This window comes from Phoenix dactylifera, unplaced genomic scaffold (assembly GCF_009389715.1).
Source record: "Phoenix dactylifera cultivar Barhee BC4 unplaced genomic scaffold, palm_55x_up_171113_PBpolish2nd_filt_p 000007F, whole genome shotgun sequence".
Taxonomy (NCBI): Eukaryota; Viridiplantae; Streptophyta; class Magnoliopsida; order Arecales; family Arecaceae; genus Phoenix; species Phoenix dactylifera.
The window spans coordinates 1,178,351-1,249,283 of record NW_024067666.1 but is presented as its reverse complement, the minus strand read 5'-3'; the positions used below and the strand labels follow the sequence as shown (position 1 = coordinate 1,249,283).

The following is a 70,933-nucleotide window of genomic DNA, read 5'->3' as shown; positions in this document are numbered from 1 at the left end:
TGATACATCGCCATCCGAACCTGCGCCATTTCCCTCGCTTCTTTCAAGAGGTCCAGGTTTCCTCGGAGTTGCTCCGAATTGGCCTCGGGTCGGTGCGTAGCCACCCGGGGCGAGGGGAGTCCGAGCTCCACGGGGACAACCGCTTCCGTGCCATAGGTTAGGCTGAAAGGCGTCTCCCCGGTAGGGGTCCGATGCGTGGTCCGATACGCCCAAAGGACGTTCTCGAGTTCTTCGACCCAAGCTTGCCCCGTCCGACCGATTCGCGCCTTAATTCCTTGGAGGATTGTCCGGTTTGTCACCTCGGCCTCACCGTTGGTTTGGGGATGCGACACAGATGTGAACCGATACTCGATCCCAAACTCCTCGCAGAAGTCACGGAAATGCTTGTTGTCGAACTGTCGACCATTATCCGAGATGAGGACCCGGGGTATCCCAAATCGGACAATGATGTTTTTCTTCACGAACTTCCGGACTTGCGCCTCCGTGATAGTGGCCAGCGGCTCTGCCTCCACCCACTTGGTGAAGTAGTCGATTGCAACAATCAAGAATTTCCGCTGGGCTGAAGCGACGGGGAATGGTCCGAGGATATCCATTCCCCACTGTGCGAAGGGCCAGGGTGCGGTGATTGGTGCCAAGGGGACAGAAGGGACTCTCTGGACGTTGGCGTGGCGCTGGCAGGCGTCGCATTTTCGTACATAATCCTTTGAGTCCTCCAACAAGGTAGGCCAATAATAGCCTTGCCTCATGATCTTGTGCGCCAAGGACCTAGCCCCCGAGTGGGATCCGCAGACGCCCTCGTGGACTTCGCCGAGGACGTAGGCCGCCTCCGAGGGGCGGAGGCACCTTAAGAGGGGGGCGGTAAACGAGGTCCGATACAGCCTCCCTTCATAGAGTACGTAGTGGGCGGACTTCTTGACAAGTCGCCGAGCTTGATCTTCGTCTTCAGGGAGGATCCCTTCGGCGAGGTAGGCGACGAGCGGGTCCATCCAAGACGGCTCCGGATCAATCGCCATCACCGCTCTAGCCTCTCCGATGCTCGGGGCATCCAGGGTCTCCAGGTAGATTGCCCTCGACAAGTTGTGCACCTCTGCGCCCACCAAGCGGGACAACCTGTCGGCCCTGGCATTTTCGCTTCTGGGGACCTGCTGGATGTCGACACTGCCGAGGTCGGGAATGAGTGCCTGCACCTTCCGGACGTAGTTCTGCATGGTCGGGCTCCGGGCCTCGAACTCCCCACGGACCTGCCCGACCACCAGCTGGGAGTCAGTGAAGACCTTCAAACGCCGGATGCCGAGCTCCCCGGTGAGTTTGAATCCCGCGACTAGGGCCTCGTATTCCGCCTCGTTGTTGGTAACTGGAAATCCAAACCTCAAGGCATACTCGGCTATCACTCCATCAGGACTGGTAAGGACCAGCCCGGCCCCTCCACCCTCGGGGTTCGACGACCCATCGATGTGAAGCGTCCAGGTCGGGAGGTCGAGGCTGGGCGTTTCCGGCGGTCTAGGTTCCGCCTCCTGCACCGTGCACTCAGCGAGGAAGTCCGCGAGCACCTGGGCCTTGATGGCGGGTCGAGGCTGGTAGCGGATGTCGAACTCACCGAGTTCTACTGCCCACTTCACCAGCCGTCCCGCATTCTCGGGGTTGCTGAGGATCTGTTGTAACGGTTGATCAGTTAGGAGGGTGACAGAATGGGCCTGGAAATAGGGGCGGAGCCTCCTGGTTGCGGTCAGCAGCGCGAAGGCGATCTTTTCAGCCTTCGTATACCGCGTCTCGGCGTCCCGTAGGACCCGGCTGATGTAGTACACAGGCTTCTGGAGCTTTGCCTCTTCCCGAACCAGCACCGCACTGACCGCGGTTGGGGAGACCGCCAGATAGAGGTAGAGCATCTCCCCTTCCTGCGGCTTGGATAGCAGGGGAGGAGACGCCAGGTATTCCTTGAGCTGGTCGAACGCTGCTTGACATTCGGCCGTCCAGAGGAAGTCTTTCGGGCGTTTTAACACCTTGAAGAATGGTTGGCAGCGTTCGGCTGATTTTGCCACAAATCGTCCGAGTGCGGCGACCCTTCCAGCGAGCTCCTGAACTTCCTTTACTTTGGTCGGAGGGGACATACCTTGGATGGCCTTGATTTTGTCCGGGTTGGCTTCGATACCCCGCTGGTTGACAATGAAACCAAGGAACCTCCCGGCCGAAGCGCCAAAGGCGCACTTCGCTGGGTTCAGCTTCATGCGAAACTTCCGTAAGATGGTGAAAGTCTCCTCCAGATCCGCGATGTGCTGGTCTGCCTGGCGGCTCTTCATCAGCATATCGTCCACGTACACCTCCATGTTCCGGCCGATTTGCTCTTTGAAGATTTTGTTGACGAGGCGCTGGTAAGTGGCGCCAGCATTCTTCAGACCGAAGGGCATTACCTTGTAGCAGTACAGCCCCCGGTCCGTTATAAAGGCAGTTTTCTCCTCGTCCTGTGGGGCCATCATTATCTGGTTGTAACCGGAGAAGGCGTCCATGAAAGACAGCAGCTGATATCCGGAAGTCGCGTCGACCAGTTGGTCTATCCGTGGAAGCGGGAAGCTATCCTTTGGGCACGCCTTGTTCAGGTCGGTATAGTCGACGCACATCCTCCACTTCCCGCTCGCCTTCCGGACAAGTACAACATTTGCCAGCCACTCGGGGTAACTCACCTCCCTTATAAATCCTGCCTCCAAGAGTTTGTCTACCTCCTGGTCGACCACCCGGATCCGATCCGGGGCACAGTGTCTCTTCTTCTGCTTCACTGGCCGGTGGGTCGGGTCGACGTTGAGGGCGTGAGAAATGACCTCCGGGCCGATCCCAGGTACATCGGCCGCCGACCAGGCAAATACATCGGCATTGGCTCGGAGGAATTCCACCAACCGGGCCCGAGCTCCCGGGTCGAGATTGGCGCCGACCCGGACCACCCGGTCCCGGCGGCCTTCCTCGAGGGGAACTTCGACCACACCCTCGGCCGGCTCCCCCTGCCGCAAGGCCACCTCGTCTCTGGCATCAAGGGACTCGACGCTTAGGGCTTCTGCGGGCTTCTTCCCTTTGAGGGTCGCTAGGAAACATTGCCGTGCGGTCGGTTGGTCGCCTCGGACCTCCCCGATCCCGACCGCCGTTGGGAACCGCATGAGCAAATGGTACGTAGAGACCACCGCGCGAAGGGCGTTCAGTCCGAGTCGTCCGAGGATAGCGTTGTAGGCTGAGGGAACACGGACGACCAAGAACCCGAGTCGCACCGTGGCTTCTGCGGGTGCGACGCCCGCAGTCACAGGCAGCTCAACGACACCTTCCACCGGGACAGCGTCACCGGTGAATCCTATGAGGGGGGTGGATATTTTGTGCAACAATTGTCTGGACAAGCCCATCTTTTGGAAGGCCTCGTAAAACAAGATATCAGCTGAGCTTCCACTATCCACAAGAACACGCCTTACATCATAGTTTGCCATAGTGAGGGAGATCACCATGGCGTCATCGTGGGGGGTCTGAACCCCCTTTACATCCTCATCACAAAAGGTGATTACATTGCCGACCCTCTGCCTCTTTGCGACGGCCGCCCCTGACGCTTCCGTCGAGCCCCCTGCGTTCCTCACGGGCCGGGGGCAGCCCCCAGTGATAGTGTGGATCACGCCCGCAACGGGTCGATTCTGCTCCCGAGGCTCCGGAGGAGCCGGGTCGGCCGGACGCGGGTCTGCGGGGGGACGTCGGTCGCTCACATATCGACCGAGACGCCTCCGACGGATGAGAGCCTCGATCTCGTCCCGAAGCTGGAAGCAGTCCTCTGTGTCGTGGCCGTGGTCTCGATGGTACTCACAATACGCCCGGGAGGGCCTCTTCCCAGGTATCCTCCGCATCTGTCTCGGGGCCGGGAGGTCCTCCCGCCCCTTGATCTCCATAAGGATCTGGGCCCGGGGAGTCAGGAGAGGGGTGTACCGGTTGAAACGTCGGGGCGGAGAACGAGGGCGCGGGGCGCCGTGGTTCTTCGCCGGTGTCACGACCCCCGCCCCATTCCCGGCGGGCTGCCGCGACGGTCCTAGGGTGCGGGTAGGCATAAGGCCACCAGCCACCGCGTAGAACCTTACTACCTATCAATCATCAATAGATCTTGAAAAATTTGGCATGATACATGCACAAAATGATCACTTTTCCTATAGTGACCTGTCAGGATTATCTCAATACATACAACACACTACCTGTCAGAGCAGCAATCACATAATCTGTCACATAATAAACCTGGACAATATATAGCAATACATTATCACAGGCACACAACTGATCTGCACACATATATATATACCTGCTTCCCAATCCATCCATGGTCAAACCCATATCCACAATAGGATCTATGACTGTAACTATGCACTATATACAATAGAAGGTTTATAATACACCAAAAGGTATAAACCTCTATCTACATTATACTATACTATACTATAGAGCGGCACAGCTAGCAGGCAATCTCTAACCCTGCTCTTCTCTATACAATACCTGCCCTGCAATCAAAAACACCAAAATGGGGAGTGAGTATATAAATACTCAGTGAGTGGAGTAGAGAGTACTATGCACATGAGACAGAATATAATCATGGCTCGAGATGAAAAATCTCAAGATCAATAACAAGATGAACATGAACTCAATATAGAGAATATGAAGTGAATCATCACAATCCCAATCAACACATCTGGAGCACATATGGAATAATCAAGTAATCATATATGCTACCCATGAATATGCTCAATAGGTCATAGTACTGAATCATATAAATCAGGTGTCAATAGGCTGAATCATCAACAAGACAGCTATCGGGAGGTGGGTTTTACGCCCCAGGCGAACCAGCAACAACTCCCTACTGCCATATAAACACATCGAATATGACACCACACCAATATGTAAATCATCACTAGACAGCTGTTGGGAGGTGGGTTTTACGCCCAGGCGAACCAGCAACAACTCCCTACTGTCACATGCATATGCAGGATAAGACACCATATTGATAATATAAATGCTAGACAGCTGTCGGAAGGTGGGTTTTACGCCCCAGGCGAACCAGCAACAACTCCTCACGGTCACATGCATATGCAGAATAAGACACCATACTGATAATGTAAATGCTGGCCAGTATCCAGGACAGAAATCCCTCTCACATCTATATACTAAACGGCACCTCGCGGGAATTCTACATCCGCGGAAAGCCATACTGCACCTCGCGGGGTCTTACTATGCCCGGCGGCAAGCAGAATATAAGTCGTAGGACCGGCCGATCCTACGCCTAGGGCCGTGTCCCCCCTAGGAAGGGACTGGGTTCCGCCCACCCAGAAGGCTACTATGTGCACAAAGGCCGATGTTCAACCCCATCGACTATAGGTGTCCTGCAGATACTGCCAAGCCATGCATAAATGCCATAATGCACCCTCCCAATACTCTACTAAAAAGGAGTATGATCAAGACTACCACTCACTCGATCATGACCCAATCATAAACTAACATCAGGGTTAGGAGTGAGGGTCAAGGAAGTGCAATACAACTCAATATACCACTAAGAAGGCTCTACAAATCTTTGAAATGGAGGAAATGAAATCAATTTACAAAAGAAGTTATTTCACAATTTGGAACCAATTTAATTACTCATAAAAGAGTATAATCAAGCTACGACTCACAAGTCTTTAAAATGGAGGAAATGAAATCAATTTACAAAAGAAATCATTTCACAATTCGGAATCAATTTGATTACTCATCAACCCCTCGTAATTCCTCTCAATGTTCCCTCAAATGCATGTACAGAATAATCAAGCATGGAGAATCAAGATTATAGAGGAATCTACTACAATATCAATCAATATGCTCAAGTGGAATCAATTCACACTTGGCGACATTCATGAAAATGAATTAAGGATGCTCATAGTGCAAAGTACATGACTCCCACTCACCTGTCAATCCGGCACAGCCCTGATACGCCTCCAAAAATCTACAGCAGGCAGTGGGAAACTTCTTCCTTTTGTTCCCTAGCTTCTTGCCCAACTGTGACATGCATTTACAATACATTTAGTCTTGTATCAAGGGCTATAATCTACGTGCCAATTATAACATAGGGAATTTTAATTGATTCAACTCCCCTGTTCCCTAAATCTTTTCTTTTCTTTCTTCTTTTTCTTTTTAATTAATTAACTCACCATTTATGTGTATTAGGGACTCCTTTGCATGAGTACAAGGTCCCTTTTAGCTTGATCTAAGCTTAATACTCTATTATAGCATGAAATCCCCTATTTTCCACCCAGATGAACAGTAACCCGAACTGACAGTGGGTTACTTCATCCCGATTTTGATCCACTTTCAGGACTCCAAATTTGATGAAATTTTTACCTAACATTCTACACTCATAGAGGATTCCAAAGAGATAACATGCATCATCATCGGAGGCCGTTTGACCCCCTAAATAATTCGCCGAAGTTGGGACTTCGACACAGTTTTTCCGTAGTGCCGGAAAAATTTGTCGAAATCCGATTCTTTCTCTTTTAACCACCTCTACAACCCTTATCTGACCCCTCTAGACTACATCCACCCTTTGTATAGCCTAATATCATCAAAAGACTAGGTAGGGACGGATATTTACCTTTTTCTTTTTTTGGAAATCGAGGTCCTTGCGTAGAGGAAAAGGAGATCTACATTTTTTTCCTTTAGCTGGAAGTGCACCCGGGATTTCTTTCCCTTTCTTTTTCTTCTTCTTCTTCCTCTTCCTTTCTTCCTTTCCTTTCCTCTTCTTCTTTTTCTTCCTCTCTGTCGCCTGAGAACCCCTCCCTTTCTTCTCTCTGCTTCATTCCCGTGAGCCACCAACCACCCCATTTAAATCACATCAAAGCACTATTCACCTTTGTTTAATATTATTAAATTCCCATTTTGCCCCTAACACTTCAACATATCTACAACTATGCCATTATCTTTTGATTCCTTCCAATTTTACCCCTTATATCAATTTTAAAGGACTATTCTATCCCTTTTTATATAGAAAAAAATTTTGGGGTTATTACATCCTCCCCTCCTTATATAAAATTCGTCCTCGAATTTAAAAGAGTAAATTACCTGATTACTCAAAGAGGTGAGGGTATTTGCTCTTCATACTTTGCTCCGACTCCCAAGTGCATTCTTCAACATTGTGCCGGTGCCATTGGACCTTTACCATACATATTTTCTTATTTCTCAGCTTCCTGATCTGAGTATCAAGAATAGCGACAGGAAGTTCTTCATAAGAAAGATCTTCTTCTACTATAACTTCCTGCACTGATAGCACATGAGATAGATCCGGCACATACTTCCGGAGCATAGATATGTGGAATACTGGATGCACATGGCTGAGGTTTGGAGGCAGTGCTAATCTGTAAGATACATTGCCAACTTTATCTAATATTTCAAAGGGGCCAATGTATCTGGGACTAAGCTTGCCCCTCTTTCCAAACCTCATTACCCCTTTCATAGGAGAGATCTTTAGGAACACGTGATCCCCCGTGCCAAACTGCACATCTCTCCTTCTGACATCTGAGTAGCTCTTCTGCCTACTGAACACTGTCCTCAACCTTTCCTGTATCATTGGCACTTTTTCTGATGTCTCTCTGATCAAATCTGGTCCTTCTAGGTGCTTCTCTCCAATCTCAGACCAGCACAAGGGAGATCTACATTTTCTCCCATAAAGTGCCTCATAAGGTGCCATACCAATAGTGGAGTGATAACTGTTATTATATGCAAACTCCACTAAAGGTAAGTATCTGTCCCAGCTACCTCTGAAATCCAGTACACACATTCTGAGCATATCCTCGAGGGTCTGAATGGTCCTCTCCGATTGCCCATCTGTTTGAGGGTGAAATGCTGTACTGAAATCAAACTGAGTTCCTAATGCCTCATGGAGTTTCTGCCAAAATCTAGAGGTAAACTGTGAACCTCTATCTGATATAATAGAAACTGGCACTCCATGCAGAGATACTATTTTATTCACATATATTTCGGCATACTGAGCTACTGAATATGTGATTTTCACCGGTAGAAAATGGGCTGATTTTGTCAATCTATCCACAATCACCCAGATGGAATCATATCCTTTTTGTGTTCTGGGCAGCCCGACCACAAAATCCATAGTTATCCTTTCCCATTTCCACTCGGGCAAAGGTAACTCTTGCAAAAGCCCTGTTGGCTTCTGATGTTCAAATTTCACTTGTTGACAAGTCAAACAAGAAGCCACATATTTGGCCACATCCCTTTTTAATCCGTTCCACCAATATATGCCTTTGATATCATGATACATTTTAGTGGAACCAGGATGAATGCTATAGGGAATATTGTGTGCTTCATGCATAATCCTCTGTCTCAGATCTTCCACATTTGGCACACATAGCCTACTGCCACACCTCAACATTCCATCTACAATCTGAAACCTTTTTGACTGTCCTGATTGCACTTCTCCTTTCAGTTTCACAAGGATTGGATCTAAATCCTGTGAAACTTTGATTTCATCTATCAACCTCGGTTTCACCTGAAACTGTGCAATCAAAGGACGAACCTCTAATAACTCAAAAGATAGTCCCTGAGCAAATAAATCTGCCACATCTCTGACTATCTCTCTCCTCTGGATGGAGATGTGAGATAAACTGCCCATTGACTTCCGGCTTAATGCATCTGCTACTACATTAGCCTTGCCCGGATGATACAGGATTTGGCAGTCATAATCCTTCAACAGCTCTATCCATCTCCTCTGTCTGAGATTCAAATCTCTTTGCTGCTGAATGTACTGGAGGCTTTTATGATCAGTATATATTTCACATTTCTCACCATATAAATAATGCCTCCATATCTTTAGTGCAAATATGACAGCAGCCATTTCCAAGTCATGAGTGGGATAGTTTACTTCATGCTTTCTTAGCTGTCTGGATGCATATGCAATCACCTTGCCATTCTGCATCAACACACATCCCAATCCCACTTTAGAAGCATCACAGTAGACTACAAATCCGCCTGTATCTGTGGGTAGAGTCAAAACTGGAGCTGATGTGAGGCAATCTTTCAGCTTCTGGAAGCTCTGTTCACAAGAATCTGTCCAAGTGAACTTAACCTGCTTCCGAGTCAGCTTTGTTAATGGGGTAGCTATTTTTGAAAAGTCCTTTACAAACTTCCTATAGTACCCAGCCAGACCCAGAAAGCTCCTGATTTCTGTTACATTTGTTGGTCTCGGCCAATCCATAACTGCCTCAATCTTCTTGGGATCCACCCTGATTCCTTCCTTACATATTATGTGTCCCAAGAATCCAACTTCTTGTAGCCAGAACTCACATTTGGTAAGTTTGGCATACAATTCATGTTCTCTCAAGGTTTGTAGTGCTATCCTCAAATGCTCTTCATGATCAGCCTGACTCTTAGAATATATGAGGATATCATCTATAAAGACTATCACAAATCTGTCAAGATAGGGTTTAAAGACCCTATTCATCAAATCCATGAATGCTGCTGGGGCATTTGTCAGCCCAAATGGAAGCACTAGAAACTCATAGTGCCCATATCTCGTTCTGAATGCAGTCTTCAATATATCTTCCTTTCTGATTTTTAACTGATGATACCCAGACTGCAGATCAATCTTCGAGAAGTACTCAGCCCCTTGTAATTGATCAAACAGGTCATCTATCCTGGGGAGTGGGTATCTATTTTTGATGGTCACTTTATTCAGCTGTCTATAATCTATACATAATCTCAGCGATCCATCCTTCTTCTTCACAAACAGAACTGGGGCACCCCATGGTGATGTACTGGGCCTAACAAACCCCTTGTCTAGCAGATCCTGCAACTGGACCTTCAACTCCCTCAGCTCTGTAGGTGCCATACGATAGGGAGCAATCGATATAGGGTTTGTACCAGGAAGAAGTTCAATACTGAACTCAATTTCTCTATCAAGTGGCAATCCTGGTAATTCTCCTGGAAATACATCAGGATACTCCCTAACAACTAGAATCTGCTGCAGATCCACAGACTCTACCTGGGTGTCCATCACATAAGCTAGATAGCTTTGACACCCCTTTCTCAGCAGCCTCTTTGCTTTTACTGCAGACACTAAATTCATTGGGATCTCACTCCTATCCCCTTGATATGTAAATTTTTCCTTATCTAAAGGTCTGAAGATAACACTCTTTTCTTGGCAGTTAATGGTGGCACGATTGTCTGATAACCAATCCATGCCCAGTATGACATCAAAGTCTAACACTGCCAACTCAATCAAATCGACTGGGAGTGTCTTACCTTCTACCTCTACCACACAGGTAGGATACACATATCTCACTTCTATACTATCCCCTATAGGTGTGCTAATAACTAAGGGAATATGCATCAATATCTTATCCTTAGCTAACTTTTTAGCAAAATAAGGGGACACAAATGAATGGGTAGCTCCAGAATCAAATAACACTCTAGCTTTAATCTTATCAATGAGGAGCATACCTGTCACAGCTGCATTTGATGCCTGTGCCTCCTGTGGATTTACCGTGAACACCCTTCCTTGCCCTCTGCCTGCTGGAGCTAACAGCTGAGATGGTCCAACACTCTGCTGTGACGTTGGTGTCTGACCTCTGCCTCTGCCTACAGGCCCCCTACTACTAGGCCTGTCCATCTGCACAGAAGGGTAGGATGTTAAAGGCACAAACTGCTGGGTGGCACCCTGCGGGCATTCTCTGACAAAATGACCCGGCTGTCCACATCTGTAGCACACTCCCTGACCCATTCTGCATCTGCCAGGGTGCTGCTTCCCACATATGCCACACATTGGCCATGATTGGAACTTAGATTCAGTTCTGGCCATAGTGACCGGAGGACGAGGTGCTAATGGTAAAGAAGCATCCTGTGACTGACCTCTTCTCCTCCACTTCCTCTTACGTGGGGCAGGTGGAGCTGAGCGTACAGACTGCTCTGTCGGGCCCTCCGGGAGACTTGCTCCCTCAGATCTACCTCGGCTGCTTTGCCCTTTCCCCTTACTCATTTTCCTCTGTTCTCTTTCAGCCCTTTCCTCTTTGTTTCTGATCTCCCACTGTTTTGCCTAATCAATCAGCCTAGACAAGGTGGGGACCTCTACTGCCAGTACTGCATTATAAAGCGGGGAAATCAGACCCCGCCTGAATCTTTCTATCCTGGCAGCTTCAGTGGGGATGATGTAAGAAGCATACTTCCCCAATCTAGTGAACTCACGAGCGTACTCAGATACGCTCATTCCGGGCATCTGCTTCAGCCTCTCAAACTGAAGAGCCCGATTCTGCCTCTCAGCCGGAGACAAAAACTCATCCATCACTGCTTGCCTGAACTCTTCCCAGGTTGGAGGATTCCTACTGTACAATCTGTCCTCCACGTGCCTCTGGTACCAGCCCCAGGCATCTTCTTTCATTGTGAGCCCTACAAGTTCTATTGCCCTTGCATCAGAACAGGGCAGTCTCCGTATCATCTTTTCAGTCTCCTCCAGGAATCTCTGAGGATCTTCACCTTCTTCCCCCTTAAACTCTGGGGTTCTGAGCCTCAGAAATTCCTGTACAGTAATCCCCTCATCATCTAGAGCCCGCCTGGCCAAACTTCTTGGCACAACTACAGGAGGTGGGATGGATACTACTGACGGGGCAGGAGATTTCCCCCGAGCAATCTGCTCTCTCAGAGCCTGATTCTCTGCCAGTAACTGTTCCATTAATGCATCTCTACTTCCTACCTCTCCTTGATCATCAACCCTCCGTCTATCAGCAGGAGGAGATTTTTCTCTTTGGGGCTCGACATGTGCGGAACCCGCATCCAATGCTATATCTGGCTCCATTCTCCTTGGAAGTATTCTTTATATGTCTCTAAAAGAGTCAAAAAGAGAGGACAGTCGTTACACAGAGCCATAATATATTTTACTGAATTGTAAATGACTCATAAATTAATATACAGAAAAATCCTATGCTCCATAGTATAATCCTATACTTAATCCTAACTCACCCTATTGCTCTGACAGGACTCTTGTTTAACCTTTGCTCTGATACCAAGCTTTGTCACGACCCCCGCCCCATTCCCGGCGGGCTGCCACGACGGTCCTAGGGTGCGGGTAGGCATAAGGCCACCAGCCACCGCGTAGAACCTTACTACCTATCAATCATCAATAGATCTTGAAAAATTTGGCATGATACATGCACAAAATGATCACTTTTCCTATAGTGACCTGTCAGGATTATCTCAATACATACAACACACTACCTGTCAGAGCAGCAATCACATAATCTGTCACATAATAAACTTGGACAATATATAGCAATACATTATCACAGGCACACAACTGATCTGCACACATATATATATACCTGCTTCCCAATCCATCCATGGTCAAACCCATATCCACAACAGGATCTATGACTGTAACTATGCACTATATACAATAGAAGGTTTATAATACACCAAAAGGTATAAACTTCTATCTACATTATACTATACTATACTATGGAGCGGCACAGCTAGCAGGCAATCTCTAACCCTGCTCTTCTCTATACAATACCTGCCCTGCAATCAAAAACACCAAAATGGGGAGTGAGTATATAAATACTCAGTGAGTGGAGTAGAGAGTACTATGCACATGAGACAGAATATAATCATAGCTCGAGATGAAAAATCTCAAGATCAATAACAAGATGAACATGAACTCAATATAGAGAATATAAAGTGAATCATCACAATCCCAATCAACACATCTGGAGCACATATGGAATAATCAAGTAATCATATATGCTACCCATGAATATGCTCAATAGGTCATAGTACTAAATCATATAAATCAGGTGTCAATAGGCTGAATCATCAACAAGACAGCTATCGGGAGGTGGGTTTTACGCCCCAGGCGAACCAGCAACAACTCCCTACTGCCATATAAATACATCGAATATGACACCACACCAATATGTAAATCATCACTAGACAGCTGTTGGGAGGTGGGTTTTACGCCCAGACGAACCAGCAACAACTCCCTACTGTCACATGCATATGCAGGATAAGACACCATATCGATAATATAAATGCTAGACAGCTGTCGGAAGGTGGGTTTTACGCCCCAGGCGAACCAGCAACAACTCCTCACGGTCACATGCATATGCAGAATAAGACACCATACTGATAATATAAATGCTGGCCAGTATCCAGGACAGAAATCCCTCTCACATCTATATACTAAACGGCACCTCGCGGAAATTCTACATCCGCGGAAAGCCATACTGCACCTCGCGGGGTCTTACTATGCCCGGCGGCAAGCAGAATATAAGTCGTAGGACCGGCCGATCCTACGCCTAGGGCCGTGTCCCCCCTAAGAAGGGACTGGGTTCCGCCCACCCAGAAGGCTACTATGTGCACAAAGGCCGATGTTCAACCCCATCGACTATAGGTGTCCTGCAGATACTGCCAAGCCATGCATAAATGCCATAATGCACCCTCCCAATACTCTACTAAAAAGGAGTATGATCAAGACTACCACTCACTCGATCATGACCCAATCATAAACTAACATCAGGGTTATGAGTGAGGGTCAAGGAAGTGCAATACAACTCAATATACCACTAAGAAGGCTCTACAAATCTTTGAAATGGAGGAAATGAAATCAATTTACAAAAGAAGTTATTTCACAATTTGGAACCAATTTAATTACTCATAAAAGAGTATAATCAAGCTACGACTCACAAGTCTTTAAAATGGAGGAAATGAAATCAATTTACAAAAGAAATCATTTCACAATTCGGAATCAATTTGATTACTCATCAACCCCTCGTAATTCCTCTCAATGTTCCCTCAAATGCATGTACAGAATAATCAAGCATGGAGAATCAAGATTATAGAGGAATCTACTACAATATCAATCAATATGCTCAAGTGGAATCAATTCACACTTGGCGACATTCATGAAAATGAATTAAGGATGCTCATAGTGCAAAGTACATGACTCCCACTCACCTGTCAATCCGGCACAGCCCTGATACGCCTCCAAAAATCTACAGCAGGCAGTGGGGAACTTCTTCCTTTTGTTTCCTAGCTTCTTGCCCAACTGTGACATGCATTTACAATACATTTAGTCTTGTATCAAGGGCTATAATCTACGTGCCAATTATAACATAGGGAACTTTAATTGATTCAACTCCCCTGTTCCCTAAATCTTTTCTTTTCTTTCTTCTTTTTCTTTTTAATTAATTAACTCACCATTTATGTGTATTAGGGACTCCTTTGCATGAGTACAAGGTCCCTTTTAGCTTGATCTAGGCTTCATACTCTATTATAGCATGAAATCCCCTATTTTCCACCCGGATGAACAGTAACCCGAACTGACAGTGGGTTACTTCATCCCGGTTTTGATCCACTTTCAGGACTCCAAATTTGATGAAATTTTTACCTAACATTCTACACTCATAGAGGATTCCAAAGAGATAACATGCATCATCATCGGAGGCCGTTTGAGCCCCTAAATAATTCGCCAAAGTTGGGACTTCGACACAGTTTTTCCGTAGTGCCGGAAAAATTTGTCGAAATCCGATTCTTTCTCTTTTAACCACCTCTACAACCCTTATCTGACCCCTTTAGACTACATCCACCCTTTGTATAGCCTAATATCATCAAAAGACTAGGTAGGGACGGATATTTACCTTTTTCTTTTTTTGGAAATCGAGGTCCTTGCGTAGAGGAAAAGGAGATCTACATTTTTTTCCTTTAGCTGGAAGTGCACCCGGGATTTCTTTCCCTTTCTTTTTCTTCTTCTTCTTCCTCTTCCTTTCTTCCTTTCCTTTCCCCTTCTTCTTTTTCTTCCTCTCTGTCGCCTGAGAACCCCTCCCTTTCTTCTCTCTGCTTCATTCCCGTGAGCCACCAACCACCCCATTTAAATCACATCAAAGCACTATTCACCTTTGTTTAATATTATTAAATTCCCATTTTGCCCCTAACACTTCAACATATCTACAACTATGCCATTATCTTTTGATTCCTTCCAATTTTACCCCTTATATCAATTTTAAAGGACTATTCTATCCCTTTTTATATAGAAAAAAATTTTGGGGTTATTACAGCCGGCGACGGGCTTCTGCGCCGACGCTGGGGCGTCGGGCTCCTCCTCTGGCGTGCCTCTTTCCGCCTTTTCTTCCCAAGCTTTGGAGGGATCTCGACGGCCTCCTTGCTCCGGTGGGCGGCCGCCTCCTCGGCGTCCGCATACTGGTTCGCCCGGGACAACAGCTCTGGGAAGCTCCGCGGCAGGCGTTTGTCCAGGGAGAAGGTGAGTCTGCCCTTCCAGAAGCCACGCTTCAGGGCTGAAAGAGCTACCTCCTGACTCAGGTTCCGGACCTCCAGCGTAGCCCTGTTGAAGCGGGTAAGATAATCCCGCAAGCTTTCTCCCTCGTTTTGCCGGACATCAAAGAGGGAGTCGGAGACCAGTCGCCGCCGGCTACTGACGGCGAAATGAGTGATGAAGAGGCGGGTGAACTGGTCGAAGGACCGGATTGAGTCAGCCTCCATCCCGGCGAACCACGCCCTCGCCGGGCCACGGAGGGTTGCCGGGAAAGCCTTGCAGAGAAGGGGATCTGATGCTCCGTAGAGGAGCATGAGGGTCCTGAAACTCTCGACGTGATCCCGCGGGTCCGCCGCCCCGTCATAGGGCTCGATCGCCGGCATTTTGAACCCCGGCGGATTCGGGGTCCGCAGGATCCTCGAGGCAAGCGCCGGCTGGGAGGAGATCTCTAAGTCGGCGAAGGGATCTTTGGAATGGCCCTTCAGGACCTGGAGTTGTCGGTGGAGATCGTCCACCCGCCGGTCCAGGGAGCGCGACCGGTGGGTGGGAGACAAGGAGCGGCGAGAGGGGGACCGACTGGAGCGCGGGTTCCTCGAGGACTGGGGGGTCTGGGAACGCGCCCGGGCCCGCCTCTCGTACCCCGCGCAGCTCCGGTGAGAAGGTCCCGGCAGAATGGAGCGTGCTCGAGAATCCTCCTCGCGCCGGCGCTCCTCCCCATGGGAGAGGAAGGAGCGCGGGTTGAGGAGGACAGGCGAACGCTCAGGCAGCGGCGGCTCCTGAGCCCGCTGCGGCGCCCGGGACATCGCACCCTGCAGATTCTGCACCGCCTCCGCGAGGGTGCGAACCTGCTGGGTTAGCTGGTCGAACTGGGCGGCTTCGACCGTCTGAATGGGCGGTGGGGCGGTGGAGTGTTGCTGAGAGTGTGTTGGAGATGCAGCGGCCTCCCGGCCAGAGGCGCGAGAGGCCCCGCGACCGGGAGCATTGGAAGCTCCACGACCACCTCGCCGTGCCATTACGATCGCTCTGAGATCCGGTGCCCTCCTTCTAGCGCCAACTGTTGCTGGGGGTCCAAACCGAGAACGATTGGCACAGCGGTGTGAACGGGGTTCCCTTTGAATTGCTTTGGTTGCGCTCCGTCCTCCGTCGGGAAACCTGCAAGCAAGCCTCGCACCACCTCCAGGGTAGTGGGGGCCCTCCGACGATCAAGTCAGGGGAGATCGAAGGAGAAGGAGAAGGAGAGGTAGCAGGTAAGATGATACTCTGGAAAATCTTTCTTACCCTCCCCTTCCCCCCCAGCCGCATATATATCAGGCTGGGGGGTTTTTCTGGGGATTGGTCATCGTGTGGCACGATGGGGTTGCCACTGATATGGGGTTGCCACTGATATGGTCGTTACTGATATCGTGGGGCAGCGCCGGGTACGGCCATGGCAGGGCGTAGTGGAGCTCCGCTTTGTACGGCTGTTACAGGGGATCGTGGGGCAGCGCCGGATACGGCCGTTACAGGGAGTAGTGGAGCAGGGGGCCGCGGCGTGCCTCAGGGAAACAGTCTGTTGTTGTCAAGAGATTGCCGACTTGGGGTCGGATTGCTGGATCAAGGGGCACCCGACTCGGGGTCGGGCTGCGGAGCCGAAGATATCCGACCCGAGGTCGGATTGCTGGATCAAGGGGCAGCCGACCCGGGGTCGGGCTGCGGAGCCGAAGATATCCGACCCGAGGTCGGATTGCTGGATCAAGGGGCACCCGACTCGGGGTCGGGCTGCGGAGCCGAAGATATCCGACCCGAGGTCGGATTGCTGGATCAAGGGGCAGCCGACCCGGGGTCGGGCTGCGGAGCCGAAGATATCCGGCCCGGGGTCGGATTGCTGGACCAAGGGGCAGCCGACTCGGGGTCGGGCTGCGGAGCCGAAGATATCCGACCCGAGGTCGGATTGCTGGATCAAGGTGCAGCCGTAGTCTTCCTGGGCGCGCGTGCCGGTCACGTGGGGCATGGTGGCTAAGTTCCCCCGTAACACACTCCATGCTTATTTTCCAACTCTTAATGTGAGTTTAATATCTAGGAACATAATAGCATGCAGCAGAAAAGAGGGTGATCCAAGCTTAATAATCTACATGGATAATCCACATATAAAGTTTACTAGACAAAATGATCTATAATTTGGGGAATTGTCCGGCATGCCATGCCAATCTTTGACAACATATATTCTTTCACCCTTGCAGGATTCAAGAGTGAGTGCCCTAAAATTTTCTTGCACGAGTACTGGTATCGATCATCCATTAAAGATCACCGCTCAGTTGGCAATTGGAGATTGGTACCATACCTCAGATTGGTGGTGATGAGGGGCGAAATGGATCGTCCAGCCCACAACTAAAAGGCCGTCTAGTTTTGGCCCAATAAACGCCAACACCGACCGATTGAACCCTCGGACCGGCTCAAAATCAGCTCGGCCTCGAACTCCGCCAAAAGCTCCATCGGCCTCAGATATTTGCTGATTCGTCCGACCAAGTTCGGGCGTCTCCAATACTCGCCGACCAGCTCCGACCGAGCTCAGGGCGCCCACTTCAGTAGTACGCTCCGACCCTCGAGCTCAGGGCGCTCTACCGAGCACACCTCGAAATTCAGGGAGCCGAGGTGCCCTCAGCATCCGTCTAGCCGACCTCGCCAAAAGCATGATGCGACCTTTCGACGGGTTCAGCCTCGCCAACAACTGCACCCATGTGTGTACGCACGCCTTCGTACGTGGCTGTACATTACAACGCCACCGTGCCATGTTTTGATAGCTGGCCCTCGACAGTCAAAGGTAGGCCTGTTAATGAGCCGAGCTGCTCGGGCTCGGCTCGGTAAAAGCCCGGCTCGGGCTCGACTCGTTAATGAAACGAGCCCGAGCCCGAGCCCAACATGAGGCTCGTTTACACTCGAGCTCGAGCCCGGGCTCGAACATGAGGCTCGTTTACACTCGAGCTCGAGCCCGGGCTCGAGCCCGAGCAACTCACGAGCCCAAACGAGCTCTAGTGAGTAGTGAGAGTGTGGCTGTGTGAGACTCCTAGGCCCAGCCGGCGGGCCCACGCCCAGGCCCAGTCCCACGCTCGGCTCAAAGCCTCAACCCTCAAATGCCCAAACGAAACCAAAGGAAAGAGGCAAACAGCCTGATGCCCTAGTCTCCCACTGGCCACTCCCACTCTCTGTCTCTCCCAGCCCTTCCCCGACGGTAGCGCTCTCCCCCGAATCCCGATCCCCTTCCCCGACGGCGGCGCTCTCCCCCAATCCCGCCCGGCTCCACCTAGCTCTGCTCTTCGGTGGTTCGAATCGAAGATTCGAAGGCTTGAAGGCTGAAACCCCTCTGCCTCCTCCTTTCACCACCGTCCACTGCCGTCTCAGTCCCTGACTCCACAGACAGCACCACCCTCCGAAACCCCCCCTCCAATTTCCAAACCCCCCACACCCTTCAAACCCCCCTTCACCCCTGCCTCCCTCCAAAGTCCAAACCCCTCTCGCGCTCCAAACCCCTCTAAAGTCCAAACCCCTCTCGCCCTCCAAACCCCCGTTGCTGCCCGCTGGTGACCTCCCAGACCTTCCCCGACCCGGTGACTTCCGACCCCGACTTGTTGCGGCGCTGCTCCCCGACCCCGACTTGCTGTTGCTGGTGACACTACAAGAAAATGGGGTTTTACCGACCCTTTTTTGCCGACGCTTTTTACAAGCGTCGGCGATTTTCGGTCCAGCCCCAATATATGTCGACGCTTTCTAAAAGCGTCGGGCATAGACGACGCTAATTAGCGTCGTGGTAGATTGTGGCATAAGACGACGCATATACGCGTCGTCAGAACTCAAATTCACAACAAAAAACAAGCGGCCCGTTCCCCTCCTCATTCTGCATCCCGATCTCAAGCCTCAGCTTCTCTCCTCCTTCCTCCTCTCCGGTGACGAACTGCCCACCCTTGTCCTCTCTGGCGCCGAGCGACGTCCGACGGAAAGGTCTTCTCCTCCTCCCTCCTCTCCGACGACGAGCGGCCGACCCCTGTGCTCTCCGGCGTCGAGCGACGTCCGACGGCAAGCTCCGCTCCTCCTTCCTCCTCTCCGGCATTTTATTGCAGGTGGGCGGCGGACGTGGTGGGAGGGAGCGGGCAGGCGGGGAGGAGGAGGAGGAGGAGCGGCTGCCTGTGGTGTTCACGCCGGAGCAGCAGCAGTACGCGCTGGAGCTGGACCAGAAGGCGGCCTCCCTGAGGCGCTCGATCCAGGATCTACGGCTCCGGATACCTCCCGCACACATCTCTCAGCGCCTCCCCCACCTCCACGCTCACACCCTCACCTCCAACGTCGCCCTCGCCCTCCAACTCAACTCCCACTCCGCCACCCGAGAACAAGTATGTCTGATCCCTCCTCCGTCCATTCCCCAAATCAATTTATATACCATACAAAATTCCATTTAATTCCATCCCCCCTTTTCAATTTCGTGTATACTCTGTTGCATTTGTAGGGATCTCGTGAAATCTATGTACGCCTTTCTTTCGTTAAATTTCTTTATTTGGGTTTTGGGGCATTGGATCGGACAACATCAGATCTCTCTCTCCCTCTCTGTGTGTGTGAGTGATTAGTTGATAAAATTATGTTATTCAAAGAATTCTCAAGAACGCTTCAAAAAGATTATTCTTTAAGTGAAAAGGAAAGACCAATCTGAATATTATGCGGGAAATAAAATCAGCAATTGTTCTGCCATATCAATCTTTTGCATTTATTCAGGTTTCATTCATTTTGATTACGGCTTCTTATTCTGCGTTGCGTGTTCGTTTTTGTTGCTATAGTTTGCATCCGGACCGATTGCCTAGAACTTGTCGTGAGCATAACTTTGGTTTCTTTTTTCCCCCATACCTTCTTGTTTTATGTACCTAATTTAACATTGAGATTTTCCGTAGGCACAATTAAGAGCTGCCACTCTGCAAGAAGAAAATGCTGCATATGAAAAGGCTATATCAAACTGCCAGAATCAAACTTTCTGAAGCAACCAACAGATTTTTATATTAGGTCTAGGATCCTACTTTATCTGTGGCATTAGCTGATTTTTTCCACTAGTTAAATATCTATATAATGCTTGTTTGAACTAGTACGTGAATGGACTATTCCTGTTGCATGCTCTAGATTTTTGGATAATATATGGGAGAGAATGTAAAACAGAAAGAGAATTATAAGTAATGCTGATTACTTCCACCTCAGTATTTCTGCTAGGTATTCATATCTTAGAAAAGGTTGTGTAAAGTTTAGCCTTAGAAACTTTTAAAATCCTCATTCGTGAATCCCACACTGTTACCAGGCAGAGTTTCTTTCAACCGCCGATGTTTGCATGACATTGGGCATACTCCAAACCCATATGAGCAGGCATTATCAATTATTGGAAGAACTCTATCTGCTTTTGATGAGGATAATCTTATTCCTTGCTTTGGATTCGGAGATGGTTAGTGTCGCTCTAGCTTGTAGAAAAAGGTCTACTTAATTTTGCTACAAATTTCAAGGTTACCTTTCTAAAACTGTCTGGGGATTCTTGTTATTGTTTCTATATTGCAGCATCCACACATGATCAGGAGGTATTCAGTTTTTATCCAGAGAACCGACCATGTAATGGCTTTGAGGAAGCACTACAAAGATATAAAGAATTAGTTCCACATCTTCGATTAGCTGGTCTGTACGATGCTCTTACTTACATGCTATTTTTTTGTCAACCTCATATAGATCATTGTGAAGTTCCTATTTGGTCATGACTCTGGACCTTCTTGACAGGACCAACATCCTTTGCACCAATAATTGAAACAGCCATCGGCATTGTAGATAATAGTGGTGGCCAATATCATGTTCTTCTTATAATAGCAAATGGACAGGTCAGCTATTTAAGATGCTTCTCTTTTTAATTTTTCGTTGTTATTTTCCCTATCCATAGATTTTTATTTTATGCAATAAAATAGCACTAATTTGAGATAGTAAAGCCTTTTTATTTGTTTTTTAATCATATATTTACTGTTAATTATTTACGGTTAATTATGCATATGAAGAGTGGTCATTTTATGATTTGGTTTTATGCAGTTGGTGAACTTTACAGAGATCATGTCTAGAAATATTGCCAACAGCAGAAAGGAGACAGAGTTCGCGCTTGCATCATTGATGGAAATCCCATCACAATATAAAGCAATAATAGACCTTCAACTTTTGGGGTATTAGGATGATGTTTCTGATTCATGATTCTGATTAAACAATGTTTCTGTTGTTCAAGTTATTTTCTTTTTGTTCCCCAGTAAACGAAGAGGAACACCAGAAATGACTGCTCTCCCTCCACCAATTAAAAGTAATGGTTCATCATATTCAAATCCAAAATACTCACACTCAAGCAGCTTGGAGCAAGGTGCTGGAGTTCATAAAAGGGCGTCAGCCATTCCATCAGAGAGTTCTCTAGAAGAGAAACAAGTAAATAAATTAATTTACATATATGGTTTTCTAGTGGTTTTTGACATCTTGTTTGCTTTTCAGGCTGATTGCCCTGATGCATTAGCTCTGCAACTCCTAAAGCTTAAAAGATATTTAAACATTGTGTATGGTTTAAATGATGCCTAGTGCCACGTCTGTTCTTTCTTAACTTAGTAGTCATTTCTTGCCTGTTCTTTGCTGCAGTGCATGTACATTTAATTATCTCAAGCCAGTTAATGAAATCTACATTTCTTTCCAAATTAGGCATTTTGCCTAAAGGAATCCAAAGCCTGGAGAGATGCTATCTAAGCAAAATATTCCTTTCAACATCCATGGTGCTCCTATCATTTTGCCTACTTCCTATGAAGATATGGTTCAAAAATACCAGGTTTGCCGCTGAAACTTTAGATTTCTTAATTTACACCGTATTTCTGCACTGCTAATATAATCTCACATTTTTCACCATGAAGTGTTTGGATCTTCACCATGTTTCCTGCTACAGGCCGCGTTGCAATTGCTTGGAGCTTTCCTGCTTCAGTTTGTGTTGCTGCAATCAGGGTGTTTCATGCTTCAAACCACAATGTTGTAGCTGGGGATTCCCCTGCTCCAAACTACAATGTTGTGGTTGGGGGTTTCCTTTCTCCAGACCATGCTGTGTCCTTCCAAGCCTCTCCTGCCCTAAGTACTCCTGTGGCTGTATCTTATCCTGTCCAAGATGTACAGAGGTACGCCTGTGCCCAAGATGCACCAAACCTGGCTGTACTACCGGATGTCTATGTTAGGTTAGATCATGGCATTGTATTCCTTTTGTATCAGTCTGGTTCTTTAGCATGCCATATTATTATTCTATTGGAATTCTGAATCATAATATGTTCAAGATTAAAATTTTTGTCCAGTTATCAGTCTCACAAGTTTACTAGAATTTGTTGTTTTCCTTTCAGTTCAGTTTCGTTTCAGAAGCATCATCTATGACTATTAACAATTTTCAGTTTAGGGAGGATTTGTTTTTCTATGTGGATAACCTTTACAAGCTCTAGATTTCCAAGAAGATTAGCAATGAAAAAAAAAGAAGCTAGGACAATATTATCTACGCTATGTGGCTTGTGACAGATCCATAGCCCACCTGATCAATGTAAATGATTGAGTTGTCAATATCCTGCTTTAGATTTTATGTCTAGGTCTTTTTTATGTGGATGGATAAAAATGCAGAGAGGTATGTCGTGTGATACCATGAACGTAGACAAATAATGAGTTTTGTAAACATTTCTTATCTTGTAATCAGTGTTCAAGTCTGCACCATGAAGTGTTTGTAATACAGGTTCGTATTTTTATTTACATTCGTATTTTTATTTTTTTTAAAAATAGCAATCCCGACGCTTTAAAGCGTTGGTAAATAAAAGTTGTGGCTCACCTATGCCGACGCTTTAAAGCGTCGGTAAACTGTACGCCTACGCCGACGCAAAAAAAAGCGTCGGGAAAGATACATTTGCCGACGCTTTAAAGCGTCGGCGAAAACCCAGAACTGGGTATGCTTTGGGCTTTCCTGACGCTTTAAAGCGTCGGAGAATGTTGTTTTTGCCGACGCTTTTACTAGCGTCGGGGAAGCCCTGTTTTTGCCGACGCTTTATCTTAGCGTCGGCAAAAACTTTTGCCACTCCGGTATCGCCGACGCTTTTGCGACGCTTCTGTTTAGGTCGAGGGAACTTTAGCCGACGCTTATAAGCGTCGGCAAAGATTATAAAAAGCGTCGGAAAAGATGAATTTTCTTGTAGTGTGAGTTTCCTCTACTTTCCTCACCGTCCATCATCATTCATCTCTTTGCTCCTCACTTCTCAGCTCGGTAGGCGGCAGCTCCTCTAACCGGATGCACTTAGAGAGAAGAAAGAGAAAAATCATTTGATTTAGTTCTCTTTCTTTTATTTATTGTTTCTGTTTATATGTTATTATTGTTATTATTATTTTTTTATGAAAATGTGTTTGGGACTTGAGAGGAGGGTTGAATGTTATGCTTTCAAGTATTTAAATGAATTGGCATCTAAATTTGATTGGTTTTGTTTTGGCCTTAAATAGGCTTTGTATGGCATGCTTATGTACTAAATATGTAATTTGACTGGTTGTTTATATTTTTCTAGAAATGTCAAATGGCCAACATGAAATCGATCAACATGCCTCTACAGCTTATAGTGCAAACGAACTTGCTGAATTGGAAAGTATTTTTGATAAAGATGATGCAATGGATGAAATGAAAGAAATGGGTATAGAACAATCTTGGGATGACCCAAACAGGAGGAAGAGATCTGAGGTGTGGACTGAATTTGAAATCGTAACAGTAGATGGTAACACAAAGGCAAAATGCAATTATTGTAGTGCTAAATTAGCATGGAAGAAGGGGGGTGCCACAACTCATCTCAAAAGACATTTAAATGCTTGCATGCCTCGAAAACTTTTAAGTCTAGCGGAGACAAAGAGTTAAAACAAAGCTTATTGTCGTTTGATGTTACTCAAGGTCATGCAATGCTAGCAACTTACAAGTATGATAAAGACAAGATAAGAGAGATTCTTGCAAAGATGTTTATAGTGCATGAGTATCCTTTTAGGATGGTGGAACATCAGTTCTTTGTTTTATTCTGTAAAGCTCTTAACCCAAAATTTGAGCTAATAAAGCGGGTTACTTTAAGGAGTGACTGCATGAAAATGTTTGCAATTGAGAAGTAAAAGTTGAGGTCAATGTTAAGAAATGTTGATAAAATTAGCTTAACGACTGATCTATGGACCTCAAATCAAACAATAGGGTACATTTGCCTCACTGGACATTTCTTAGATTCTGAATGGAAGTTGCAAAAGAGAATTTTAAACTTTTGTAGCTTGGCACCTCCCCACACGGGAATTGCTATTGCTGATTGTATTCTTCGGTGTCTAACTGAATGGGGGATTGAAGATAAGGTTTCTACTATTACGTTAGACAATACATCTTCGAATGACACAGCGGTCAAAGTCTTGAGGGATAATTTTGCAATCAAAGGAAAGCTTTACTTCAATGGAAAAATATTTCATATTCGCTGTTGTGCACATGTTTTGAACCTAATGGTACAAGATGGTTTAGCAGAAATACGGGATGTAATTGAGAATATCCGCGAAAGTTTGAAATATCTGAAGATGTCTCCTTCACGACTTCATAAGTTTACTGAAATTGTTAAACAGTTGAAGTTGTCAACCTCTAAAATTCTTCAACTTGATGTGCCTACTCGATGGAACTCAACATATGAAATGCTAGAGTCAGCATTGGAGTTCAAACCGGTGTTTCCAATGTACAAGGAAAGAGACTCCAACTATAAATGGTTACCATCCGAGGAGGACTGGATACGAGCTACAGAGGTTTCAAAATTTTTGGAAGTTTTTAATGAAGTCACAGAAGTATTCTCAGGACGTCAATATCCAACTTCAAATTTGTTCCTTAATGAAATTTGGAGAGTGAAGGAGAAATTAAATGATATGTCCTCGATACTAGAGATTTTGTGATGCGCATGACTCGAAGAATGAATGAAAAATTTGACAAGTATTGGGGAGACTGTAACTTACTAATGGCAATTGGAGCAATTTTGGATCCTCGCTATAAAATGCAGCTCATTATATTTTGTTTTCCAAAAATTTATGGTGAGGATGTTTTTCAACGCCATATTGATGATGTTCATGAAGCTTTAGATATGTTTTACAAGGAATATGTATCTTCAGATGGACAAATAGATGTTGATGCTAGCAATATCCCTAGTACCTCCTCCAAATTGAAAAGAAAAAGAAGGGCTAATCATGCCTTTCATATGTGGGCTGAACAACATAGGAATGTTATTCCTTCAAATAAAACTGAGTTGGACATATATCTAGAAGAAGATATTTGTAAGCCTGGTGATGAAGACTATGACAAGTTTGATGCTTTGAATTGGTGGAAAGCCAACACTCTAAAATTTCGTACTCTATCAAAGATGGCTCGGGACATACTATCCATTCCTATTACTACTGTTGCTTCAGAGGCTGCATTTAGTGCTGGAGGTAGAGTGCTTGATCAATATCGTAGCTCTTTGAAGCCTGAGACTGTAGAAGCTTTGATTTGTACTGGAGATTGGTTGCATCATGAGCTTGGATTGGAGCAGTCATCAAATGTAAGTATCATTTATAGTATTTAATATATCTTTTAGTAGTTAGTTTTTTAATTTATAATTTCTGGTTTTTTGTTTAATTTACAGGTTGATGAAGAGTTTATGCAATGGAATACAGAGACTGGTCTAAGCTAGATTACTTGAGAACTTGAGATTTATTATGTTTATTGTGCTTCTTGAACTCTTTTGTAGAACTTGATTTGTATTGGATGTTTTTTAGTTTGGCGGGGTTTCACTTCGACACTTGGACCATTTAAATTCTCTTTGATTGTCATTGCTTTTGTGCTTGGATGTGGTTAAATTCTCTTCTCTTTGATTGTCATTGCCTTTGTGCCATCGAATTCTCTAGAGCAAAGATTCTGTGAAGCTGTGAGTGGTTTCAATTTGAAGCAGATTCATGCCCTTGATCTCAAAAATACAAATATTTTTGCCAGCCAACTAAAGTGCAGGCTGAACCCCCATTATGTTTAGGTTGGTGGTGAATGAGAAGATTGTCATACTTAGACTAACCATCCTCCGCATGTAACAACCCTATATATGGATGTGGGACATCAAGGGATCTTGCATGGATGCAAGCTGTTTGTGGAGCATAATTGTTTGTATGAAGCTACTTTTAAGGATCTGATGTAGCTCATAGTCATGCATCACAGGCTTGTCTAATAATCCTCCATTGAAGGATTTTAGGATATACATAATGCAGATGAGAATATGAGAGACAGGAGATTGTCTTACAGAGTAAGACATGCTTTTATGGTTACCATTATTGATTATAAGCGAGTGAAAATTCAACATTCTTAACAATTATCAGTGTATTGTGTTCTTGTACTTCTGTCTCTTTTTTCAAGAGCCTTCAATTATTCAAATTATTTCTATGCTGTTTCAAGGAAACAAGAAATAGACCACCGAGCTCGTACCGAGCCCGAGCTCGGGCTCGTTCAGGAGGTCGTAATTGAAACGAGCTTTACGAGCTCGAGCCCGAGCCTTTACTTTGCCAAGCAAGCCCGAGCTCGAGCCTAATACAGAGCTCGGTACCGAGCCCGAGCCCGAGTTCTGTGAAACGAGCCGAGCCCGAGCCTCCCCAAGCTCGGGCTCGGCTCGGCTCGTTAACAGGCCTAGTCAAAGGACAACACCATGACTACTCTGGCCATACCTTGCTATGACTGTTGACACTTTATCGTTCTTGAGAATGGACAGCACCACATGCTACCGACCATCCTTAGTTGCGCATCATTCGGTTCAGAGCCACGCCCCCTCTCATAATGAAGGCGGACAGTGCCTTTGCCACCTGAGCCTCTCCACTGGGACTGTAAATATCCCGGTCAGAAAACTTCTAAGGGACTTTTTGGCTGGACCAAATTTACCCCACTCTAACTTGATTGTCGGAGAGCCCTCACCGGAAACACCGATGAGGCTTTGTGCAGGTCTTCCGCCACCGCCGCGCAGAAGGTGGCTCCCGTCTTCTTCTAACCACCGGCGGCTTCCTCGACTTCTCCGGCGTGGTCATCCTCGAGCCAAATTTGAACCACAATTGGCGGTATCAATCGAGTTCTACCTGCATTTCTAAATCCTTCGATGAACGGAGTGGTGATCGCCAGCAGATGAGCTTTAGCTTTTTTCCTTGATGCATATCTTGTTGCTAATTTCCTGTTACCTGCACCTTTGGCTGCTAACACTAAAACCTGAAGCTACAGCAGTAGTATGCTATGTGTTTTTTGCCACCACATTGCAGTACTCTAGATGATTCTGTATATGGTTACAAGGGAAAAAATTTTATTAGAGAACCATATATCTGTGATGAAAGGAGGCCATCCTTAGTGCAACAAAAGCTGCTCTAAATTGGACGGTTTAGAATTAAATGGCAGGGAACTCGTACCGTGACTTCTAATGTTGGACAAAATGCAAGATGCTCTTTTATCTTGCCCACTTCTTTCTTGCAAGGAAACGCTGCCACCTTTCTCGCTTCAGTTCCCGTTCCAAGCCGATGCAGGCACCCGTCACCATCACAAACACTCACAAAGATTCACACTCCTCGATGAGTATGCGTGGGACGCTTGGGAATCAGACAAGCTTCGGAGTTGAAAACGATTTTGGCAATGAGAAAATGAGATTGCATTGGGTTTGGGATAAACAAATTTTGTGAAAGCAAAAAGAGTGAATTCAAGTATCGGATTTGGTGGACAAACGGGTAAAGAATTGTAGCATCACGTCTGATCAACTTGTAAAGGTAAATCATGCAGGCATTTTAGCTAAATAATTTTGATGCTTTAAACGAATGAGTACATGTTGTTATATATACTAGTATTTAGCATGCGCTCCAGGTTGGAATTTTGGTGGAATAGAAAAAATTGGGTGGATTTGCTGGTTGAGAAGAAGATAAGAGAGGATCAACTTCTTTCAAAATTGAAGGATAATGATTCATAAGTCAGGAGGCCACAAATAAAATTGCAATAAATTCTTCATAAATCGAAGCTAGGGTTGAGCTCCATGGCGGAGTGAAACGCAAGGGTCTGAAAACTCTCTTAGAATTGGAGTTATAGTAACAGATTTTAGATTATGAATTCTTTTGCCAAACTTGGCTATATTCGAGTAGGCCTCCACTCATTCTGTCAAGTCTAGATTAGATTATAGAGATTCCACATCGATGATCCGAAACACTAGATGTGATCTATCATCTCTAAATTGTTTATATATAAAAAATTATATGATTTGGAGATTTCTTGCTTATGCATCAAATAGTCAAAAAAAATTGGACAATCTAAGTAATATTAAATTATATTTTTTTATCACTTGATGCATAGGTCAAGGGTCTCTAAATTTCATGATTTTTAGTGTATAAATAGTTTAAAAATATTAGATCATATTCAATGGCCTAGATCATCGATGTGGAACCTTCATTATTCAGTGCAGATCCGATCGGATCTTTCAAGTGTAGCTAAGTCTAGCTCGTTAGATTTGCCTCTAAAATGCAACTCTTGGAAAATTAAATGCTCAATAAACAAGTCGGTGAGGAGAGGAAGACATGTTTGTGATGATCAAAACAAGAAACATACGGAAATGAAATAGTTTATACATTGTACTTTGTTCATAAAATATATACTTACATTTGCTGTTAAGGACATTTTAAGCACAATGACCCAATATCTTTCTAATTTTTAACTGTTTATTAGTTGAATTAATTTCAAATCATCATCTGATCAATATGCAAGAGAGAGATAGAGAGAGAGAGCAGCAGCAGCAGCAGCATACTAGCATTGGAACATATTCTTGTTGTGTGATAAAATAAAATGGACCATTATCAACCAAAGTTCAAAAAAGGTTGTCCAAACTTAGCTAAGTATTAAGTTGATGAAAACTGTAATACAATAAATTATAGCAGCCTTAAAATCTAACTGGTATATGTGTTTAATATTCATGAGAGTACTACACACTAGCCACTTATGAAGGTGATGCTGCTTGCTTACAAGTGCAGTGCCAATGTATACATGACTCTATTTATTCCACTCCATCCCTCCCAGAGAAGTGAAGGGAAGGCGCCAGCACAAGCCTGCCATCCCACCACCCACAAAATACAACAAAACAAGAAGAGCTGAAATGGTGATAACATCTGAGATGGTAAAGTGGAAGCACACAGCTGCGATCCCATGTCTGTTTGTGAGAAGAATCCCCAACACCTGAACTCCCACCCCACGCCACCCCTTCGCTGTGGGTTTTACGCCCTTTGATATCTTTTGGGCATGTGTTCCTCCCCTCTCGCTTGCTCTCAGCCATCCCTTCTATGTCCTCTCTCACAAGCTTCTCTGGTGCTGCTGCTAACATTTTATGTACGCTTGTCTGCGCTCTTGCTTCTCCTTCTCTTTTATCTTTTGGTGCTTGGGGCTCATAAATCCGCGCAGCTGGTGTTGCCCTGTGTTTTTGAAATTTGGGGACCCTTTGTCTCTTTCTTGTAAGCTCTGCTCCAACTGTTGTCCTTTTGGTGCTACTCTGTCTTGAGCTCTCTTTCTATTGTTATCAATGCATTCAGTAGTACCTCGCTTTACTCTACATCACACCTCTCTACATAACTCTTTGCACTTCTGCAACACCAGGCACCAGCCATCATCTATTTAATCTCCCCTGTTTCTCTCTCATCCATTAGCCTCCAAAACCCAGAGCTAGATAGAACAAGTTATAGAACAGAACAGTCACTTTTTTTCCTTCTCTTTCTCTATACTCATTCAATCATTTAGACAGTTCAGATGGGTCGCCTTCTCCACCGCACCAAGACTGGTAGACCCGTTCACCTCCTCCTGTCGTTGCTTCTTCTCTTGAGCTCTAACCAAGAAAAATACTTGGCTGAAGGTAAGCTAATTAACCACAATCAAATTTCCTTCATAGTGTTCTCCGTACTTCTCTCTCGTGAAATCTAAAACATCAGTATGTGTTGTGTTTCAGGTAGATCGTTGTTTAAGCTTCTAGAGATTGCCAACGTGAGCAGTTTTTCCTTTGGTCTTTCCCTTGTCGATACAAGTTCTTTTCATCTCCAGTCTTACGTTACGGTCATGGATTGGATGCAGGGGAGAGGAGAAGAGGTGGGGATGGCGAGAGCTTTGATTGGGTCGAGGCCACCGAGATGTGAGGGGAAGTGCACTTCATGCGGCCATTGTGAGGCAGTTCAGGTGCCTGTAGTCCCACAAGTCAGGAATGGAGGTGGCCATTTCTTCAATACAATCACTTCCAAAGGTGATGAAAGCTCCAACTACAAGCCCATGAATTGGAAATGCAAGTGTGGAGACACGCTACATAATCCATAATCCATAAGCAGAAGAAACAGGAGACAAGCCATCCTCTTTTCAAATTGTGGATAGAAACTTGAGAGGAAGTGAGATTCTTTGATCACTTTTTAGTGCTCTCTCTCTCTCTCTCTCTCTCTCTCTCTGTTCTCTTGATTGTAGAAATCACTCCTCTCTCTCTCTCCCCCACCTTGCTATAATCATCATCCCCGCTTGTTTTCTTATCAGCAGTGGGAAGTATAACTCATAACTGTTGTCCTAATTTTGTCGAGCCGCTTTGGGATGTTATAACGAGTTTTAATTTACTTTGGCTGTCAAATTCTTGTTTCAAATGCTTGATCTGTCGTTGATGTTATCAAGTAGAGAGAGAGATGTGACTATTTGAGTTTGATTCTCTACCGCTAGAATTCTTGGCATTTTCTTTAGGATGTAGCGAGAAAGTGGGAGAGAGAAGGAGATGTGACTGAGCTAGATTCTCTGCAAGTTAAAATCCCTCAGGAGATGGTGATGACATTGGCGTACAAACACGCCATTCCAACTCTATGAAATGTCATATCGATTCAGGGTCCGCAGCACCCAAACTAAATCATACGATCTTACATCCTTTATTACAAGCAAATGATGGATGATGACAAGATTTGTGGTACTAAAAAACCTCATGCGATACGTTGGCCTCGGATAAGGAATCGCCCAAGGTGGATTGGTTACTCCGCCGTGCTCTCTTACTTCCTTTCCAGTCTGTTGTGTTGGGTGTTGTGTCTTGCGTGGAGTGATACGCCATATGTTGAAGTATGTGCACTGATGAGCTTTTTTTTTTTTTTTTCATTTATGTCATATCATGTGGAGAAAGATATTAATCATCATTTTGACTTCTCCTCTTTTTAATAAATTTTTTCATATATTTTCAAAAAAAATAAAAAAGTGTAAAAAAACAAATATTTATGGAATCTAAAAATAATTAAAATAATATAGTAACAATATATCAAGACGGTGGATGGACCACGGTATCCTGAGGACAAATCGATATGGACCTTGGTTTTGGAGGGAATTGAACCAAATGATGGAGCTAGCACTCAATAATTGAGAAATTACCCAAAAACACTTCAGATGTGGCTTTCATGGCAACCTTCTGCAGTGTGGGAGAAAAAGAAGTGCAGAATTTTTCAACTTTGAAAAAAAATAAAAGAGCGCACCCAATTGAGTAAGTTTTGAGGTTTCGCATCCATCCCACGTGCCATGAACTCGCTAGAATAGGATGGTTGAAATGTCCATCCTACCGATACTTCAATCCTTGCTTGGTTATATTATTAACCTTGGTTCAACTAGAAATGCTGTAGTGCTAAAGAGGTGATGAATGTGAGGATCTATGCGGACGTATATTTAGTTCCACGTCGATTATTTGTTGGATAGATTTTGAATACCTATATAAAACTAAGAAACTCAAAAATACCTTGCGACTAGTCTTTTGGGGTGAGGTCTTAGGTTGTTACAAATAGTATCGAGCGAACTCGTCCCATAACTTATGCGGACTAAGAGACAACACGAGTTTATAGAAGCTGACCCCGGACTTCCTTCTTGGGTTTATCAGTCACATCCTTAATGCATTTTTTTCTAAATCAAAATAAAATCAAGTCTGACTTATACCAATGCGATCATGTAAACAACAGAATGGTTTGGAGAATATTATATGATCATCATCCCAGGAAAAAAAAACTGAACCGAAAAAAGGCCTTCATCCCAACTGTCTGGGCTTATAGACAGAGTAAAATGCCACTCATGTCTCCACGTCTCAAGATAACTTGTGTCTCCTTCGAGTCCTTGTTAGGTTTTTCTGGTAATAAAACTGTTTGACTCTTGATATCTTCATTGGTTCCTCCTACAAATAAACAGTGTAATAAGTTTTATCATGTTTGAGCAATGAGTCCCAATATTTTGTTAAGAAGAACAGGTCCCTTCTTAAGCAATACAATTCTGCCTAAAGGTATTCCTTTTAGTATATACAGATTCACAAGCAATATGCAGTCTGTCTCCTTACAACTTGGTTAGCTTTCCCCTGAAACTATAGTGAAAGGTAATGTATCTTTCTATAAGAGTGATGGTCTCAACTATGTATCAGGAAATCAGACAGGTAGATAAATTATTGTTCTAATGATACAAGCACTTACCCCATAGCTTCATCCTCTTATAATCAATTTGTTATTGGACTCAGCAACGACAGAACCTATTTTTCGCACAAATAAACAACCTCAAAGCAATTTGTTACTCTAACTTGTTTCTAATATAGTAATTCAAATTTACTCTTCCACCTTAGAATGAGTCTATTTCAGCATCATACTTACCTGCCAATGCCCATACTTGATTCAATTTAATTTAAATACGGCAATGTCTTGATGCATGAAACCTCTCAACAGCAAGCCAGTGCCTAACTTCTAGCAAATGTATCCATTTGCATACAGAGTTCAGAAACAGTTAATTCATATAAATATATAGTCATGTAAGTGAAAATCATTTGGTTTTAAGTATATGTAGAACTAGTTCAGGAAAAACCTGCTCAAAAACAGAACTTTCAGGCAACCACTATGTAGCAATGCCTTAGTTTAACAAAGAATTGAACAACCTTTGCATCAATCACAAGTTTAAGGAAGAAAAACCTAAAAACATGCCATTATTGAACTGAGCATTTCATTGCCATCAAAAAGATAAGAAGAAACGGAACATACTGCCAATGCCTTCATCTGAGCACAGCATTTGAACATACATAACCATTCCAAAGTACAGATTAAACATACCATCCCCAGACTTTATTGCTACTAAACAAACATTATATATCTGCAGTACGCTCACTCGAGAATTAGGGCTTTTCATGCAACGGTAGGATAAAAAGAGAAGACTCACACGATTGCAAAGGGATTTATCTGAAGTAGTCATTTGAAAACATAAATATTCACACTAAACCAAGATAAAGAAGAGGACGTGTAGAAAGAGGCCACACTTCGTTAGCTCCAGAGCTCTGAAGCCCCTCACTCTTCTTGCTTCTTCTCCTTCTTCCTACCATCTGCAATCATATTTATACTAGAGCCAGTCCAATCCCCTGCTCTCAGTGTTGTGCCCACTGGATGTTCTTGATGTCGATCCCTTCCTTGACCATCTCGTATAGAGGGCTCATCTCCCTCAGCTTCTCTACTTGATTCACAGTAAGCTCTATGGCGCGGTCGATCTCGGCCTCCGTGGTGAACCTCCCAATTCCGAATCGGATCGAGGTGTGCGCCATGTCCTCGTCCACACCGAGCGCCCTTAGAACGTAGGATGGCTCGAGGCTGGCGCTGGTGCACGCGCTCCCGCTCGACACAGCCACCTCCTTCAGCCCCATCAGCAGGCTCTCCCCCTCGACGTACGCGAACGAGATGTTCAAATTCCCCGCGTATCGATGCTCGACGCTGCCGTTGATGACCACGCCATCAAGCCGCGACCGGATTCCGTTGAGGAGCCGCTCCTGGAGAGCGGCGACGCGGCGGCCGTCGTATTCCATCTCCTTCATGGAGATCTCGCAGGCGGCGCCCATCCCGACGACGAGCGGCGTGGGGACGGTGCCGCTGCGGATGCCGCGCTCCTGGCCGCCACCGCTCATCTGGGGCTCGACCCGGATCCGGGGCCGGCGGCGGAGGTAGAGTGCCCCGACGCCCTTCGGCCCGTAGATCTTGTGCCCGCTGAGGGACATGAGTCCGATTCCCATCTTCTCCACGTCAATAGGAATTTTGCCGAGCGCCTGGGCGGCGTCGGTGTGAAAGGGGACGCCTTTTTCCTTGCAGATGCGGCCGATTTCCTCGAGGGGCTGGACGACGCCGATCTCGTTGTTGACGGCCATGACGGAGACGAGGCCGGTATCGGGGCGAATGGCGGCGGCGAGGCGGTCGAGGTCGACGAGGCCGTCGGGGCGGACGGGAAGGTAGGTGACCTCGAAGCCCTCTTGCTGGAGGTAGCGACAGGAGTCGAGGACGCACTTGTGCTCGGTCTGGGTGGTGATGACGTGGCGCTTCTTGTCGCGGTAGAAGTGCATGACGCCCTTGACGGAGATGTTGTTGGACTCGGTGGCGCCGGACGTGAAGAAGATCTCCTTCGGGTTGGCGCCAACTAGGGCAGCGACTTGGGCGCGGGCGGTCTCGACGGCAGCGTCGGACTCCCAGCCGTAGAAGTGGGTGCGGGAGTGGGGGTTGCCGAAGCGGGAGAGGTAGAAGGGGATCATGGCATCGAGGACACGGGGATCGACGGGGCTGGTGGCCTGCATGTCGAGGTAGAGGGGGCGGCCGGAGATGCGGACGCCCTTCATCGAGATGACGTCCTCCTCCGCCGCCATGGGTGGAGGCGGATCAACGACGGCGGCCGTGGCGGTGGAGAGGAGGCGGCGGGCGGGGAAGGCGCGGCGGATGAGGGAGAGGTGCTTCGCGGCGGCCATGGCAACGGCGAAGACGGTCGCGTTATTGGAGCTAGCGTCCCGTTTAAGCGGAAGAGATAATGATCTTAAAACTATATATAGGGGCTTCTTTGGGGAAAAGGGCGAAAAGAATCGAGTTTTAGGGTGAGGCGGTGGGTGGTCGGGGACGGGAACGGGAGGGGAAGTGGGGCAGAAGAGGTGGGAGTGCGGCCACGTGTGCTTTATGGAGTGGGCATCAAGAAATTGATCGTTTGTGGACCGTTGGATTAATGGATCGGGTTAGTCGCGGGTTTGGTCATGGGTAGCCACCCCTACTTTGAAAGTATAAAGCTGGTCATGGGCCGAATTCGGTAAACAAATGCAAATAAAATTTAAGCCCAAAACCCGGGCCATAATTAAGAAGGGGGCAAAATCTACCGTACTGGCCTCATGTTACTATAGCTGCGCTGGCCTCATCTGCGCCGTTAAATTCAGCAACGTGCCATTCTGGCGCAAAGTGGTCGCACGGATCTCGCGCCCTCCGAGATACATGCCTCCCCCTTTCTCCGCCCGCTACTCGTTTGCGAAATTGCCTCTGAGAGAAAGCGAGACATGAGTTCGCTGGGGTTGTGGTTGATGCGGGTGGGCTCGCTTCGCCTCGCCTGTGTCTGGTTCGGATTCTCGGACATATGGGCTCTCCTCCTCGCTGTCTTTTCCCAAACCCAGAGTGTATTCTCTCTCTGCCCCAGAGTATAGATCGATGCAGTTCGGCAAATCTCCTGTCAATGTTCTCTTAATGTAAGACATGGTTGTGAAGAGGGGATCCCTTATGTAAAAGTTGGTCCTGATAAAGGATAGGCCTTTGGGAATCTTCTAGTTAGACTTGAAATATTATGGTTTCCATGATACTTTTTGACACTTTACATTGCCAAACTATCATTAGACAATCTTTTTATGCGAGTGCTTTGTGATCTCACATCTCTGGGAGTCTACAATTAATTTAGCTGGGGGTCTTGTTGATGTTATTGTACTGCAGGACAAGTGGCTAAACTGCTTATGCATGTATACCTTAAGCTACACATAGACATACAATTATTATGTAAGGTATGGATGTATTGCTTTATGAGGTCATTGGATGTTAGTGTCATAGTGAGTACAAGTCTTTTAAAAATGAGGTCAGACATTGAGCACATTTCTAAGTCAAGAAGGCTTTGTTGAGGGATTTGGTGTATTTTTATGACCAAGTGTCATGTTGAATAATTTCATAACTTCGTATATAGCATCTCGACGTTTAGGTCACAAATAATTCTAAAGAGTAGCATGCTGCATGATACAATCTTCTTGATAATAATTAATTAAGCATCTTTAAGTCCTTTCAGTGTTGTGTTCCTTATTCTTTGAACTTCTTATAATTGCTGTTTTGTTAATGTAATGGAGATAACTAACTGGTCAAAGTCTGGTATGCTGGACAGCTTATATTGCTAATTACACCTTGTCAGCAGTCTGTGTGAGGCACTGAGAAGTTTTCAGTCATTAAGCTTGCTGGATTTTTCATTTTCTGGGTGCATGAGTAAATTTACATCAATTGTTCACTTTGTCTAAGCAAATAGTGCTCATCTCCCATGCAATATTGGACCTGCGCTTTATTTCTTTTGTTTCATGAATGATGATTACAATTACTTCTAACTGGAATATAGTTTTATTTGCAATGACCGATCTTCATGGCCGAACGTTTGGAATTTGGACTCTTCTGACCTGCACTCTCTGTTTTCTTTGTGCATGTAACCTTGAGAATAAGCCTCTTTATTTAGCTACCTTTTTATCATTCATTTATGCCTTCAGTCGTTTTCTTACTGAATATTTGATAAACCATATGATGGCAGTTTCAAATCTTACGACCATTGGAATATTTTTCAGGTACCTCAACTATCATCTTTCTACCGCATCGTTCAGTTCTGTTTGTTAAGTTCTACACATTCCATTGCAAACATATTTTTTCATTTTATTTTCCATATATGATAAAGCTTTGAGTTATGATGCTCAAAGGCAAGCCAATTTACATACCAACTTGTATGTTTTAAGTATGGAACTTCATATTTTAAATTTTTAATTCATGATAATGGCAATACTCACCGAGTGCCTTTATCTTATGAAAATATGCTTAACAACACTTCATAGATTCTAAAAATTTTCACCTTAAGTTGCCCAATTATATATGTCGAGAATAGTGATAGATTCTCTTTTCTTTCCTTGTAAACTTTAATTATTGTCTCATAAGACTAAAAGAAAATCTTAAATCAAAGATATACTATTCTCTGTTGTTAACTAACCACTAGACCCTAAAAGCTTAAGCTATTGGGAAAGACAGTCAACCATGTATATCAGGCCACCTACTCCATGCACATGAAGGCAGGAACAAGTTAAGAAGGACTAGACTCGGAACAAGTCAAGAGAAGAAAAGATTCATGAAAATAAATGGGTGGTATGAAAAAAAATTAGCCTGAATAGGTTTTGAACCCTTGACTTTGAGCTCTGATGCCATGTTAACTAACCTCTGGACCCCAAAAGCTCAAAAAAATAAGCAGGTGGTGTGAAGAAAAATTTGGCCTGAATAGGATTTTATCCTATGACTTTTAGCTCTGGTACCATGTTAACTAACCACCAGACCCAAAAGTTTAAGTTTTTGTGATCTAGTGGTAACTTGACATGGTATAAAGGTCAGGGTCAGCGGAACCGTCTCGAACCGGATGGTTCCGGCCATTTCGAGCCGTTCTGGAGGCTGACCGGCACGGTTCCAGCAATGAAAACGAAATCCGTTGCTGGAGAGAGAGAAGAAGAAGGAATGAGAGAACAAGAGAGAGCAAGCAGAGGAGGAAGGGAGAGGAAGGAAGATAGAGGGAGGTGGAGGTCGGCGAGCCGCGCGGAGGATGCTCCTCCAGGCTCCGTGGCCGAAAAATAGGGTCGGACCCCTGTTTCGAATGAAATAGGGGACTCGCCTTGTTTTTCGGTCGTGGAGGTTTCCTCTGCCTCTTACCCGAATTGCCAGCCTCCATCCCTCCCCCTTCTCTCTTTCTCTTTTCCTCTCTCCCCCGCCTCCTCTACTATATCGGTACAGGCCCAGCACGGCACGGGCCCATACCAACTCGTCCCGTGGGATAACCGGTATAGTGTCCGATACTGGTTCTACCGATATTGATAGAGGTCATGGGTTAAAATTCCATTCAGGCTAATTTTACCCATTTATTTTCTTAATTCTTTTCTTCTCTTGACTTGTTCTTGGTTGAGTCATTCTTGGCTCGTTCTTATCTTGAGTCGTTCGTGACTCACTTGTGCCTTCACGTGCATGGTCCGAGTTGCACATGAGGTGGGGTATTGAGGCCTGTTACATTATTGACCCCCTTTCCTAACAGTTTAAGGTTTTGGGGTCTATTGGTAGGATAACACCTGCATATACTACAATGCTGTACACTAAAGACATTTCCTGGTTAACCTGCAATCTGCAATCATATCTGTTGAAAACATCTAACCTAGAATTATATGTTGAATAATTGTTTTTTTTTTCAAATCACTTTAGCTAATCTACTTCAGCAAGTTTTAAAGTCCATTTTTCTTATTAATTCTATAGACATTCCTAAAATGTTTTCACATGGGCTAACCTTCCACTACTGATATATGAAGTAGACAAAACCAACCCAGCAAGCTAGCATGAGCTACCACCAAATGGTGTCAACAAGCATCATCTGTGTCAGGATCAAGCGCTACCATTACACCAAAATCGACTGGTGTTAGTGAAGGCGCAACTCTATTTCCTTAAACCCCACCAAAGGCAGGGCCAGGAGTCGACTCCGACCAGGCCTCGCCCACCCCGGACTCCGACCTGGCCTCGCCATGGGTTCAGGGACCCTCGGGTATAACCCACCTACTAACCAAGCCATCGCCGTTGGCAGGCGGCAGGACATGCTGACAGTGACCCTCCCTGTACTACTCAGGGACCCCACAAGGTATGGCCCGCACAGTGGCAGAATATGTCCAACATTCCCTCCCCCCCAACGCGATGCCTGGATTTCGAACTCGAGACCTCTGACTTTGATACCAGTTGTCAGGATCAAGCGCTACCATTACACCAAAACCGACCGGTGTTAGTGAAGGCGCAACTCTATTTTCTTAAACCCTACCAAAGGCAGCGCCACGAGTCGACTCCGACCAGGCCTCGCCCACCCCAGACTCTGACCTGGCCTCGCCATGGGTTCAGGGACCCTCGGGTATAACCCACCTACTAACCAAGCCATCGCCGTTGGCAGGCGGCAGGACATGCTGACAGTGACCCTCCCTATGCTGCTCAGGGACCCCGCAAGGTATGGCCCGCACAGCGGCAGAATATGTCCAACAATCTGCTAGTATTGGCGTGGCATGAATTGAGAGCTTGTAATTGTTTAAATAAATTATATGATAGACATTAAACAATAAAAGGTAAAAGGAAATCATGAGTTTATGTTTTCCATTTAGGAATTCTTGAAACCGAATTCTGCTTTCTTAATACTTGTCCAACATCTTTGACATTCCACCAAATCTGGCAAAATTCAGTAGATAAAGTTTTAATAAAGGTCAAATTACATTCTTAAGCACATCCATGCCAAATGTCAACTTTGATTTGCAGAAAAAGCAAACTTCATGTTAGTCTTTTATAATTAAGTATCGTGTACGACATATCTGAACAGACGTATGCATGAGCATGAGTGCGCAAGTTACTAGCAAAATTAGCTAGTTCTTAGTATATGTTCTGCGTGCATGCATGCATTTACTATAAGCATGGATGTGCATGTGTTAGTAACAAGCATAGCTAGATACTTCATGGTTGAGTTGGTGGAGGACGGAGCCATTTCTTCATGTTTGCGACTAACTTATTAGCTGTCACTTGTTCCAGACCATTGTTAATGTAGCTATACACGTGTGTTCTTTTTCTAGAATACTTAACAGATGAATTGTGAAACATATCTCTTAACGTTTTAGTCATTGATTGGGTCCTTTCTGATGGCTAAAAAATTAGACAGAAAGACACTGAATAAGGTGTACATTTTTTAGGTTAGGTTTTATCCTGTGGATATGGATCTAGCAACTTTATGAGGGCACCTGAAAGCATATTTCTCAATGCACGGTAATATGAGATCGAACTTCAGGGTACTGTAATCTTTCATCTTGTGCTTTATCACTGTCAAATGATAGTCGTTTTATATCTCCTTTCACAGTTACGCAATTAAAATTAATTTGCTAGTTTGTCTCTCATTCTTAGAGTTTTTGTTAGCCATAAGGCCATGACACAACTACATCTTGATTTAGCTTTGCTTCCTTAACCTTCAATATTGACCTTCAGTTAATCCCTTGGAAGATGAGCCATCATTGAGTAGTCAAACTCCTCGACAATCCAGAGTCTTGCTTTCTCAATAAGTGCCCATATATAGAGCAAATCTCCAACTAAGTCTGATATCATCAATAGGCTTAGGAGTAAGGAAAGACTGTGACCAGAAAGCTGTTATGGAATATAGTGTTTTACATGCCCCTTTCCCTCTTAAAGTGGAGGCACAATAATGGCCTTTTTTTTTCCTTCCGCCCTTAAACATTACAGTGGTGACTCAGGTCTCCCTATTTCATCATAACATACCCCTCAGCTAACAAATTATTCAAAGTTATCCTGAAACTTCATTACCCAGCAAATTAGAGTCTTAAGGGTTTTGGGCATAAACTCTCTCCAACTCGGAAGAAATCTCTTTTGTCTCCACCATCTGCTTTTTCATAAGATCCTTTTGATCCAGAATAGAGCATGCATATCCTTTAGTCTTTAAGGTCTCCACCCATGAACCCCATCAATTTATTTAGTTTTCACCTACACATTTGCATATGCACAGGTAAAAGAACCAAAACCAATTTATCTATCTACACATTTTTAGAGGTGGGCATTGGGCTGGGCCGCCCATGGCCTGGCACGGCCCAGCACGAAGCGGGCCGTGCCAGGCACGGTCCGCTTGCTACAGTAACGGGCCGTGCCTAGCACGGCCCATAAAAGGGGGCCGGGCTGGGTTAAGAATTTCTGGCCCGCGGGCCGAGCCCAGCACGGCCCATAAGGGCCTGGGCTGGCACGATTCGTGGGCCAAGCACGGCACGGCCCGCGAGCCAGCCCGGCACGGCCCATAAGGGCCTGGGCTGGCACGATTCATGGGCTAAGCACGGCACGGCCCGCAAGCCAGCCCGGAACGGCCCATAAGGCCTGAACTGGGCCTGGGCCGGGCCAGGCACGGCTCGTCCCCCTTAACATAAATGGGAATAATTTTTTTAATAAATTAATAAATATTGGGAACTAAGGATTTATTAATATAAAGCCACCTTAATGGTGGGGGGTTTGGCATAGACCCCTACTAGTTTATTAATTTAAATCAAAATGGTACATGAAGGGAGGTTTGGATCTTGGTCTGACCTCCAAAATACAATAAGAAAGGAGAAAAAATAGAGATGACTCACTTTAACAATTAAAAAAATAAAAATATACAATTATAAAAAATTAAGAAATAAAAATAAATGATTAAAATCTTACTAATCATCAGTATTCACTATTCAGTAGTGTTTGTATCATCATCATCAGAGGATGTTGTATCATGTCCACCTTTATCTTGAAGTCTCGCCTCAGCATCCAACCAATCTTGGAAGCAGAGAAGCATCTCAACCGTTTCGCCAGTCATCCTACTTCTCTTTTCGTCAAGAACACGCCGACCTGCACTAAAAGCAGATTCCGATGTTACTGTGGACATCGGCACAGCTAAAATATCGCGTGCAATTGCAGACATAACAGGATATTGATTTTTAACACTCTTCCACCAAGATAATACATCTATTCTCTCTATTTGATTTTCATCATATGCAGACTGAAGATCATTTCGTAAATAAAATTCTAGTTTACTACTTAAAGATGAAGAAGATGAAGATGAACTTGAAGCATGTGTGTATTTTCTCTGTGCAATGAATGAAAAAATAGATGACGAACGAGAACTACTAGAAGAAGAAATAGAGCTTTGTACGGAGAATCTAGATCTACGAATTTTTTTCATCATATATAGCATAAATATCATAAAGAAGTTGTTTTACCTCAATTTTAGCAGGTTCAGGATCTTGAATTATATTTTCACAATATGCATCAAGTAAAATTAGTACGTCATTCAATTTAACTCTTGGATCAAATACAGCAGCTAAGTTATGCATAGGACATATCTTGTCCCAATACTCATTCCATTTAGATTCCATTTGTTCAATAATAGGCATTAAAACATCATCCTATCTATGTTCTGCAAATTTTTGACTAATCATATATGCTTGTTGTAAAAATGAACATGAAGTTGGATAATAAATACCAGAAAGAACATTAGTAGCATTATAAAAACTAAGCAAAAAATCTTCCAAATTTTTTTCTTTATTCCAATCAATTTCAATCAATGTAAAGTCTAATCCACGATCATTAATATATGCACTTAATAAGTTTTTATATGGGTATGCATCATGTATCATGCTATATGTTGAGTTCCAACGAGTAATTACATCAAGTTTAAATTTTTTAAAACGTTTACCATGATTTATACATAGTTCCTTAAATTCTTGAAGTCTTGATCTTGAAGCATGAATAAAAGAAACTGCATTTCTAATTTTTGAAATGACACCTTGAATCATGCCCATGCCAGCTTGTGCAGAAAGATTTAAGATATGACATGCACATCTAATATGCAATAAATTTTCATTTAACATGGGATGCAATGAGTCCTTTAATAATGTAACAGCAGAATTATTATTAGATGTATTATCAAAAGTAATAGACATAATTTTATCATTAATATTATATGAACATGCAGTTTGATAAATGGCATTTGAAATTTGTTGCCCAGAATGTGGAAAATCAAAAGCACGAAAAGCAAGAATACGTTTATTTAATTGCCAATCATTATCAATATAATGAGCAGTAATAGCAATAAAACAATTACTACCTACAGATGCTGACCAAATATCAGAAGTTAATGAAACTTTTACATTTAAAGTAGAGAGTGTTTCAATTAAACTTTGTCTCATTGCTAAAAAGTTAGTCATAGCTACTCTTCTAAATGTACGCCTACTAATTCTTTTGTAAGCAGGTTGTAGGTTTAATTGAACATATTCTTCAAAATTAAAAGATTCATATAAACTAAAAGGTAATTCATCCTTAACTATCCATTTTACAAGTGATTTTCTTTGATTTTCATGATTATATGCAAAATTACCTAAAAGTGATCCCCCTTGTATATTAGGGATACTTTGAAGACGAGAATCATGCATCCTATGACTCTCTTGATGTCTTTTTAAATGGCCTGTTCCCCCACTACTACTACAATATAAAGTTTGGCACATTTCTTACATTTTGCTTTTCAGACTCCATCAACCATAATTCTATCAAATTCATTCCATACAGCACTAGTCCTCTTACGAGAAGAGGTTTGATCTTCACTCGGTTCACTGGTTCTAGAGGAACTAGGAACATGGGGTTGGGGATTAGTTTCTTCTCCCTCAGAAACAGGAGGAATGCCAAACTAACTTTCATCAAAAGATGACATATCTAAATTGATGAATGCAAAAAATAAAAACTAACCACAAGGAGGAATTGAGTAGAAGACCAGAGGTAGAGCCGAGATTTGTGAGCTTCCTCTTGTGCTCTCAACAAGGAGTGACCTTCTCTTCTCAACAAGAACCTCCTCTTGTGTAGCACTTGAACACTTGCTAAATGCAAACTAAAAATTAAATTGCTAGAAGCCTAGAGCACTTGCTAAATATTGCTAGAAGAGAGAAATAGTAGTAGTAGAGAAAGAGAGAAGAGTTGGTTTGGTGTGGTGAGAATGAGGGAGGAAAGGGGTATTTATAGGACTCCAAATATTTTTTCTTCCAAAATACCCCTCAAATTAGCCGTTTTATGACTGTTGGGAGGGGTATTTTGGGTAAAAACCAAAAATAGCCGTTATGGGTAATGGCTTTTTTTTTTTTTGTTGCCAGACGGGCCGTGCCAGGCACGGCCCGTAACGGCTATTTTTTTGTTGCCAGACAGGCCGTGCCAGGCACGGCCCGTCTCGTGCCTTACGGGCTGTGCCAGGCACGGCCCATTTCGCGGCCCGTGATGGGCCGTGCCAGGCACGGCCCATCTTGTGCCAGGGCCCGGCACGGCTCACCACCCCACGGGCCTAGGGCCGGGCCAGGCTTAGCTTTTAGGCTAAGCGGGCCGGGTCGGGCTTAGCTTTTAGGCTAAGCGGGCCGTGCCTGGCTGTTGCCCAGTAGATACAACCCAAGAGGGGGGGTGAATTGGGTCTTTTAAAAACTTTTATATTGCTTTTGAAACTTTTTGATTAATTATGCTAAGTTGTACAGATGCACAGTGAAAGTTAAACTTAGCAACAGTTTGATGTATAGAACGTGACTTGATTGACTATGCTTGCAACTAAAGTATGCGCGGATAAGAGTTAAGCAAGCAATTTATCTAAGTAAGTAAGTGTGTTAGTTAGACAATGACAAGAAGCATTACAAACACAACAAACATATAGTGGTTCGGTGCACCCCAGCACCTACATCCACTCCCCAAGACCTCTTGGGAATTTCACTATAATCCTACAGATTACAGCCGGTTGTTTTACAAGCTCACAACCCAACTTGTTGTTTTACGAGATCACAACAAACTCGGTCGGTTTTCACAGGCTCACCGACTCGAACCAACCGATTGTTTTCACGGGCTCACAATCCAACCCGGTTGGTTTTCCCAAAGGCTCACCAACCACAACCTTACAACGTTGGTTTTTTCCCTTTGGCTCACCAACAAACCTTAACCCCTTGATTCAATCCCTTGATTGAATCAAGTTACAAGAGATTAGAATAAAGGTTTATAACAAATCAAAGCTTCTTAAACAAGCAAATATAACAATATAAACAATAGAACTCGCAAGAACCCTTTTAGCCGTTGGAAGCGTGGGAGATGATGGTTCTTCCGATGTGGATCGCGTCGGCTTGAATGTGAGCTTTGAATGCCAAACGGGAGAGAGTAGTTGAGCACGAAATCTGTTGGAAAACTTGAAGGCGCTTGATTTCTTCACTTGAATGCACTAACTCCCTTGAACCTCTTTTTCTCTCTTCTCTCTTGAATGATCTTGTATTAGGTTGGTAAGAAGATGTTGAGAAGCACTTAAGAGGTCCCTTTTATAGCCCAAAAAGCAAATATAGCCGTTAGACACAAAAAAAGAGACGTTTGAAATTCAAATCAAACCTGAAAAAGTTGTTAGTCGCGTCCCAGGCGCTCCGGGGACGTCTCCGCGCTTTACGGGGACGTCTCCGCTTGTTTGCGCTTTTTGCATGGGGACGACTCCGCTTCTTCGGGGACGACTCCGCGCTCCGGGGACGTCTCCGCGCTTTACGGGGACGTCTCCGCCGTTATATCTCCGAAAAACAAGTCTTCTGGAATTCTCTGAGAGAGTCGACTCCGCTTTTTCAGGGGACGTCTCCGCGCTCCGGGGACGTCTCCGCGCTTTACGGGGACGTCTCCAGACGTGCCAGTTCTTCCTGTTTGTGCCAGAGACGTCTCGGAGACAACCCGGAGACGTCTCGGCTGTCCCTGAACTTTTTCTTTCATCTCAAAAATTCTTCAATAAGTTCTTAAAAATCATGGGAACTTGCCTAGACATTTCTTAACAATATTCTTAATTAACCAACTAAAATCCTCAAATAACTTGTTAAGATAAAGGGAATTATGCTCTAGTGTTTTGTATTCATCAAAATCCATTAGAGGGTCAACAATCTCCCCCTTTTTGATGATGACAAAACTTGGAGTATGTGCAATATAAAATATATTGTGTTCTAGGACTAATGCATAGCTAAGTTGCATGAAGTAGAAAACATAAATATTTAAAACATACTTCATGATAATGCTTTAGATTTAATCAGCTTAACACAATCAACCTATTTCAGTTTAAGCTGAGTTGGTATTTAATATAAAATACAAAGCATTATGAGCATATACTTAGATATTTCTTCCCCTTTTTGACAACATCAAAAAGATAGTGGAACATTAAGCACAAAGATAAGAATACTCAGATATTTCTTTTTCTTATTGTACTCTGATTTGCATGTCAAGTTATTGCAAGAATATGAATCATATAACTCAAGGCAATAATGTTAGAAAAAGATTAATGAGCATAGATCAGAGCCAATTAAGATAATTCCAGAGCAGAACACATCGAATGTGATTTCAAGAAATTTTCTAATTTGATACCACAGATAGTTTTCTAATCAAGTGTAGGTGGAATCTTCCTTAGGTTAATTCAAGAAGTACCACAAATGATATTCAAGGAAAGCACGAATGGAAATCTGACCTCTCTTCAATAATAAGTGGGAAAGCTTGTTCATTTAAGACCTTTTGCCTAATCTATTAAGTATTTTATCAATAGGAGAGCAATTCAATTGATTTTCAGAGTAAAAGATCAAAACTTATATATTTGAAAGACATATCATCCTGTTGGATCATTAATTCTTAATGACTTCAAAGTTTTTTTATGATAATAAGAGCATTGGGGCACAAATACCAAAATATGAATTCATGCAATTTTTGATACATCTTAGAGCTCTTTTAAAGACTTTCTTTTATTTCTTTAGAGAATAAGCACAATTTGATACATAAAATAATGAATTGGCACAAAATTGAAGTTCTAAAGAGCAAGCCAATTAGGACTCATTAGTGAAGTTCAAAAATAGATTTTCTAAGAGATACTCAAGAAAATTTAACACATTATTCTCCCCCTTTTTCATTAAATTAGAGGCTCTTAAGATTTGCAATTTGGTTCAAGAGTGATGCATGAGATATACTAACCAAGTAACACGCCTCAAGGTGTATCATACAGATTTTCAGATTTAAATTTCAGATGATACATATTGGAGAGTATTAGAATCACTTTTCATTTAGTGTTCTTTCTCTCTCCTTTAGTTATAGATTTATGCGATTAAGTTCCATAAGACCTCTCCTTCTGAAATTTTCTTTCTCCCCCTCAATTGATCATTCCATTTAAGAGTTTAGAATCCTAAGATAATGTTCAATAAGATTGTCAATCTCAAAAATATATTTCAGCTTATTTTCATAAGACTCAAGGTTTGAGATAAGACAACCTTTATAGAACTCATCTCAAGGAAATTAAAGCATGTCTTGCAATATAAGGAGGTTCATCAAAATCAATCCATAAAATTCAAAGTATGCATCAAAATAAAGTGTCTTTGGGATAGGATACTGAATATCTAAAGCTCCCCCTCAAAAGATGCATTCTTCTTTAATCATTTTAAATTGTTGAATTTCAGATTTTAGTGATAAACGTGAATAACACTGAAATTCTGTAATATCGAGAATGTAGAGTAATCTAGTATTATTCCAAAATTTGTAGTAATTACTCTTTCTAATCCTTTACGAACAAGTTATGCTTTCTCTTAATCTTAGAGAAAATGTATAGAAATATTAATCAGAAGATGATTCATTTGAAGCTCAATTTCTTTCAAAAGCATTTACATTTTCTTTCTTTTAGAGTCATTTGAGTGAACTGAAATATTTCTAGTTTTAAGATCATTCACTCTATTGATGGAAGTCTTTAATAATGTAGGAGAGAAAAACATATAGATGATCATTGAAGTATATCTATTTATAGAACTCAATTTCTTAATTATAGTTTTTCTGCAATGGATACATGAAGCATAATAAATCTTTTTAATATCAAAATAAACTCATATATTTAAAAATATTTGTTTGCAATTAAGATCATTGAAAGACACATCATTTAGACCAATATTAGTATACTTTGAAGATAAGAAATGATATGTTTCGGATGCGTATCGGAGCAATCAACCAAGGCATCAAAATTAATTCTGTTTTTCTTAAATTAAGATTTTATTTAGAAATCATATTGAGTTTAAGCTTTTATACAAAATCAGATTCTGAATTTCATAAAGATTTTCAATAGAGGCTTTTAAAGTCATAATTTGAGATATGGATCTTCCACATTGTAGCTCATCTTAAATCATTATGATTGAAGACACATATTTCACACATATAAGAGGATATTCAGAATATTTGTATTTATGTTTAGCACATTATATACCAAGGTTTGAAGGATAGAACAAACTCAATTCATTTTGCCTAAATAGAAATATCCTTCTCTTCTCCTTTTTACAAATTTATTCACCTTTCAGATTTTAACGATGATTGTGAATGACAAATCTGAAATTTCTTTTTAACAATACAAAAAAAAATTTATATAGTATTCCAAATATTCAATCAAATTATCCAAGCATGAAGCATTGTAAAACATTGAGAACCCATAAATCAAGACATCATACCATATGCACACTATATTAAGTGTTAAGTCATACATTAAAATAATAAGAACAAGCATGTCAAGGATCAAAATCAATTCTTTTCAAATAAACTCCTCCTATTTAAATATTATCTTGCATTGATTTCATCCTTAAATTATGTTTTCAAGTGATAAAAAAAAACTTGATTCTTCTTATATACTTTCATTTACTTTGTCTTTCATTTTTACTTTCTTATGCTCTATACTCTATTTGCTCCCTATCCGGTGGAGTTGGGAAGGGGCACGAGGTACTACCACTAGCCTCCCTCTTGTGCCGTCCCTAATATGCCCTACACCGAATAGTTGGGTCAAATAGTGCCGGGTACTACCACTAGCCTCCCCATTGGCACCATCCCTATGATGAGCAATATAGAAAGGTTAAAATGTTTACTTCAAACTCTCCCTGTTTGAGTGTAATTAATTATAGATTTTATCCCTTCCAAATGTGCCGAATATATTATGCTTGTTTTGCTTTTCCTTAAGATTGAAGTACTTGCCTTTGCTCAGATTTTTCATCTCTTGAACAATGTCCATTTTCTTTTCTTTATCTCTCTCTCTTTTTGTTATTCTCAAGTAATCTACATGAAAGAGCAGAATAAAGAAATAATGAAATGTATCGTATAGAGGTATATCATGCAAACACTATTTTCATTATGCCCAAGAATTCGTAGCTTCTCACAAGTCATTCTAAATCAGAGTTTTAATCATATACTTGTGTATTTCATGGTTATGATACAGCCATAGAAATATTTTAGATTGAGCAAACCATGAAACAATTTTTAAAAGTATAAGTCAGTCAATACACATATAGACATGATATCAAAAATTAATAATTAAAGAATTTAATCATGCCATAATAGGATTTAAGTTATTGACTTTGCTCAATTAATTTATGAGAAATGTATCTAAAATTACCTATTCATTCTATATTCTTCAAGCCAAACTAGATTTCTTATGTGTGAACTTTTGGCTGAAGAAGATCCTCTCTCTTGTTTGCATGTGAATGTTTATTGTATCTTATGTGGAGGTTTCCTTCAAGTTGAAATCTCTCATTTTCTTGCTTAAAGATCCTGCATTATTAACAAAATTCTTTTCTTTCTTGAAGGAAAATTATTAGTTTCTTCAAGATACAAAACATTCATACCATATATTTCTTAACTAGATGACTCAATGTACGATATGACAATAATTGAGTGTTGAGTCATTTTACTCAAGAGATTGCCTAAATATAAGCAAGCATATGTCACTTGAACTTAAAGAGATAGTTTCATTAACCAAGATGGTTCAAAGACAAGCATGTGAAGCAATAGGAAGATTTATCAAGATCAATTCCTTTTTTTTTTATTTTCAGAATCAATTTAGCTTAGATTCTATTTGCTTAAGATAATTATCAATAAGACATGTTAGCTAAGTTTTAATCAACTTATCTTAAACGGTTGTTTCTATCAAAATTCAGATTATGATTTATTTGTTATCAATAAAATGTGATTCATTAAAGTTAGATTGAAGTCTTGCACAAGGGCACACAATGATCATACAATCTGGTCTACTAACTGTATGATAAAATAATTATTCTATCATGCTTCAATACAGCTTTAAAACAATAGATCTACTTTGCTCATCCTTTTCAAATTCTACAAGATGGGGTCATAGACATACCTTCTTCATGCCAATCTTCTATAAGAGTTGTCTTGTGGACTAACTTTGGTCAATGAATATCCCCTTTCTTGTTTGTTTTAATTTGGAGTTTGAGAAAAAAATGTTAATTCATTCATCATACATATTTCAAACTCACCTTGCATGAGCTTAGTAAAATCTTCATATAAATCTCCATTAGTAGAACCAAGAATGATGTCATCAATGTATACTTTGAGCAAGTAAGATATCACAAATTCTTCTTTTGATGCATAGATTTATTACTTTCTGTCGAAAAGGTTGCTTAAGCTTTTATATCACGCTTTTGATGCTTGTTTCAAATCATATATTGCTTTATCATATTTGTAATGAGTGTTTTCAAATATGGTGGTTATTTAACATATATCTTCTTTAATAAAGTAAGCACATAGGAGTCCATTCTACACACTCATTTGATAGAATATAAAGCTCATAAAGCAAGCAAATGATAATGGTGATCTTTACTTCTAATCATGCAAGAATTTCATCAAGATCTATTTCATCTTTTCTTGATTTAGTCTTTTAGTAGTCATCAATTTTTCTTCATTAAGTGCATTTCTGAAAAGCTCAATTTGGTTCTAATTATTAACATGTTTTCAGATTGTTATATGTAAAAGATTAACCATATACATATATAATTTGATTTTAGTATCTTGATAATAAATCATTAGTCTCATAAAGAATAAAATGAATTGATATTTCTGCAACTAAAATCTTTTCATTGAATATTCTATATGCATTGCTTGATGAATGATATCCAAGGATAGACATATCTCTATCAGATTTGGCATTACTTTCAAGAAACCATATCAAGTATAACATATACTACTGATAAATATGAAAGATATGCAATAGTTCATTTTCTATTTTTCAGAAGATCAAAAAGAGTTTTCATCAAAAAAAATAGATTTAATAGAAATCATATGTATGACAAGCAGTGATGATAGCTTTTAAAAATCATTTAAGTAGATGACTATCATACACAATTGTCTTTTCATTTCTTCAAGAATTCTATTAATCCTATTTTACTTATGGTGTCCTTGGTGCTGAAACAATTGTATTCAATATTATTTTCTATGCACAACTTGATAAAAAATTGGTTTTCAAGACTATCCCATGATACTTTTGCAAACCTTTTTCATTTGAACCCTTTTTGTGAGTTTGTGCCAATGCAGAAAATATTTCAATTTACGTGCCAAGAACAAAGCCAGTGTAAGCTTTTGAAAACTTAGTATTGGAAACAACATCATTAGATTTAGAAATTGATTTTGTTTGTTTCCTTAGTTAACATGCATAGCAAGCTTTGACCTTTTAGAAGATAATCTAAGTAAGGCAATGACAAGGTCTTTTGAGATTAAGTACATACTAGCATGAGTTGATTTTATATGCCAAAGATGGTTTCTTTAATCTTGGTATTCATAGTGCATATATTCAAAAGCATACCAAGTACACATTATCATTTAAACAATAATGCCATGGATAAAAACTCTCAATCAAGCATATAGAGAATTCATAGAGTTATTCTTAATAAATTGTTTAATCATTTAGCAACTTATCTAATAGTGAGTAAAGTATACTATAAAATGAAATGATTTGATTATATTTCCAAAAGTATTTTCTATATCACAAAATTGATCAATACTAGCAATTCATATCAAATATTAAAGCAAAAATAATGATGAGATGCAAGGATTACTGATTTCATTATTATTATTATTTCATTTAAAATTACTTTTCATAAGTATATTTTAAGTTTCATTTTTGATGTGTGTCTAGAGCACCCATTTGTATGAAGGTTCTATTTGTTCCATGGGTATCTTGGCACATCTATGTCTACATCCTCATATTTTCATTTTAGGTACCCAAGCTTGCTTGGGTCCTTGAGAGTTAGGACATATGGTTCCTTTTGGAACCCATATCTGTTTAATAGTAATAACCTTACCATTTGATTTAATTATACTAGAACGATAGGTAAAGTTGTTATTCCCACCCTTTTCATTTTTGAAATAAGTTATCTTATTTAATGGTTTGTTTGGTGAATTAATAACCTTTTTCTCTAGAGATTTATTGTTAAGTAAAGAAGTCAAGCCAAGTTTTGATTTATCATAAGTAACATATTGGCTTTCAAACATCATTTTTAATCGTTCTGAACTTACGGTGAATTTGTTAATAAAAGATTTTAATTGATTAATTTCTTTACTTAAGTTTTGATTTTCTTTAATTAAGCTATGATTTTTCTGAATCAATTCTTCTGAAAATGACCTTAAGCTTTCATTTTCAGAATTTAGTTTCTTAAGATTTTTATTCTTTACAGTTAATTTTCTACATTCACTATACAAATCATGAAAAGCATTTAATAATTCATCATAAGAGAATTCTTCTTGAAAATCATTTGAGGTAAGAGTAGATTCAGATTTTACCTTGTCTTCTTGTGCCATAAAGCACAAGTTGGTTACCTCTTGTAGTTCCTTGGAGCTAATATCATCATTGTTGCTCCTAACTTCTATTTTCTTGCTAGACTCTTTCTTGGTCAAGGCTCTCTTCCTTTTTACCTCTTTCTTCCTTTCTTCTTGCTTCCTCTTCTTCTTTGTCTTTAGGAAGCTGATTTGCCTCGGAGTCGACTCGGACCTTATTGGAGTCGACTCGGTGAACTTGAGAGTCGACTCTGAGATACTTGGAGTCGACTCGACTGAGGGAGATTCAACACCCTTTTCTGCAATCTCATTGTTAGTATATAATTGAAGCACATGTGAGCTAGTCTGAGATTTATCATAAACATTTTCTAAAGTATCCCAGATCTCCTTAGCAGATAAGCATGCAGAAATTTCATTAAAATTTGTTTCTTTAATAGCACAGTATAATATGTTCATAGCATTAGCATTCAACTGTGCTAAGTCCTTTTCATTAAAAGTTTGAGAGAGTGTGTGAAGGTCATTTATTATGATTTTCCATAAGTAATAGTTTTGTGATTGAATAAAAACGCGCATGCGTATTTTCCAATGTGTATAGTTTAAGCCATTAAATAGTGGAGGTGTATCAATTGATTGTCCTTCTCCTAGAAAACTATCTATTTGAGTTGTCATGATCTTTGGCTCTAGTCGGTTAAGACTACAAATAATATTTGAGCACCTGCTCTGATACCACTTGTTGCCCAGTAGATACAACCCAAGAGGGGGGGTGAATTGGGTCTTTTAAAAACTTTTATATTGCTTTTGAAACTTTTTGATTAATTATGCTAAGTTGTACAGATGCACAGTGAAAGTTAAACTTAGCAACAGTTTGATGTATAGAACGTGACTTGATTGAATATGCTTGCAACTAAAGGATGCGCGGATAAGAGTTAAGCAAGCAATTTATCTAAGTAAGTAAGTGTGTTAGTTAGACAATGACAAGAAGCATTACAAACACAACAAACATATAGTGGTTCGGTGCACCCCAGCACCTACATCCACTCCTCAAGACCTCTTGGGAATTTCACTATAATCCTACAGATTACAGCCGGTTGTTTTACAAGCTCACAACCCAACTTGTTGTTTTACGAGATCACAACAAACTCGGTCGGTTTTCACAGGCTCACCGACTCGAACCAACCGATTGTTTTCACGGGCTCACAATCCAACCCGGTTGGTTTTCCCAAAGGCTCACCAACCACAACCTTACAACGTTGGTTTTTTCCCTTTGGCTCACCAACAAACCTTAACCCCTTGATTCAATCCCTTGATTGAATCAAGTTACAAGATATTAGAATAAAGGTTTATAACAAATCAAAGCTTCTTAAACAAGCAAATATAACAATATAAACAATAGAACTCGCAAGAACCCTTTTAGCCGTTGGAAGCGTGGGAGATGATGGTTCTTCCGATGTGGATCGCGTCGGCTTGAATGTGAGCTTTGAATGCCAAACGGGAGAGAGTAGTTGAGCACGAAATCTGTTGGAAAACTTGAAAGCGCTTGATTTCTTCACTTGAATGCACTAACTCCCTTGAACCTCTTTTTCTCTCTTCTCTCTTGAATGATCTTGTATTAGGTTGGTAAGAAGATGTTGAGAAGCACTTAAGAGGTCCCTTTTATAGCCCAAAAAGCAAATATAGCCGTTAGACACAAAAAAAGAGACGTTTGAAATTCAAATCAAACCTGAAAAAGTTGTTAGTCGCGTCCCAGGCGCTCCGGGGACGTCTCCGCGCTTTACGGGGACGTCTCCGCTTGTTTGCGCTTTTTGCATGGGGACGACTCCGCTTCTTCGGGGACGACTCCGCGCTCCGGGGACGTCTCCGCGCTTTACGGGGACGTCTCCGCCGTTATATCTCCGAAAAACAAGTCTTCTGGAATTCTCTGAGAGAGTCGACTCCGCTTTTTCAGGGGACGTCTCCGCGCTCCGGGGACGTCTCCGCGCTTTACGGGGACGTCTCCAGACGTGCCAGTTCTTCCTGTTTGTGCCAGAGACGTCTCGGAGACAACCCGGAGACGTCTCGGCTGTCCCTGAACTTTTTCTTTCATCTCAAAAATTCTTCAATAAGTTCTTAAAAATCATGGGAACTTGCCTAGACATTTCTTAACAATATTCTTAATTAACCAACTAAAATCCTCAAATAACTTGTTAAGATAAAGGGAATTATGCTCTAGTGTTTTGTATTCATCAAAATCCATTAGAGGGTCAACACTGGCACGGCCCGTTTAGTAACAGGCCGGGCCAGGCACGGCCCGTTTAGTCTGTGGCCCGGCGGGCCTGGGCCGGGCCGGGCCTGGCACGACCCGATGCCCATCTCTACACATTTTGCTGAATTTACCATTCTTTTGTTTTATTTTAGGAAGTCTCGCACATCAAGTTTTCATTGTCTCTCACATAGTCACATGCACTAATATTAGGAGGGGCCAAACACATGGTGAGATTGCACTTGTTAGTTATTCAGTTGCCTATTGTTTTGTCTTTACTGCTATTGCATAGGGTGAAGCAGAAAATATTAAAAAGGCCTTAGCCAATCATATCAAAAGTGGCTCTCCAAATGTTGCGAGTTTAGCAGAGAAGGCATTGTGGCCTAGAAACATAAGAAGACTGATCTGCATTCCTCCTGATGCGTTTAAACTTTGTCCACAGTAGTCTAAGAACAATGATCTAAGTTAACATATCAGAAAACAGTACATGCTTGTGTGATGGAAAATACTAATCTTCTCTTTGAGCCTGCTATAAATTGAAGCTTCTTATTAACCAGCTTGCTTAGGCTCATAAAATGCTTGGACACCAAGTAATGAATATCTTGGCTTTACTAAAACATGTTGCTAATTATATGGCTATGTGACATAAAATGTAACCACAAACTCCAATTCAGGTTATAAATCTCTATTTTGTTATGGTGGGTGCTAGCTTGATTAATTTTTGGCATGTAATGTGAACCGAAAGATGAAATGCTATTTTCATATCAGTGTTGGATTCTAATGCGATCAGGTTAGATCTTTATTAATTGAGTCAACTTAGATCACCTTCTTCCTTCATACTTTCTTTTGTCTACTTCAGTGAGTAGAGGTTTCTTGTCCTGAGCAAGCTGACATCAAGTCCCCCTCTTTGTATGGTTGTGGTCAGAAAACTGTGGAGACTTGTGCTCTATTGCTCCCTCTCCATAGGTTTGCTGTGATCATTTTTGTTAAAGATCTCTTGCAAGCAATCATGAGCCCTGATGTATTCAAGAGATATATCGTTTACTAGGGAAAGAAAAAGAAACAAAATCAGAGGAAACATTTAGAGATCATCATGAATTATATTTGTGTAAACTCATATGCAGTTCTGTAATTAATGCGTGTTGGAGCCAGATTCACCAAGGAAAAAAAATACAATTGGGGGACCCATTCCTAGAAATTTTCTTAGAGTAGTCTCTCTCTCTCTCTCTCTCTCTCTCTCTCTCTCTCTCTCTCTCTCTCTCTATATATATATATATATATATATATATATGATTTCTATTTTCTACTTGAGAGTTTTTGAACTATGTTGTTTTCAGCATCTTTTTTTTTTTTTGGCATTGTTTACTGAGTTAATATAATACATACTGATAACTCCTCCATGCATTTCCAATATTCGAGTTTATCAGCATGTTTCTACTTGTAGACACTTTTAAGCTTGTCCTATTTTGAGTCAGTTTGGTTATCCATTTAATTAATATTGGTCATGTATGAGTTCTCATCCATGGCCAAGCAACCTACTTCCAAAGATGGCATAAACTATCCATATAAAATTAAAACTGAGGCAACTGATTCAACAACAAACAGTAGGGAGGTTGGTGAGACTTTGCTTCTTGGTCTGTTATAATTACATAACATTTCTTAATTTTGTATTTGTTTTGTTGGATATATCCTTGAACTAGTAGTTATCCCTTCACAAGGATAAAAATCTGTTCTCTTTTAGCTTGAGACATTGTTTTTCCTGTCTTTTAGCTTGTAATATTTTTTTCCTTGTCTTTTAGCTTGTTATGTTGTCTTTCTTATTCTTTTAGGCACATCAATTGTGTGGATGTTATTACAGTGGAATGCACATCAACCTCGGGCTACTTTGAAGCTAGAATGAACCGGTTTCATACAACACAGATGGACTCAGATACTTATTAGGTCATTCTATTTGTTAATCTTGGCAGCATACTCACAGTTACCCAAGATTATTATCATCTTGTACTCTTCCTCGACATGGATTTTCGCATGTGTATTTCCAGAGAATTTTCGTACAAAGTCTAAGACTTTTCAAGGAATGCTGTCATGTGTTTGCAGTTGTTTTAAAAATTAAAATACAACATCCTTTGTTGCTTTTAAAGATTGCTTTTAATCTAGTATTCTGCTGTAGATTCTGGATTTAATTTTGTTGGTTGGATTGCATGCCCCCTCTTAATCTGGATCTTAGTTTGCTTTGCTTGAAGCAGATAGGCTGCAAGTATATCACATAAGAATACTTATATATAGCATCCATATCATCTATATACAATCCTCCAATCAGCAGCTAGTTATACTTAACAATATCTTATAATCATCAAATATGTTGGCAACTTGTGAAATGCTTCTCAAGCTTTTCATGGAGCCTGCTTATTTATTATATGGTTGTTCTGTGATCCATCTTTATGGGATGAGACTTGATTGCTGTCATTGTTAGTTTTGTTATCACTTCTATTAATGGTTATGAAGGTTTTCAGATACAGCCAAACTCAAAGAATGCAATATCCATCAGTCATTATGAAATTAGATGCGTTCCGCTGATTAAAGGTATTTATACCCACATAACGTTGGATTTTTTTTTTCTAATTGTGATTAGTAGTCTTTTGCATATGATCTCTGCATGATGTACCCAAGCTTGCAGTCCAAGTTTGGTCTCGCAAAGAAGAAAACGGATGAAGTAATATGATTAGCTCTTTCCCATGCTGAAAGCAAGAGCTCTTTTCATTAACCATTATTTTCTTAAAGTAAGTGGGTCTTCTTTGTATCTCTGAAGAAGCTTTGACTGATATAGCTTTGCTTTTGCGCCATCAAGACAGAATTGTCGAATCTGTAAATTTCATTATACAGCATCCTGGCTTTCATTGATAATGATTTCTGGATTTATTTTTGTTGACACCCAACAGAAGCTTGAATTACTGGTTGTCAATATATTATTTTTGTAGAAGACAATAATTTAGTTTCTCAGAATCATTCTATGTAGTTATTTTATCTTTACTCCCAGCATAACCAACATCATCTTTTACTGGAATAACTCGCAGTCCTCAAAAATTATCCTCTGCAAGGCTAAAATGAACCATAGGTTCCATCCATTCATTTCAAATTCTTTGGTCATGCTTTTATCATCCCACTCTATTTGTTTCTTTTGAAAAGTTCAAACCAATCAAGCATTTCTTAAAGTTCACAAAATCAAGTACAACAGGAACGTAGGCCTCAAAACATAGAGACCTAAAAACAGATTACTTCTTTTTTCCCGTTTACAAGATACCTCAAAACATAGAGACCTGTAAATCCTGAGTTCCATACAACAGGTTGCTGCAGAGAATTTGCCAAATGCTAATTTCCAGGCTTCCTTCTATCTACTAATTTCATAACAGAAATGCAAGGTTTGGTGGCTTTTTGAACTTGGATATGCCTAAATACAAGCCTTATAGCTGATAGCAATCCTATCAAATTGTGTACAATGAGGGCCTACCTTACCCCACCTCAGCCTTAAAGGTTAAATTAACCTACTAGGTCTATAATCAGCCAACCATAACCATTTTCAGAAGCTGCATAATCTCCAATTATTTCCTGCAAGCACATGTATTTGAAATCTGTACATCATTGGCTTTGAACCTCAACCCATCTCCACAAGGAGCAACAAGAGTTGGGACTATATGTGTATCAACCAATTATTGATGATTGAATTTAATCCTCTTCATTTTAGCCGTGGGAATTTTGCCAAATCCAACAATTGACTGTTCAATTCTTTCTTACAAGAGATGAGAGGAAGAGATCTTCAACTTACAACTGAAGTCGGCAAGACATGCCGAGTAAGCCAAACCTCATACTCTTTTATAGTAGGAACGCAGAGTCAAACTAGCATATAACCCCCATGGGTAGGATACAAGTTTTTTCTTATTTTTCTTAATGCAATATAAATTAAATAACAGAATTAAAATAAAATATAATAAATATAAGAATTTAATTGTTTTTTAAAAATAAATTTTTGATCTTGGTATATAATATGTTATCGATATGCAAAATTCTACTGGTACTTGTATATCTATCAGTATAGCAAAATAATATATTATTGCAGGATAATAAAATTATGATCCACTCTCTATATAATAAGAAATAAAAATTTGTCGTTAGGAGATATTTAAATATAATATAATAGAATTATTGGTAATTTTATTTTCATTTTTAAGTAAAATCATGACCATAAAAAATAATAAAAATAAATATGAGCATTATCCAGTGATAGTGTAATGCTAATAAAATATATTTTATTAATAAATACTAATAAAAATAAAATTTATTAATATCAACCCATATTAAGTAAAAATGGTTATTAAAAATATTATTAATTTTTGTATTAATTTAATAGTGCTAATAAATTAATTTAATAGAGTGTGATGAGCTAAATTTTTTTAATAATATTATATTATTATATTTTGATAAATAACTGTATTAAATGAGTACACTATTTATTATCCAGAGTCCACTTAATTAATGGAGCTGTCCCCATTCTAGTATTATGCTGATTAGATTAGACATTAGATATATTAGAGAGAGGAGAGTCCCGAGGGGGAAGCAGAGACCGGATCGTCGAATCGAGAGTCGCAAGGGAACGAGACGGAGCGATGGCGACGTCCATGGCAAGATCGGGTCTTCGAGCGGCGGCGGCGGCCGCCCTCCGTGGAGAGGCGAAGAGCGGCGCCCGCCCGGTTCTTCTCAACAAGAGGAGCTTCTCCGCCTCTGCCCACCACGACGACGCCTGTTTGTTTTCCCGATCTCAATCTCTTCTTCGTCTTCTGGATTCTAGTCTTAGGGTTAGTGGTTCGGTTCTTCGAATTTGTACCTTTTTTCCTCCGTTTCTTCAGATGAGACCGCGAAATGGGAGAAGATTACATACGCTGGAATCGTGACCTGCACCATTCTGTCCATCTATAACCTGTCCAAGGGCCATCCCCACCATCCCGAGCCGCCGGTAAGCTTTTCTTGCTCGCTTTTTATCATAATTTTTTCTTAGCTATGCGAATATTTCCTTTCCTTTTTTTGGGGGTGGGTGGGGGGGTGGCGGGGTGCGGGGGGCGGGGCTGTACGTTGTTTCTAACAAATAATAAAAGTCTTTTTTTGGCAGCCTTACCCATATCTGCACATCCGGAACAAGGAATTCCCCTGGGGTATGTTTCCTAACATATTTACTCCTGGCTAATGTATAACTATTGGTGCTTGTTTTCCTTTCGATTCCAAGGTATATCAACATGCCGAATGGTAGTAGAAAGAATCAAACATGTTACTCTAAACCATTTTGTATCATGCCCGATTATTTGGCTAGGTTCACACTTTCTATTTTATGTGTGATAGCACATATATTCAGCAAATTTTTGAAGGGCATTTATATGTTAACAAACTCTTCCATTGAAGTCCCTTTTGCAAAAATTCGATCATGATATTATGAAAAACATGCATTTTTTATTTTGCTGACTAATGGTGTGATATTTCCAGTTGTGTGTAATATTGTTGAGTTATTGCCGCTTTAAGCTTATGTTTCTCTTTGTATAACTTCATTTCCTATTTCTCTTCCACTAAACAAAAAAATTCTCATCATGAAAATATATGAATCCTGGTTTTCTGAAGATTAATATGCTTGTAATTTCCATGAATTGCTTGCCAAACTGGTTTTGGTAATTGAGCTCTTTCAGCATAGTCATCGGATGCAATTGCCGTTTGTTAATCAAGGCTTTATATTGAGAAGCCTAGAAATAGTTGACAAGATTTTGCTTTTCTTTCTTTTTGTGGGACGTAGTAAACCTATTCTAGCTGTTTTCAGTGGTTATTTCTGTCATTCACATTCTCTTGTTTTTGCTGCTCCTTGTTTCCAAAAACGAAAGAAATAGGTCTGGTAATCATCTCCATGAATGTTTGGATCTTAACGATCCAGGTTCAGGATGTAACATTTAATGATAAGACATGCTGCTTGTGTATGTGGTTTTTTGGACATCTGAATGGAATGTTCATACAAATTGTTAGTATGCATTGCAAGGGAGGAATGCTTCCTTGGGTTTGAATGTTTGCCTGATCTATATCATGCCGCTTTCAATATCTGTATACTAAAGGTGAGGAGCTGGGAGCCATAACCTGTCATTTATTTTGTACAATTTTCCTCAATCAGTAGGGAATATCCTTATAGATTAAGGGATTTGTTCCCATAAGTTCTGAAAGTAGCTGAAAGTTCCTAAGAATATTTAATTATACTAGAGTTTTGGCACTTGCTATGCATGTGATAGGAAAAGAGTAAAATAAAGAACAGCCAGATAGTATAGGAGATGGAGAAACGATGCTCAAGACCCGGGGGGGGGGGGGGGGGGGGGACCTTACATCTTCCACATCGGAGCCCTGCCATGTTTCACAAAAAATATTTAATTTTAACAAAGTTCACGTACACAGGTGTGTCCAGTTGTAGAGTTTAAGTATGGCCCAAAGGCCTAGTGAGTCTTATATTATATTTATACCCCAACCCGAAGCTGACCCTTTCCTTCAATTGCCCAGTTATGGAACAAAATCTGAACCCAAAACCCAATGGGTCTAGGTCTGGGTCTGGGTTTTAGACTCTACCTTATAGCACCCTTACTTAGACCCAAAACTTTATGAGTTTGGAATGGGTTCAAGTGAGGTCCCTGAGACATTTTGGGTTTGTGTTTAGCTGTAGTGAGAATGTATGTCTAAACTGGACCCTGTACAATTATACAGCTTATTGGGGTATGGGTATAAATTTTTTGAACCCAAATCAATCCAAGCTTGATTGGAACTCGACATTTTTTACCTAATATTATTTTTCATATCATATCATACAGTTACTTTTATACCCGTATCTATTCTCAAAAGTTTTATCGAGGATTTTTATATTGAAATTCTTTAGGAATTTAGGGGTGGCAGTGGTACTAGCCAAATTCTTGATCATGATTAATCTTCTCTTCATCCTTGTCGCTGGGTCCTAGCTTCTTGCATGAGAACAGTTATGACCATTGATCCCTTTTCCTCTTGAAAATTCAAGCTGCCTCCGACCTTTAACACTAACATCTTGATCACGTGACCTTGTTGCTAACTTAATGAGTGGTCGACCTCAAACCCTAGGTTATGGTATGAAATGTTGTTTAGATTGGGGTTGGATTGTAAATTTTAAATTGTAGAGCAGGGTGAGTGGGATCATGCATTGTAAGATTTCAGAAATCTTTAAAATATATCAAAAATTTAACAAACCAAAAAGTAAATAACAAATCACAAGAATAGGAGAAGTTTGGTTATTAGTGAGAGAAATATAATTTCTAACAATAGAGTTTAGCACAGTGAAGAGAGAAAACAAGGTTGAATTTGCTCAAAAAAAGAAAATAGTATTGCATGGGGTAGAAGAGGGAGAGAATAATAGTAAACTAGAAGAATGAGAGAAAGAGAGAGAGAAGAAGGGGCCTGCTATACTTTTAATCATTTTCACAAAAATCTCAATCCAATAACCTAGATGCAATTTTGCAAAAATCTCCTTTTAACATGTACTGCTGTACTCCTTCTCTTGTCTTATAAGGACTTATATATACTAAATAGACAGTTAATCAATGCTTGCCCGATAGACTGATTTGAGTCCTAATTTAGAGATTAGAATTCTTCATGCAGCCAATTGATTATTATCTGAGAAAGCCAGCTGGTTACCTTTTTAGTCCTAATTCAAGTTCAAATAGAACTCTTTAAAATGAAAGTAAATCAATACCTTGAGTGTCCAAAATTCCTTTAAAATCATCCTAAGAGTCAGTAAAGTAAATCCTTATTATAATCAAGAATATATCCATCTATTTAAAAGAATACCAAACCAAGTGTATGGGAGGACTGATTTCACTCAGCTGATGCATGAAACAGGGGAAGCGTGACTCTATTTCGTGTGGGTAGTGCATAAACAGCTTATTTCAGTGGATTGAGCGATCGAGTGGATCAGACAATCCACGATTTGGATTGTATGATCCAAAATTGGATCCTCCGATCTTTTCAAAAATGATTCAAATGCCCAATTTGGATTGCTTGGTGTTGTTTTGATCTGGAATGTATGACAAGATCGTGGATCGTCTAATTTTGACAGCACTGATGGTGTGGTTGTACTTAATCCAAGCTTGATCTAGTGTAGTCCAATTTAAGTCTTCCTTGAAATTATTTTCAGACCAGGTAACTAGGATCCAAGTTTGGCCCATTTCTTATTCAAGCATGCCTAATTTCAAATCAAACTGTGCATGTGCCTATTTCAATCAGCTTGCTATCCTTAAAGCAAGTTGCATTGGACTAAGCTAAATCAAGCTCAAATTGATCTTCACTCAGGTATTTTAAATGTACAGTGAACAAACTTTTGGTTTAGGTAATTTTTACCAGATAGGTCAGAGGGAGGGGGGCTTTTGTTGGAAATTGGATTGTGGGAGGGTGCCCAGTGTTAGCAGAGGTTGGAGGTGGTGGTTGTGATTAGAGGGGGAGTCTTAGTGGGATGGTTTAAGGCCAGAGCAGGAGTTTGTTGCCAACAATGTCAGACTTTGGAGTGGTAGGCCTCAAACTTGCTATTTGGCTATATGCTAGAGAGGATTGAAGGGCTGGGAGGGCTGAGGATTTAGGCATGGTGATGGTGGGAGGTGAAGAGAGTAGAAAGGCTGAGGTTTTAGGCTTGGTGATGGTGGGACATGAAGAAAGCAAAGAGGGATGTGGGCATAGATTGAATGGGAATGGGAAGATGAGGGGATTGCTTGGTTTCTTGGAATCTTTGAGAAAGTTTGTTTGAGATCCTCCCCTTTATTCGGCTGGATTTATGTTAACCATTAGATTGATTCCAATGGCTGATCCTTGATTAAGCAAGTATAGGTCTGTGCCTTCTTTGATCTCTTCTTAATGCTATTTTTTATTAAATTTTCTTCTTATTGCTTTCTTCTGTTGCAAATTGATGATTGGGTGTATCAAGGATTTCTTTTGGATTAGTCAATTCCAAAATAGTATTATCAATTTTGTAGAGTGGGGAGTTTATTCATGTACTGATCTTATTCTTGCATTATAGTTCAACATTTTTTCTTAATTGTTGTTCTTATTTTATACAATGTTGCCATTAATGTTTTTTGAAAATGTGAATATAACTAAAAAAAGGGTATCTTGGTGCACAAGGCTCCCATCACTAAGGGTTTGGGGAGGGTCAAACATATGCAGCCTTATCCCTGCATGTGGAGAGGCTAGTTTTGTGTTTTGAACCCGTGATACCCAACTCACAATGGAGTAGCCTTAACGTTGTGCCAGGACCCGCCCTCTATGTGAATGTAAAGACCGATATAGAACATTAAAGATGCAGACTTCGTACTCTTGCAGCTATTGCTTTCTTATGATTGTTAGTTTGAACTGTAATTTTTCACCATTACAATCGGAGAAACAAGTTTTAGCCTGCTTATTGATAATGGTATTAACGGACACGGTTTTGATGGTCCATGTAGTGCCAAAGGCCTTAAAGGTATTGTAGTATCTGTTTATTTAAATTAGAGGGGAGAACTCATAAAAAATAAAATCTTCGTGTTCGTAAAGTATACTTCCTTCATTGCCATAGCAATTTTGCTTATCATTCAAAAGATGACATGACTTCACAATGAAAATACTTGAATTCATGCATTTGCACACATAGTGAAGGAAAAGAGGTATGAAATCCTGCATTTTTGGTAAAACTACAAAGATGATCACCTCATATAAAATTGACCAAGCATGCAATAGAGAATAATTGTAAAATTTATCATCTTTTGAGCTGCAATTTAATGATAAACATGTTTGCCCGGAACTGTAATTAACCAAGAGAGAGAGTATGGAAAGATTCTCTTTTTAAGAGGAAGAAGAATAATATAGTAGCCTTGCTCGGACCTGTAAACATATTAACCTAACAACAGACACAAGTAACAAAAAGGTAGAAGTAGTGAAAAATAAAAGAAAAATAAATGTCACTAGTATTGCTTTTTTATGATGCCATAGAGGGTAACTTTTAAGTTGAATAACAAAATAATGCTAGCCTGTTGGAACATTGAGAATAAATTTCTCACTACTAACTCAACTAATGGAGTAGTTGTTGCTACACTCTGACAATGGCTCAGGTATTCGCTTCCTCCTTTTTTTGAAAGTTTGCACAGTGGATATTCTATGCAATCTTAAGCTTGATAGTAGAACAAGGGATGAAGAAGTAAGGGATGAAGAAGTAATAGATATCCATTTCTGGCTATGTTGTCCTTTATGGCAGGTAAACATATTTGCACCAATGGAAATCCTTCACCTGGTAGATAAATGAAATTATCAATAAAATAAAATCCTTAATTACATCCTTAAAATCTGAAGCTCTCTTAAGCACAGAATCTGTAGAGTTCAACCTTATCATGTCTAAAATTGTCCAAGACAGTTTCATTTTAGCTGTAAATCAATAAATAATTATAGATGTTGTGATGATGACTAGAGGAATTTATAGCATCACAAATTCTATTAGCTTGTTTGTCTATCTTTTTAATTCCTTTTCTCACTATCAAATTTATGTGAGGTCATCTTATTTGTAGTTTTACCAGAACAAGTAGGATGCCACATGTTAACTATTACTGCTCCCTCTCATCATTTTCTTTTTCTTGCTAAATACATGAATATAAGTGTTTTCACAATGGCATGCCACTGCTTTTGGATGATAAGCTCAATCTTACTGTAGTGAAGGTAGGTACTAGGTAGTATGTCTCATGAAATTGCGATTTTTCATCTTTTACAAACTCATGTCCATCTTTTAATCTTTTCTTCTTACTTTATAAGAGGACTTAGCAAAAACAAAAAAACAAAAAAACATGTTGGCCTTTGACACGAGGTGGACCATCAACACTAAGTTGGACATTATAAACAGTAATCGGCCTACCCAAAAAAAAAGTAATTGGTGGATTAAAATCTGTTTGGGTCATTGTAATAGTGGAGAAATACACTTCTAGGACAAGGAAACAACCTAGGGAGCACAAATTTTGCATTGTAAGTGTTCTCCATCACATTCAGAAGTTTATGCTATATAACTGTATATAAAGAGAAATCTTGGAGTTGGACATATGAAGCTGGACTCTAAAAATGAAGCCTCCAGATAATAATTATGGAAGTTTTCTATTTAGAAAGACTCTTGCGGGACCCATGCAGTTAAGAGAGGGTGGGGAGGGGGAAGAGAGAGGAGTTCCAGAACACAAGGATGGATTCCATACTGCTAAAGCCTCTGTGTAATGGGATAAATCTTCGAGTGCTTAATAATGAGTAGTCTCTTGTGAGAGCCCACATAATCAGAGAGAGAGAGAGAGAGTATAATTCTCTCAAATTCCGTGCATTGCACATGACGGTGACTAGTTGATATAATGGTAAATCAACTAAAGTTTGAAATATTCTTCTTGAATCTATGTATACTGGCATTTGAAATGTTCACACAGTAGCTGCGCTGCTTTTTGTTGCTGTCCTTCAGATCTGGCTGTAAGAGAGCTTCCAAACATTTTTTTATACTTTGGCCATCTGAAAACATGATTGAACTCAACAGAAGACCAATCATCAACATTGATATAAATTTCTGCAAATGCAAGAAAACGACTTAACAAGCAATAGTATGCAATCAAATATATGTATATAATCTCTTAGGTAATTGAAACAGTTCAGCAAACATTTCAGACTTAACTTTACAAGCAAATGACTCAAGCATAATTTTTCTAGTATATACACATTCTTTTTGCACAAATAACTCGGGCCATAACATAGACTGGACAATGTAACTTACTTCAATTTTCCACATCCTATACTGCACATTTGAGATTATAGTACACCAAAAATAACTTTTGATGGAACAATCATAGAACAACTTCCAATAAAACATATGAATATTAATTTATAATACAAATGTAGCTACAAATTCAAAATAACATAAATATGTTAAATGAGAAACCTTATGAAAAAGTTAAGATCATTTTTTCTGAGAAAAAAAGAAAGCCAAGGCAGCAACAGACACCAATAACTACTGCATGGCTTCAGTTACAGCAGCAAGAACCATTCTTGATGGCTGCAGCTGCCGCAATAGTGGCAGCTGCTGCCATTGTGGATAACAATGGTGACAGAAACAATCTGGAGCTGACTAGAAAAATAAAATTAGAGCCATCAGCTCCAACAACTGCAACCGCCAGCAATTTCATAGCCCTTATCCAGTGCATCCACCCACCCACCGCCACTATGTTATTGTCATTCTCTTGGCCACAGGCTAGGGCATAAATCTACCATCTGCATCAGGTTACTGTGTAACTAGCTCACTTAAATCTGATCCATTTTTTTCACCCAAGAATGTTGAGTTCTTGACTTGAAAGTGTTCAGCCATCTGGCCTCCTTAATAGGCCGTGCAAAACTAAGGGAGGCTACCCTGCCTTTGGTGGGCGCACAGGCAGCTGACTATGACTGGGTTTTATATCCTCGTTGGTAATAAAGATGGGGAAGATATGAAGTTCTTTTGAACAGGGCACATTAGCCCAACAAAATGAGACAAAACTAATCGTGAGAGGGTTTCTTTATATCAGGAAGTACAGATACTGCATTATCTATCTGATGACATTTAGATCGCATCACAAATGGATAGGAGAATAAGAAATTAGTTTTATATGGTTGGTAGCCTTGACAATGCTTTTAGTTTAATAAAAAAACCAATATTTTCCTTGAATTGACATTAATTAGGTAATTTGTTACTCTCTTAAATGCGTATAAATTCGGATAAATATAACACTAAAGTGTATTGGTTAAAGGAAAAGAGGATCGCCTTCCTACTTGGGATTATCAAGTCTTCAGTGGCTTCTGCTGATAAGCGACAAACATTAATGGCTTATACTGTGATTTTTAAATCCAACTATATATAGGTGCTTGTAAGGCTGGCAGCTTGATTTGTACTCATTAATATGTCTCCCATGTTTATGGAAGTTTAATTTGAATTGCAAAAAAAAAAAAAAAATGTGGTGCTACTTCAAGATGTTGTACATTTGATATTTATTTACATCGTAAATCTATTTAAACCTGTAACTTCCTCTTTAACCTTTTCCTTTGAATAGATGGAGATGCTTCTTTCCCTATGCATAGATGCTAAATATTTTATAGGTGCCTGAAAAAGCTTGTTTCTTAAAAAGGTAATACTGTGCAAATTTCCATATAGGAATCCAACTATACATGTACCAAGTTGTTGTTCTAACACAAACATGTAATCCCTGTATATTGTATTAGCTATGTGGACTTTCTTTTCTCTCCTCCCGGCTTGCATTTCTTCCTTTTTACAGGAACCCTGCTCCTTGCTTGCACATAATTTCCCGATCACTTGCATGTCGAAATTGTGAATGATTGTTGAAAAGGAAATATTTTGCTTGTGAATGTGGGGATGTCTTATGTCTGGTTGATTTAATGGCATACTATTAGCTCATCATGTTCTCATTTGTCAGACTACTAAAGAAGTCTAACATCTTGTATATAAGTGTTGATCTTGATCTTCAAAAACCAAATGAGTTCTAATGAAGATCATACTTTCTACGTTCTACGTCTTTGCTCTTCAATATAAGATATATGTACAATATATTCAGTTTGAGATCCACTCGTTCATGTCATGTATAATTAGTAGTCCTCAAGCAAACTATGAAAAACTAATATTTCTCATTATTGTTCTTTCCTTTGTTTGATTTTTTTGGGGAGGGTTAATGCTTTGGTGTTTCTTTATTTTTTAGGATTCGACCACTTAAGTTTAGTTCTCTTCCTTATTTTTATCTCAACTAGGGGAAACCTTTACTTGAAAGAGAGGCTATGTCAATAATTTTATGTTACAAGATCTACCAAACCGATCAAGTGCCGTACCGGTCGATGACCGGTTCAATACAATACGGATACTTGGTACATAGTGGTGTACTGGTACACCATTTTCATTTTTTTATTTATTTTTTATTGTTTCAATTTTTTAATGCTTTCAGTATTTATCTAACGATTGTGGTTGTTTAATTTAGGATTTAAATTTTGTTTTGATATCTTTTATGTCAAATTGGTCTCGCATCTTGACACATATGCTATAATCGACAAATTAATGCAATTGTAATATAATTGAAGGCATGAATACATATAATTGAATACACATGCTGTATATTAAATGGATTTGAAATACAAAATATGTATTGACATCTAAAATTTTATGGAGTGCCTATGTCCTTCGTGATGTTGTGATTCTGGTCATAGTTTGTGTCTAGTATATTACTCCAACTTTTCAGATAATTTGTTGGTTAGCCATATGGTTCATAAGCTTCGCCTCCTAGATAATGATCATGATATTAATCCTTTGTTTAATACTGGATTGGCCATCCGAAGATCGAGGCAACAAAATCTAACCTATAAGCTACCTAAGGTTGTGGAGATTAGTAGCCATTCGAATACGATATCTCAGAAAAAGGATATCCATGCTAGCTTAGCTTTACAAAATAGGATTCTATATACAACTTAGATCCAGATATATCCTGGGACCCACCCTATTCCATATGCGAGGTTGTCTATAGCAGTAAGATTATGTCCCAAACCATCTGGATGTGTCTGCTTCCTGTATGCAATCATATCCTCGTGGGCTCGATTAGGCCATGCACCATGGTCCCCATCTCGAGGTTCGTCATCTTATTACCGGAACTCATACCAGTGCCACACTAGCACAATGTTCGCACGGTACGATACGAAATTTTTTTGACGTATCGAGTATCGGTATGCCACCCATACCGGGTACGGATGCCGAATTGGTACGGTATGCCCCGTACCGTCTGATTCAGGCCGCCACAGTATATCATGCCCCGTTTTGTATGGTATGAGTGAATTGCAACAAGAATCCTTGATTTAGCAAGTAATATGCATATTCATGAACATCTTACCTCGATTTTGGCTTGAATTCGGCAAGAATTTGCTATTTTTTGACTTTTCTCGTGGATTATAAAAAAAAAAAAAAAGGAAGGAAGAGCAGGAGAAGGCATAGGAAGGCCTTCTCTGCCTCCTCTATTAGTGAGGTGAAATGGTTGGCCGAATTGCCCAAATCGCCTCGAACTGAGCTAAATTAGGGGTGGGTTAATTCAAGCCATTTAGGCCCTGAACCAATCTAACCGTGCGGTTCATGCTGCTTCCATCCTGGTATGAGTTGGTATGTTCAATTTAGTGCTTGTTTTTGTTATTCTTATCTCACTGTTGTACTTACCAGTAAAATTATAAATACAAAGCTTTGCATCTTGCACCTTTGAATTTATTCTTATTCTCTGTCAATGCTGTGTGTACCTCTTCTTGATTCACTATTTTGGCCTAACACATTTCTTGGCATATCGTATACAGGTCCCGATGGGCTTTTTGAGAAGAAGCATTCTGAGCACTAGGATATACCTTTGTTAGGAGACTTCTAGTTGTGTTCAATAATCTCCGCTGGTTGTGAAGTGAAATTCGAGCAGACATATTTCGAATCTATCTTCTAGTTTTTCTTTCTTGCAAATCTAATAAGCTTGTTGAACCTACTTTCAGTATTGAAGATACTGCAGTTTGACATAATTGTATGCTGTAGATCTCTCAGCAAATATGTAGCCTTCGGTTTGGTTGAGCTTTGTTTAATTTAAAGTATGCTTGTGCTCGGTTATCGCTGAGCAGAACTGCTGGAATGAAGTGTGATGCAAGTGAACTGCTTTTGTGGAGTGGTGCTTCTACCCTTTGCATATATTTTGCAGCTCGCAGGAAGAAATCCTTTGTCGTAGTGAGATGGATCATTAAACATGTATATTCCAATCCACATTTATTACTCATCAATATTAAGCCACAGAGCCTTTTTTTTCTGCTTAACCCTAGAGTACCAGAAAATTTGAGGGTTAGGTTTGTAACTGCCATCACAATTGCAGATGAGCGAAATTAGTTTGTTTTTTTTTTCTGTGCCTCCCCCATATGCAGGAATTAAATTCTATAGCGAACCTTTAAATGCTTATCGTTGGTATTGTTATTTTATGGCGTCCATTATC

The 70,933-nt window shown here is 41.3% G+C and overlaps 5 protein-coding genes and 2 long non-coding RNA genes across 9 annotated transcripts; 6 read left to right on the top strand and 1 right to left on the bottom strand.

Moving 5' to 3' along the window:
* The first annotated feature begins 20,343 nt into the window (after positions 1-20,343).
* On the top strand, positions 20,344-22,640 carry LOC113461962 (E3 ubiquitin-protein ligase RGLG1-like). The gene is made up of 8 exons (XM_039115715.1): positions 20,344-20,518; positions 20,604-20,744; positions 20,855-20,968; positions 21,068-21,165; positions 21,368-21,495; positions 21,577-21,745; positions 21,950-22,133; positions 22,248-22,640. The coding sequence occupies exons 1-7, from the start codon at positions 20,485-20,487 to the stop codon at positions 21,962-21,964; spliced, it is 699 nt and encodes a 232-aa protein (XP_038971643.1). The 5' UTR covers positions 20,344-20,484; the 3' UTR covers positions 21,965-22,133; positions 22,248-22,640.
* Positions 22,641-23,729: 1,089 nt separating this feature from the next.
* Positions 23,730-26,138, top strand: LOC120104496 (zinc finger BED domain-containing protein RICESLEEPER 2-like). The gene is made up of 2 exons (XM_039115714.1): positions 23,730-25,902; positions 25,987-26,138. The coding sequence occupies exons 1-2, from the start codon at positions 25,264-25,266 to the stop codon at positions 26,032-26,034; spliced, it is 687 nt and encodes a 228-aa protein (XP_038971642.1). The 5' UTR covers positions 23,730-25,263; the 3' UTR covers positions 26,035-26,138.
* A 93-nt stretch (positions 26,139-26,231) lies between these two features.
* Positions 26,232-26,706, top strand: LOC120104497. The gene is made up of 2 exons (XR_005506886.1): positions 26,232-26,268; positions 26,371-26,706. It is a non-coding gene; the product is annotated as an uncharacterized LOC120104497 (long non-coding RNA).
* Positions 26,707-29,272: 2,566 nt separating this feature from the next.
* LOC103697468 (EPIDERMAL PATTERNING FACTOR-like protein 2) lies at positions 29,273-30,930 on the top strand. Of its 2 annotated transcripts, XM_017840681.2 has the most exons (3): positions 29,281-30,237; positions 30,331-30,365; positions 30,453-30,930. In XM_017840681.2, the coding sequence occupies exons 1-3, from the start codon at positions 30,135-30,137 to the stop codon at positions 30,687-30,689; spliced, it is 375 nt and encodes a 124-aa protein (XP_017696170.1). In that variant the 5' UTR covers positions 29,281-30,134; the 3' UTR covers positions 30,690-30,930. The 2 variants fall into 2 exon arrangements, with proteins under 2 accessions (XP_017696169.1, XP_017696170.1); XM_017840680.2 differs by having other exon boundaries at positions 29,273-30,237; positions 30,331-30,930.
* Positions 30,931-33,333: 2,403 nt separating this feature from the next.
* On the bottom strand, positions 33,334-35,202 carry LOC103697467 (cysteine desulfurase, mitochondrial-like). Its single transcript, XM_008779330.3, has one exon. It carries the CDS (start codon positions 35,119-35,121, stop codon positions 33,766-33,768), a length of 1,356 nt encoding a protein of 451 aa, XP_008777552.1. The 5' UTR covers positions 35,122-35,202; the 3' UTR covers positions 33,334-33,765.
* A 122-nt stretch (positions 35,203-35,324) lies between these two features.
* LOC113461338 lies at positions 35,325-41,075 on the top strand. Its single transcript, XR_003383568.2, has 3 exons — positions 35,325-35,877; positions 36,963-36,996; positions 40,162-41,075. It is a non-coding gene; the product is annotated as an uncharacterized LOC113461338 (long non-coding RNA).
* Positions 41,076-59,392: 18,317 nt separating this feature from the next.
* Positions 59,393-70,615, top strand: LOC103696908 (cytochrome c oxidase subunit 6a, mitochondrial). 2 transcript variants are annotated; one of them, XM_026801058.2, is made up of 5 exons: positions 59,393-59,633; positions 59,738-59,844; positions 59,998-60,040; positions 67,985-68,059; positions 70,266-70,615. In XM_026801058.2, the coding sequence occupies exons 1-4, from the start codon at positions 59,498-59,500 to the stop codon at positions 68,017-68,019; spliced, it is 321 nt and encodes a 106-aa protein (XP_026656859.1). In that variant the 5' UTR covers positions 59,393-59,497; the 3' UTR covers positions 68,020-68,059; positions 70,266-70,615. The 2 variants fall into 2 exon arrangements, with proteins under 2 accessions (XP_026656859.1, XP_008776851.1); XM_008778629.4 differs by lacking the exon at positions 67,985-68,059 and having other exon boundaries at positions 59,395-59,633.
* Positions 70,616-70,933: the final 318 nt, after the last annotated feature.

What these genes read in the sequence shown, in the direction of transcription:
- LOC113461962 (XM_039115715.1), top strand. Translation starts at nt 20,485, where the DNA reads ATGCTGATTACTTCCACCTCAGTATTTCTGCTAG. An exon ending in TTGCTTTGGATTCGGAGATG is followed by an intron (nt 20,745 to 20,854) that starts GTTAGTGTCGCT and finishes TCTATATTGCAG; the next exon opens with CATCCACACATGATCAGGAG. An exon ending in TCCACATCTTCGATTAGCTG is followed by an intron (nt 20,969 to 21,067) that starts GTCTGTACGATG and finishes CCTTCTTGACAG; the next exon opens with GACCAACATCCTTTGCACCA.
- LOC120104496 (XM_039115714.1), top strand. Translation starts at nt 25,264, where the DNA reads ATGCGCATGACTCGAAGAATGAATGAAAAATTTGACAAGTATTGGGGA. An exon ending in GATTGGAGCAGTCATCAAAT is followed by an intron (nt 25,903 to 25,986) that starts GTAAGTATCATT and finishes TTTAATTTACAG; the next exon opens with GTTGATGAAGAGTTTATGCA.
- LOC103697468 (XM_017840680.2), top strand. Translation starts at nt 30,135, where the DNA reads ATGGGTCGCCTTCTCCACCGCACCAAGACTGGTAGACCCGTTCACCTC. An exon ending in AGAAAAATACTTGGCTGAAG is followed by an intron (nt 30,238 to 30,330) that starts GTAAGCTAATTA and finishes GTTGTGTTTCAG; the next exon opens with GTAGATCGTTGTTTAAGCTT.
- LOC103697467 (XM_008779330.3), bottom strand. Translation starts at nt 35,121, where the DNA reads ATGGCCGCCGCGAAGCACCTCTCCCTCATCCGCCGCGCCTTCCCCGCC.
- LOC103696908 (XM_008778629.4), top strand. Translation starts at nt 59,498, where the DNA reads ATGGCGACGTCCATGGCAAGATCGGGTCTTCGAGCGGCGGCGGCGGCC. An exon ending in TGCCCACCACGACGACGCCT is followed by an intron (nt 59,634 to 59,737) that starts GTTTGTTTTCCC and finishes CCGTTTCTTCAG; the next exon opens with ATGAGACCGCGAAATGGGAG. An exon ending in CCCACCATCCCGAGCCGCCG is followed by an intron (nt 59,845 to 59,997) that starts GTAAGCTTTTCT and finishes TTTTTTTGGCAG; the next exon opens with CCTTACCCATATCTGCACAT.